This window comes from Amphiprion ocellaris, chromosome 11 (genome assembly GCF_022539595.1).
Source record: "Amphiprion ocellaris isolate individual 3 ecotype Okinawa chromosome 11, ASM2253959v1, whole genome shotgun sequence".
Lineage (NCBI taxonomy): Eukaryota > Metazoa > Chordata > Actinopteri > Pomacentridae > Amphiprion > Amphiprion ocellaris.
In genome coordinates, this window is record NC_072776.1 from 6635628 (window position 1) to 6707716 (window position 72089).

General features: G+C 42.3%; 3 protein-coding genes and 1 long non-coding RNA gene across 10 annotated transcripts; 2 read left to right on the forward strand and 2 right to left on the reverse strand.

Moving 5' to 3' along the window:
* Window positions 1–921: 921 nt before the first annotated feature.
* gja5a (gap junction protein, alpha 5a) lies at window positions 922–12569 on the forward strand. Of its 2 annotated transcripts, none has more exons than XM_035955349.2 (2): window positions 922–1161; window positions 9967–12569. In XM_035955349.2, the coding sequence occupies exon 2, from the start codon at window positions 10067–10069 to the stop codon at window positions 11216–11218; it is 1152 nt and encodes a 383-aa protein (XP_035811242.1). In that variant the 5' UTR covers window positions 922–1161; window positions 9967–10066; the 3' UTR covers window positions 11219–12569. The 2 variants fall into 2 exon arrangements, with proteins under 2 accessions (XP_035811242.1, XP_035811243.1); XM_035955350.2 differs by lacking the exon at window positions 922–1161 and adding an exon at window positions 8103–8865.
* LOC129350011 (uncharacterized) lies at window positions 11479–18569 on the reverse strand. Its single transcript, XR_008603206.1, has 3 exons — window positions 18447–18569; window positions 17187–17293; window positions 11479–12832 (listed from the first exon to the last, which is right to left on the reverse strand). It is a non-coding gene; the product is annotated as an uncharacterized LOC129350011 (long non-coding RNA).
* Window positions 17877–24132, forward strand: acp6 (acid phosphatase 6, lysophosphatidic). Of its 3 annotated transcripts, none has more exons than XM_023285952.3 (11): window positions 17877–18016; window positions 19353–19578; window positions 19661–19789; window positions 20691–20821; window positions 20971–21050; window positions 21136–21223; window positions 21402–21534; window positions 22255–22355; window positions 22455–22547; window positions 22643–22808; window positions 22893–24132. In XM_023285952.3, exons 2-11 carry the CDS (start codon window positions 19360–19362, stop codon window positions 23025–23027), a joined length of 1275 nt encoding a protein of 424 aa, XP_023141720.2. In that variant the 5' UTR covers window positions 17877–18016; window positions 19353–19359; the 3' UTR covers window positions 23028–24132. The 3 variants fall into 3 exon arrangements, with proteins under 3 accessions (XP_023141720.2, XP_035811241.2, XP_023141721.2); XM_035955348.2 differs by having other exon boundaries at window positions 17897–18016; window positions 19358–19578; XM_023285953.3 differs by lacking the exon at window positions 17877–18016 and adding an exon at window positions 18080–18538.
* Window positions 24133–24489: 357 nt separating this feature from the next.
* bcl9 (BCL9 transcription coactivator) lies at window positions 24490–52902 on the reverse strand. 4 transcript variants are annotated; one of them, XM_023285931.3, is made up of 10 exons: window positions 52742–52902; window positions 50627–50792; window positions 34234–34721; window positions 31603–31916; window positions 31297–31404; window positions 30963–31149; window positions 30194–30290; window positions 27881–30062; window positions 27072–27344; window positions 24490–26924 (listed from the first exon to the last, which is right to left on the reverse strand). In XM_023285931.3, exons 3-10 carry the CDS (start codon window positions 34518–34520, stop codon window positions 25885–25887), a joined length of 4488 nt encoding a protein of 1495 aa, XP_023141699.1. In that variant the 5' UTR covers window positions 34521–34721; window positions 50627–50792; window positions 52742–52902; the 3' UTR covers window positions 24490–25884. The 4 variants fall into 4 exon arrangements, with proteins under 4 accessions (XP_023141699.1, XP_023141698.1, XP_023141704.1 ...); XM_023285930.3 differs by lacking the exon at window positions 52742–52902 and adding an exon at window positions 52340–52664; XM_023285936.3 differs by lacking the exon at window positions 52742–52902 and adding an exon at window positions 52534–52656.
* Between the last annotated feature and the right edge of the window lie 19187 nt (window positions 52903–72089).

The window sequence follows — 72089 nt, forward strand, 5'->3', positions numbered from 1 at the left end:
CTGATGCACCTTAAGAGGAACAGATAGAGGGGATGTTGGCCAAGTCAAAGACAAACAACAATAAACTAACAGAATCACATTTCTTAGTGAAGGTACATTAGAACTGTCCGTATATGTGTGCCGCCTCCCCACATAATTATAGTCATTTGAAAGCCTTTGAAAGCACGATGGCCCTCAGCAAGGAGAAACCGAACCTAAAAGTTTCTCATTATGTAATGCTTCATAACTGCAGGCGGACTGCAGAGCTGAGAGTCCCAGGCTGAAACTCACACTATGTACGAAAGGCAGGAAAGAGACGGAGGATGAGCTGTTTGTATCTGTGACTCTTCGTTAGAATCTCAAACCTCAGCTGAGGATTTAAGACCAGCATGAGTTTTGAGAGGAGGGAGTGAGACCCAGAGACAAAGTAGTTGAACCAAGTAGGTACAGAATTCTGGCTGGGGCCTTATGACTGTTTGATCTGTGCTTACTGGTTTGATTTTGGCTTCCAGAAAGCCACATTTTGGGCACGTTGTTGCTCTCTAATGCAAAAGTAAAATCACGTTGTCATGTATTTACTACACTAATTTATTAGGTTGTCTTTGCTTTAGCTAAATTCAAATCAAAACTTCAATAAAGTCATCAACTTTCTGCAAATTACATGATAAAATCCACTGTACGAATTTCAAGAAGTCTGGTTTACAACAGAGCTGTAAACCTAGAGGACCACACAGTAAATACCAGCACTCTGGAAGTTTACTCGGAGCGGAATTGCCATTGATCCCAGAAAACAATTCCACTTCCCCTCCTGTTGCCGGAGAATGCTTCCCAGCAAAAAATAGAGCACCAGGGATGTTGAGAAGAAAGGGGGAGTGGGGAGAGGAAGAGGAGGAGATGGAGGAGGAGGAAGAGAGAGAAAAGGGAGGTCCGTGGGGGAAACACTCTCTCGTGATGCCCCTGTATTTCTTCTTGTGCCCCCCGTGTGGACTAGCGGCTTGGTGTTTGGGACGACACAAAAGCTCAGATGCCACCCTCATCATCAGCCAGCTCCTGTTAATGTTCACGAGAAGGACTGCTCATCTCTGCATCCTCACCTAATATTTATCTACTGACTTTGAGGAAGACCTGGGACAGATAAGGACCTGCTCAGAAGCAACTTTAACCCCCAAGAAGAACAAAAAGGTAAGCCAGGTATCTACAACTCTTACTCAGGTGAAAACTTTCAAATTAAAGGATGCAGACATTCTGGTAAATCCTAATAAAACTACAATGAAAGAGTGCAAGCAAACAGCGATGGACTCTCTGAGGGAGATCAATGATACCTTGAAGAGCAGGGATGATGGAGAGGGAGGCCTGTTGTGTGTTAGAGTCCCTGTTCTCTCCTGCAGGTACAGCTGTCAACCCACTCGCTCTCATTCTTTCCATCTCGCTCTGTCTTTCTCTCTCTTTTCTTCCCCCTATAACTCTCATCGGAGACAAATATTGTCAAACAAAGCGCAGCACAATGGGGACCTTAAAACATAGAGCCACCGGCAATGTGGACACGCAGAATGAAGACTTTGACTAATCGTTGTCTCGGCGTCGTCTCATGCCCTAAAGGCTGTGAAATTCTGTTTTAAAAATGGTATTAAAAATCCCCCGCAGTTTCTTGTTACTACAGAGATGTGATAAAAAATATATTGGTTAGTTGTTTGTAGGTAGAAGTTGCTCAAAAACACTCGAAACGGTAAAAAGACGCACATTTGTTAAAACTAGACGTCTCAACAGCGAAGAATTATTCATATTACTCAGGTAAAAGTATCAATATAACTGCATAAACACACTCAGTTTGCAATTCTACTTCAGTAAAAGTCCAGAAACAGTTGTAGGAAAAGTGTAGAAAAGTAAAAATGCCTCACACACACTAAGCAGAAAAATTTAATTTACATGCCTCTGAAACTCAACAGACATTTACTGTTGTAGCTGGATGTTATGGAATAAATTATGTTTTATAAAGTGCTCTGTATAATCTTTTAACATCTGAATCTAAAAAGAACTCATTATAGATATTATAACAAATACATGGAGTACAGTTAAGAAGTTAAAATTTAAATACCACCAGTGTGTTTCAGTAAATCATGCCACTGTTAGGATTTACAACTTAATGGGATTCTAGGCTCGATATTGTGGAGTTAATGATGGTTCCTTGCCTAAATATCTATCCACAAAGAAATCTGTTACACACATATGTAGATAAGATAACATCCAGTTTTTCAACCTGACTCTCTCTGAGTGTTTTTGTTTGACATTACAGATACAGCTCTAATACATCAGCATTGAAACTCTGCCAGCATCGTTAGACTAGTTAGAATCCAAACTCCCTGCACCGCCATAAAAAACACCATATATCAGTGCAATAAAATAAAACATCCTAAATAGTACATGAGATTTGTGTAAATGTGTCTCGCAGCAAAAGATTACAGGCTCATTAAACCAAAAATGGCATCCTTTTCCAAGGGTGAATGCATATCACTGTTTATGAATATTGTATCCAACACTACAAAGATAACAGCCAAAATAAAAACATGGGGTGGGGGGAAACATGCCAAACATCTCATCTGTCATCCCCTCCCAGAAATAGCAGCTTCCCAGGAATTTCAATCGAGGGAGTTTGTTAGTGAGAATTGTCCTCCCTGAAACACCTTGCAGCTGTTTGTCCTGACGGTTCCAGTGCAATGCCATATGCAGCTAAACAATAGATCATAACAGGGCTGCGGGTCTGTGTACAGTTGTGGGCAGTTGAAGAGCCAGACAGCCATGTAAGGTAGCAGGCAGCTCATCGGGACGCTGGCTTCTGCTGGTGTGACTGATATATGGCAGCCTGGATCCACGCTGGCCTGTACAGGGTGGCAACAGGTGACTCACATGACTGGGAAACATTGTCCCACCTCATCCCGCGTCAGATCCACATTGTAGGTCAAAATATCCTCAGCTTAACCCCGCAGCAAGCCAGTATAGCTAAAGTTAAACATGCTCATCCTTGATTATAATCCTGGCACTCGTGGGAGAGATGCTCACGCCACCCCTGCGGTCACGGCGACCAAACAGCTGCTGCAGGCCTGGGATCGACTCGCCACACGTGTTAAAGTTCAACTTCAAGGCCATGCTTCAAATATAACTCTGGAACTTTGACAAATAAATGGATGAATGAAAATAAGTGAGCCTAATTTCTCTCCCCACTAAACCCCCACAGTAACTACATAAAATTACTAGCATTAGTCACTGAGAATCACTGAGCTGAATAACCGTAGCCTGGCTGTGTTTGGCATCCTCTGTGCAGTTGTTGGTTTCTGTTTCTACTGATGAAACTTTGTATACGTTTGAGTGGTTGCAGTTTCACTGAAACATCGATGAGGTGCCACAACGCTGCACCTGCAAGACTAACTATTGCTGAAAAAGCTTTATTCAGTCACAGAGTCTGATTTTCAGCTTCAGATAATAGAGCTGTAACATCTCAAAAGGGGATGAAATCATTTTGCTCCGGGTTGGTCTGAGGTATAAAAACTTTAATTGTGTGCTGTAGTTGCAGGATTTAAATGAGGGAACACATGTGAAATAGTTTAAAGGCATTAACATGATTAGATTTAGATTTATGTACTGTATCAGAACTTTTTTCCCCTCTCCCATTAATCATCTGATTATATATTCTGTAAATAAAACTGTATATAAAGTACTTGCAACAGCTACAAGATTAACATGCTGCTTATACACTAATGACTCAGTAATATAATGATGTCATACATAATTATATATTACTCATCGGGACCAAATCAATACTTTTACTGGAATAAAAATCTAAATTGCTCTGCTAATACTTATCTCCTTTTGCTTAGGTAGGATTTTTCATGTAGGACTTTGTCTTGTAATGAAACATTTTTACATTGTTGAAGTGCTACTTTTTTTTAACTGGCAGTTTTACTTTTGTCATCAGGCTTTATATTGCATTATTGGCAATGGAAAACCAAAAAAAAAAACACTCCATATAAATGATCTAGAAATGACTCAGGAATTACAGTTGCTATTGTTATCAAGACACAACAATGAAATGACCTTAAATGCAACAAATAGTCTAAATAAATGAGATTTTGCTGATGTGGCCGTTCAGTAAAAAGGTGCTCTACACTAGTATCTCATCGTAATATTTTTAAAACCAGACGTGGGACCTGCCTAAATTATTCCCTGCAGAATATGTCAAATAGTACAGATTCATTTCAATAGAATAAATGAGTTTCCTGACTGTGTGTTATTCTCTAATTAGAGAGATACATTTGTTTGTCAGGTTATGTGATTTTTAAAGCAGCATGCTGAGCTCTACTTCATCCCCAGCAAAGCCTCTCAGACTTACATAATAACACAACGGTACTTAATGCACAATGCAGTGTAAATACTTTTTCCTCCACTGATGTTCGTCTAAACATGCCCCGTTAAAGGGAAGTTGGCCAAGAAGATGGATACCTCACCGACTAATTGCCTGTGTGTTTATGAGGACAGCGCAGAGCAGGTAGAGTATCCTGGTCCTTGAAGAGGATCCGGAGTCTGTCAAACAGGGTTTAGTGCTGAAAGCTGCAGATGGCTGAAGGAATGTTTAAATCAACCCTGCCCCCTGTTGTTACTGGTCTGGGATACACTACAGCCTGAGGGGAACCGTCCAGTCCTGATGAGAAAAAGATTTTAAACTCATCAGTTGGGCTTTTAATCTGTTCTGAGAACTGAAAACTATGACTGAGAAAATGTGTTTGGTCTCCATTGTTCTATGACACGAATAAAAATGATACTCAGTAATTGTGCTCATTTGCTCCATGTGCCACTGCATAGCAATACAAACAGAACTTGATAGTCCAATAAAATTTCTGTCAGGTTTTTCCAGCCTTGGGGCCTCGCCACAGCCCGTGCTGATTCTCATACCAGCGACACTGCCCTCTAAGGCAACACAGCGGAGTGTCCAACAAACCGGAGGATTTATTGTTGTGTTGCAGTGCAGAGGAAACACACAGCATTTTTCCTGCAGCCAGTCACAGCGGCAGCCATCACTTCGTGGGGATGCGGTTTATTAGCTGCTCCTTCTCTCTTCAACTCTGTGAGCTGACTGGCTGCTGTCCAAACCAGCTCAGTGTCTGCACATGCACATCTGACTGGAAAGTTCAACGCAGCTGTGTAGAGAGAGTCCAGTTTGAGTTGACCTTAAGGTGGCTAAAAGACGTCATTCTTGGCTGTAGATCACACAGAGTTTACTTTCTTTCTTAGCTTATCATAATATCTTGCCAACATCTATCATAGACTTTGCTTCTAAGAAACTAACCAACTCTTTGCGCAGAACGCTCACATAGAAACTGACTCAGAGGTCATCATTCCTGCCCCTTTGATCAACGTCATAGAGGAATAAGTCAGAACTTCATAATGTCCCATTTGCGCAGTTTGCCATTCTGAATACTTTATAAGCAGATTGCGCATTACTTCTCTATTACTCTGCCACTGAGATTATAAACAGATGTGACAGTCATGATGGTCTACAGGCAAACCAGACTGCTCAACAAAAGGCACGGTGTGTCACAGTAAATCCCTGCTTATTGCCAACAGCGCAGGTATGATAGACAACCAGTGGCGGCAGAAGGTACTTTTACAGCACAGAAGTTCACTGAAGTAACTTAGCGCTAACCTCTGTCCCTCTTCATCCCACTCTTTTTAATACCTTGTTCCCTTTGTCCTCCGGAAATCATATTGTTTGAAATTGCTTCCTCTGAGAGCAGGAAAAGGTAGTCGAGGGAAGGAGACAGAGACTAAGACCGCTGCCTTTCCCACTCAATCTGAATTGTACATTGTCTATTTATCCCAGAGATGGAAAATTTCCATTCTCACTACAGCATATTAATACTAGCTTGCATGTTTTATTTATTGTATGTGCCCGTGACTAATGGAATGTAAGTGCATTAACTTGAATACAGTAATGTACCCGAGAATAGTGTAGAAGTAATGAGAATTTCTGTTGTACAAAACCCTCTTCTCCATTTGAGAGACAAATATTGGACTTTTTTTCAATAACAGGCAGTGGAAGTTCTTAGTTCTTAGACAAGGATATTCCAAAAGTGTGGCACAGTGATTATCACTGTCGCCTCACAGCAACAAGTAGGTTTGAACTTGCTTAAAGAATCCTGAATCAAAGCCTATTGGAGAATTCTTTGATGCTAAAGATTGCAGTCGTATACAGATGTCCCATCCATCCCCCTCAAAAACACCAAAATCTGCTTCAAAACAGCCAAACTGAGATGCATGTGGAGCAATCTGGATGTAAACATGGTGTAGTGAAACTGATGTGTGGGGTAAAAGTGTTTTTTAAACCTTACGATCCTGGACATGCACTTTTTATATTCCAGTGACAATCAAAACATCAGATATACCTCTCTGCCCATTTATTTACAGAGGAGATGGTCTAGTGAGCCTGAAATAACCAGGAGCCAGGAGTGTTAACGAGATGGCTGCACCTAGATGGTGGCGAAACTTGCCTATCAGTCCTTTCCGCAGTCCAAAGACAAACTTGGCAATTTATAACTGGCCTTATGCAACAGAGGTCCTGTCCCTTCCCCAAAAAACCTAATTGCGCTGTTGCACTGGTGCAAGCACAATGTGGTGAAACCCTGCGCAGGGCTTTGTCTTTGGAGCCTAAAGTAACTGCCCAGTGGCCATAACCAAGATGGTTTTCTTGTCAAGACATGCAAACATAAATGCTTTGCCACAGTCCACAGACATGCATCATACTAACTGGAAACTCAAAGTGCCCTCAGGTGTGAGTGTGAGCGAGCACGGTTGACTGTCTCATTGTGTTAGCTCTGTGATGGGCCGGCAACTTGCCCATAACGTGTCCTGCCTCTTGCCCAATGTCAGCTTGGATTTGACCCCCTACAGTATAAAGCGGGCACAACTGATAGAAAAAATCTACTTTTAAAATGATTTGTTCACTACTTTGGTTAAGACTAAATCGTAACAGCTGCCAGATGGAATCCATAAAATTTTGTAAAGACATTCATGCTCTCCAGAGGAGGAACCCTAGTGACTTTGGTGATCCCCAGACTTTCCCTGGAGCTGGTGCAGATTTAGAAAGAAATGTCGCCGTCTAACTATATCATCATGAGTTCCCATAAACTTTGACACATCCAGCTACATACCCCTTAGACTGAATCATAATACTTTGGTGGATGCCTTGAATTTGTGTTTAGTCCTATCATCAGCTCAACACTTTCACCCTCATAATATTTTATTTTATGTACAAATACCTACAAAATTAATCATACTGCTATTTGCATCACCAGTACTTTGTACTTACTGCTCATCGGCAACTGTAGATGCTAAACATTTGACACATTATGTTAGAATTTTTATTTGTATGTTAGCAAACTAACTTTAGAATTTGGCAGCCTTGCTTTAGACTTATTTATAGACTAAACTACCCAACTACTGATGGATCTGAATGCCACTGCATTACAGGAAAGATCAGTATAAATCTGACACCTGAGTGAAAAATGCCATTTAAAAAATTGTTTACCAGTCCAAAAACCAATACTAAATGAAGACATTGTTTTACAAAAAATATTGTTGTTTACCATTTAGATATCTTTAACCCTCGTGTCATCCTGCGGGTCAAAACTGACCCGTTTTAAAGTTTGAAAATGTGGGGAAAAAAACATTTTCACAGTGAAATTTCTGATGTCCACTTTTTCAACATTTTTGGGAAATCTTTGAACATTTTTTGGAGGGAAAAAAGAATGTTAAAAATGTTTCTTAAGAACGTTCACTAAAAAATCAACCAAAATCCAGCGAATTTCGCTGGATTTTGGTTGATTTTTATGTGAATGTTCTTAAAGAAAATATGAGAAGTTTTACTGATATATATTTAATCACTTTAGATATTTTTAGGATTTTTTTTTTTTTTTTAAAGATTTTTATTCATTTTTTGAAAATATTTTCTTGCCAAATTTGGGGGATTTTTTAAAAATATAACTTTTAAAGGAAACTTTTAAGGAATTATTGGAATTTTCTTCCTGAAGGTTTTGCAAATTTTCAGAAATTTGGGGAATTTTTTTGCTGAATTTTTGGATTTTTTCAGACAAGGAAACAATATTTTTTGGTGCCCGTAAATGAGGACAACAGGAGGGTTAATGACTCCAATTTGTACTCATGATACCGATGCGAACCAGTAAGAGACTGTCACAGAGGTTAACTTTGAGTTAGTCCAGAAGGAGGTGTATTGTTATCGAGGTCTGCACAGGTGAGGAAAGCCTGTTGTCAGTATCAGCTGATAAGAGCACGGCTGTTTTAATGTGCAACCTCCTGCCATTGTGCTGGCTGGACTCTCACTCCCTTCCTCCAGCTCTCAGCCTGTTTATGATTTACTTCCAGTAAAGATCATCAGCTTTGTCCGTGCAGGGCTTTGAGCCAGCCGCCCGGACCCAAGTTCCACCAGCTGGTCTCTAAGTTTAGGAAGTATTAGTTGTATGCTGGAAAACAAGCAAGTTTTCCTATGTTATGCTATACATTGGGGCACCAGCCTTGGGCGTGGATAGAGGTTGGTTGTTTCCTCTCCAAAATGTTGTCATGGGGGTGTTCTGTTTCCTGCCTCTTCATGCTTTAGAGAACACACTGATCTGATTTTCCATCATATTGCCATATATATACCTCATGGAGACAGTGAGGGAGGGGGAGAGACAGACAGATGGTCATGGTCATTTAAACCATCTCTCTCTCACACATAACCAGTGTCAGCCAGCCAGTTCAAAGCCCTGCTCACTGGACTAAACACTTACTCACTATGGAAGCAACCACTCATGGATTACATTCAGGAGCAGATGAGAGGTGGTAAGAGACAACATCAATTCCCTGTTTGGCTTTTGCCACTCTTTGAGATCGTAGTGATTATACTGTATATTATCTTCCTACCACTAAAGTAACTATTTGGCTTAAGATGGCTTTGGAGGAATGTATACATTTTCAACAACCTTTCCAAGTAGGGCAGTAACTTTAAAATGAGTGTTGGAAAAACCTGTCAAACTGTTACTTTTAGCCATTTTTCTTTACGCTCTAACTCATCTGACTTTGATCTCTAATTGCTTAGTGAAAGCTGGAAGTTGCCATATGTACATATACAGCATGTGGAAGCTGGAGGTCACCGCCTGATGGAGTTTGATGGGTTTTCTTAACCTCTCAATGACGGGGGTCATTTATGGCACCCATAAAGCTGTCTGGTGAGCTGCCTTATAGGGTCATTCTCAGCTGAGACTCGCCAGCCTGTCGCTGCCATGTTTGGGTCTCACCCAGACTCTCACTAATGCTTGAGTCAAGACATGAAAGCGTTCACACACTTCCAGCGGAGAGATGAAGAAATCTGATTGATGCCTCCAGGATTGAGATTGCAATCTGTAGGAGGGTTTCATCATCCCATGAGGACGGTGGACATCAAAGCTGCTGCTCTGTCGCTGTGAGTGAAGTCTGCTGGTGATGTGCCACAGGCGAAATGGAGACTGTGCAGCTCAGGCCAGGTCACAGCATTAAAAAGGACAAAGCCTCCTAGCGTTGCCTTGCCCATTTGGTGGCCTGTTTCTCTTTCTGTCGGTCTCTCATACATAATTTGGAATAGACCACGAGGCAGTCTAAACACAAGTAATAGAATATGGAATGATATTTCTTCAAACAACCTTATTATTTACTTGTACATGACTCTCGAACTTCCTCTCCTGCTCTTTCTCGGCCTCCCTCATGGGAAAATAGTTGTTCTCATGCCATAGTATCCAAGCCTCAAGCAATTCACAGGCAGAGCAGCTATTTTTATGCATATGTTGCCACACATACACCCAGGTCATTCCATGAGGCAGGAATGTAGATGATCAACAGCAGTGTGACTGATTATTTGTGTTTCTCTTTTTCCCCTTTCTCTCCTGCTCTGTCCCTCCTCCATCTCAGTGACTTCACCTTTCCACCTCTGCTGCATCATCTTTGCACCTTCCCCACCTTCCCTCCCCAGTCTTTGTGTCTCAGGTCTGCGTTTGGACTCTGAGCAGTGATGGGGGACTGGAGTCTCCTGGGGAATTTCCTAGAGGAAGTCCAGGAACACTCCACCTCGGTTGGGAAGGTCTGGCTCACCATCCTCTTCATCTTTCGCATCCTGGTGCTGGGCACAGCGGCCGAGTCGTCCTGGGGTGACGAGCAGAGCGATTTCCTGTGTGACACTCAGCAGCCCGGTTGCACCAACGTTTGTTATGACAGCGCCTTCCCCATCGCCCACATCCGCTACTGGGTGCTGCAGATCGTTTTTGTGTCCACGCCGTCTCTCATCTACATGGGCCACGCCATGCATACGGTGCGCAGGGAGGAGAAGCGGAGGAGGAGGGAGCAGGAGGAGAGGGAGGAAAGAGGGGAAGGTGAGGGAGACCTGGAGGGGGAGAAGGAGTATCTCCAGCAGAAGGAGACCGGAAAGATGGTGGGATCTGATGGGACTGGCCGTGTTCGCTTAAAAGGTGCCCTACTGCAGACTTACGTCCTGAGCATCTTGATCCGTACCGTGATGGAGGTGACTTTCATAGTGGTGCAGTATCTCATCTATGGTGTGTTCCTCAAGGCGTTGTACCTCTGCAAGTCCTGGCCCTGTCCCAACCCCGTTAACTGCTACATGTCTCGGCCCACAGAGAAGAATGTCTTCATCATCTTCATGCTGGTGGTGGCTGGTGTATCTCTACTGCTGTCTGTCTTGGAGCTCTACCACCTGGGCTGGAAGAGCATAAGGCACTGTGTACGCAAAAAGGTGATGCAGAGGAAGAACCACAGAGCCGTGACGGTGGCCGTGACTGCAGCTTTGGAGTGCAACAGCCCGCCTCGACCCTCCGCCTCCTGCACCCCGCCTCCCGATTTCAACCAGTGCCTGACAACCCCGAGCCCCATGAACCCCATGTCCTCCATGGCCTCGCATCCATTCAACACTAGAATGGCGCTGCAGCAGAACTCGGTCAACCTGGCCACCGAGCGCCATCACAGCTGTGACAACCTGGAGGACGAGGAGGACTTTCTGAGGATGAGATATGAGCAGGCGGCCTCCGAGCTGCCCAACAGCTGCTCCCCGCTGCCGCTGCTGCAGTCCGGCTACATGAAGGACAAACGGCGCCTCAGCAGAACCAGTGGCTCCAGTAGCCGGGCACGCCAAGATGACCTGGCAGTGTAGAGTCACTGAGAGAGGCTGACGGGGAGGAGAGGAGGAAGGGCTGGACCTTCAGCACCAAAGAGAAAGGATGGAATGATGAGAGTGTAAAGAGACACATGTGAGCCAGAGATTTATATCAGAATGAAAGGGTGGGATCATGAGCACTGGTGAACTATGCAAACTGTGGCTCTGAGGCCAGACTCTTGGCTGTAGAAGATGGACTCATTCATGAGAGAAACTGAGGTCTGCGATTGGACCACGTAAACTTTACATGTATGAGCTTTTTGAGCAGATAATCTGTCCCAGAGCTCAAAAAACTGAAAAAAAAACAACAACTGCAAAACAAGGAGAATAATGAAAACAGGGTAACGGCCGGGACTATTGCACATTATATGTTAAACCCAAAACAAGAGAAGGAAGTAATGAGATGCATCGTGTGTTTGTTGTGAGATGGCTTAATGAATCATTTTAATACAAAGCAAAACGTCACACATATCTCATCTATTCAGTTCATTACAGATTAGCCTATGATTTTAGACAACACAGCCAGCACTATTTGCCCAACTGCAAAAATAAAGAAATAAAATTAAAGTGGCAATAAATAAAAACAAGGAACTGTGAAGTTGTCCGTGCATTTGCAGTGAATTAAGCCAAAGTGCCTTATCAAGTGTGAGAGATATCAGTTTCCTAAAAACATGTTTTTCCTGTTCTTTTGAAAAGCCAGATAAATAAATGATAAATGTTGTAGCTTTAAATCAAGCCACTTGCTGGTTTGCTAATCTAATTGCACTATGCCAGCGGGTCAACAAAGATTAAACTGTATCTCAAGAATAATAACATTCTTAAAGTGTGTGAGCAAAACTGTGTCCATTAGTCATATATTTGACAGGAGCCTTTGCGTGCAGACGTGATGAGAGAATGTAGCCTGTTTTAGGAATATTTTTTGAGAGCAAAAAGAAAAAGAAACTTGGATGTAGGTTATGAGCAGATTCAGCCACTAGGTGGCAACAATGCACTTGCATTTTTCCGTCTCTCTCCTGGAGCCGTTGTGTAAATAGGGAATTTGTTCCTATGTAATGTGTTTAAGTTGATGTCTTTGAATGTATTTTATTTTCATATCCAGTGTCTAGTTCTTCCCATATGCAGAATAATTGTACATGTTGTTTATAGCCACAGCTGTGAATTTCCATCCTTTCAAATGGAGGTTTAAAGTTCAACTATACATATGTATTCATAGCAAACATTCATTTTAAAAACTGAATTTTTGCTCAGCCAGCTGTACTTTCACTGCCTTTTTTGGTTCCTTCACACAGACTGTTATGCAATAAATGTCATCCCTGACCCATAGCCAATAAATGAATCATGACCTGTACAGTCTGCTCTGTTGTTCTGGAAGTGTGTGATTAATTCAGTGCTTTAAATCTTTTGCCATTCTTTGATTTTTCTGCTGCATCAACATACAGACACCAGCATGCTTCGTATCTGAATCACGTGGCAAATGCAAAAATGTTTTTAAAATGAAAGCATAAGAGAAAATCAGAAGAGATGGCAGCAGACTGATGAAGAATGCTTTTTTAAACCGTGCAGAATCCCATCACCACTTGCATTTTTCAGTCTGTTGTCACCAGAGAGGACCTGTAGGAGACAGATTGAGGAAGATGAGCAATATTTACACAAACAAAGACTGTCTCGCTGTCGCTGCCAGGAAGCTGAGCGCTGGTATCCAGCTTGATCTGTCACGAGCTGAAAAGCTGGAACTGAACTGGAAACTACAGAGGATGCTTCTTTTCTATTTTTCTTGTTGTTTCTTGTTGTTTTTGTGGAAATAATTAATCTCTGCAAAGTTCTTTATAGATTATGTTACACAGGAGACAGTGTTTTGAGTTAGAGCATTATAGTCAAGAGGATAAGTGCATATTGCTGTTCAATAAAATGTTTTATTTCCTCTGTAAAATACTTATGGATTAACTTACTGTAATATTTTAAGTTCTGTGCGTTCTTGTGATTGTCTATTGTCCTTATTATTTAAAAATGCAACCAATGTGTGTATTCAAAATGGTTTTCAGATGTATATTTAAGTCAATCAAGTCATCTGTTTTATGCAATATTTTATAAACCTTTTTTGAGTTGTATTTAACTTGATGGACACCCTCAGATTAGCATAAAAAATTTGAAGAATTTTCAGTCAGGAAGAACAAGTCATATCTTTTACTCGAGTGAATGTAGGAAAACTAGTACAGAATTAAAAGTACTCATTATGCAGAATGTCAGCTTTCATTGTTACTGGATTATTACTGCTAATTCATTATTATGTAAGCAGCATTTCAATTCTGTTATATTATTTTCTAGTTAATTGGCACTTCACAGAGCAATTACAACAAAATGCAGTGGAAAAAGAAGAACAAAAGAAGATGCTGTTTCTAGAAACTAGTCACCCTCAACCAAAGTTGAGTAAAATACAGTAAATTCACCTAAAAATTAGTATGTAATTTGCTATTTCTGTATCTGTTACTGTCATAAATCTAACTAGACTGCATGATTATTCATTACAGTGAACAATTACATTTTTGGTTAATCTATTTTCTTTCTTTTCTTCTTCTCCTGCATAATGTGTCAGAAATAGAAAAAAAAATCTAAACTTTAATTTTTCACAGAACAAAGCTGGGTCTTCAAGATGCTTGTTTTATCTGGCAAGTAGTCCAAACCCCAAAGATATTTCATTTATAATGAGGTTTAATCTATTTTATTTAAAACCTCAGAGAGCACACTGAGAGACAACCCACATTTTCAGTGGTGGCGAGGTGCATAGAACTAATACACACTTAAAATTACATAGCAATAAAATAAGAATACACAGCTAAATTAGATAAGAACTAAATTTAACAATGCTAAAAAAAAAATGTGTAGGAACTGACAATGAGAACAATAATAAAATGGGAGCAATGAGAAAGTGAACAATGAAACAAAACAATCAATGAAAGCAGTAATTATTTCTTGAAATGTTATTGCTTGGGTCACCTAAAGTTTTACTGAAACATATTCCAAGTAGCATAGTAACAAAAATCAGACCTTCCTAATACTATTAATCAGATAAAAGTAGTAAATCGTCAGTATAAGGCCACTGAGTGGTTGTTCAGTTTCCCCTAGATATACAGTCAGGTGCAGAAATATTTGAACAATAACACAGTTTTCAGCATTTCAGTACACCGCCACAATGGATTTGAAATGAAGCAATCAAGATGTGCTTTAAGTGCAGACGTTCAGCTTTAATTTGAGGGTATTTACATCCAAATCTGGTCAACGGCGTAGGGACTACAACACATTTTCTATGTCCCTTCCACCTTTTCAAAGTACCAAAAGTAATTTGACAACTGACCGTTCAGCCGTTCCATGGTCAGATGTCTGTTTTTCCCTCATTATTTCATTTACAAGGAGCAGATAAAAGGTCTTGAGTTCATTACAAGTGTGGTATTTACGTTTGGAATCTGGTGAGGTCAAAGAGCTGTCAGTATCAGTGAAGCAAGCCATCATTAGGCTGAAAAATCCAAACAAACCCATCAGAGAGATCGCAGAAACATTAAGCATGGAAAGACTCAACTGTTTGGTACATTCTTAAAAATAAAGAACACACTGGTGAACTCAACAATGCCAAAAGACCCAAAAGACCACGGAAAATAATTGTGGTAGATGACAAAAGAATCCTTTCTCTGGTCAAGAAAAAAAACGATACTTCACCAGAGTGAATACAGACGGTTTTCCACAAGCTGTAAACCATCAGTGAGCCTCAAAAACCGGAAGGCCAGATTAGATTTTCCCAAAAAACATGCAAAGAGCCTGTGTAGTTCTGGAACAACCCCCTATGGACAGATGAGACAAAGATCAACTGTACCAGAATGATGGGAAGAGAAGAGTCTGGAGAAGGGAAGGAACTGCTCAAGATCTAACTCATACCAGCTCATCAGTGAAGCATGGTGGTGGTAGTATCATGGTGTAGGCATGTATGGCTGCCAGTGGACCTGGTTCTCATATTTGTTGATGATGCGACTGCTGACAAAAGCAGCAGGATGAATTCTGAAGTGTTTTGAGCAATATTTGAAGTATTTGAGCTCATATTCAGCCAAATGCTTCAGAACTCATTGAACAGTGCTTCACGGTACAGATGGACAATAACCCAAAGCAACCAAAGAGTTTTTAAGGCAAAGAAGTGGAATGCTCTGCAATGGCTAAGACCTGAATCCAACTGAGCTGCGTTTCACTTGCTGAAGACAAAACTGAAGGAAAAATGCCCCAAGAACAACCAGGAAGTGAAGACAGCAGCAGTAGAGGCCTGGCAGAGCAGCACCAGGAATGAAACCCAGCGTCTGGTGATGTCTGTGAGTTCCAGACTTCAAGCTGTCGATGACTGCAAAGGATTTGTAACCAAATAGTAAAAGTGACAATTTGATTTATGACTATGTTAGTTTGTCCAATTACTTTTGGTCTCTTAAAAAGGTGGAGGGCACAAATAAAAAGTGTTGTAATCTCGGCCCCGTTGACCTGATTTGGATGTAAATACCCTCACATTAAAGCTGAAAGTCTGCACTTAAAGCACATCTTGATTATTTCATTTCAAATCCACTGTGGTTGTGTACAGAGCCCAAATGCTAAAAATTGTGTCAATGTCCAAATATTAATGACTGTAGGTCTGTGCACTCCTTGCTGCATCGGACTGCATACAACACTGCTCCATTTGTGTTTGAGTAATTTATTCCTAGTGTGAGTCAGTTTTATTGGGCCTGAAGTGCACCATGATGTTGTGTTTGGACAAAATCCTCTTGGGAAGTTCTTTAGACACATCAGTTACATATGGGAGGACTTTCTCAGCCTGGTTCTGAGGTTCTGACAACCCTCATCTTATGTTCCAGTGGGTGGTGGTAGTCCAACAGTAGTTATTGATCTGTGTGTTCATTTTCCTACTTCCAGCTTCTGTCCACTGAAATCTGCACGATAAAGTCCAAAAAAATGGAGTTTATTTTCCCTGACATCTTCTATTGTAAACTTCATGTTGCCATCCACTGAGTTCATATGTTCTGTGAAGACTTTTACCTCTTTGGCTTTGATTTCGACCCAAGTTTGGTCCACATATCTGAACCAGGGATTGGGTGTGGTTCCCTTGAAAGAGCTCAGAGCATTGACTTCCACTTTCTCCACCTAAAACTGTATCATACTGTATATACCCATACTGCATATCTTGCATACTATATGCACTGCTAAGACTGTTTAAACTGGTAATACTGCTCATACTTTATGTACCTTAGCATATTCTTGCCTCCCTTAGAGCTATTCACTTAGACATTTTACATTACCATGCACTTTTACTGCTTCTTTTGCACTTCTGGTTCGATGCCAAACTGCACGTCATTGTTTTAGAACTTGTACTCTGTGCAGCGACCATAAAGTTAAATCTAATCTTATCTAATCTAATCATGTAGGGATTGGAGACAATGGGTGGCATTGGAAAACCTAAGGCACACCCGTGCTTCTGTCGCTAAAAAACCCTCATTGTGTTTAAAAATGTGGTCGTAAGGCAGAGGACCAGTAGCTCACATACATGGCCAACAGTAAACAACAGAATTTCACCTTTTTTATCTTTAAAAAGCAAAAAGAGAAGTCAAATTGCCTTCTATGGAAAGTCATATGATTACTTTGACCTAAATGACTGAGAAACTGTAGTAGAGCCTCACATTTAATCAGTATCAGATATACTTTATTGATCCCAAAGGCGAAATTGCTTATGTTACAGCTCCCTCTCAAGTCTTAGAAATTTATGCAGTAGAAAAAATATATAGCATAAACACAAGTAGAAAATATGTCCTAAAAATATAAACATAAGCAGAAAAGTAGAAGTATAAAGTGTAAAAATGTGCATTGTTCTAAGAAAAATCAAATGTAAGTATAAAGTGTAATAAACAGTAATGGAGTTGTTTGTATTGTACAGAGAAGTACTTACTTTTTCTTTTCTTTTTTTGTTGATATTCCTGCATAACCATAATCAGCTTTAACGGCCAAGCATTTACAGGACATACAAGGAATATGGTTTCGGCTGTTGTTGTCACCCTAGGAATAAGGAAACAGAATAATAATTTAAAAAAGAAACTATAGAAAGAAGAAGAGACTTTTTTTTTAAAAAAATAGCAGTAATAAAAAATAAATATAAAACAATATACACAGATGTTTACAAGTTAGAAAGGAATATATAAACACAGTAGTGCAAAATGATGATTGCGATGATACAGTGCAAAAAGCAGAGAATAATGTTCTTAGTGCAAAAAGTAATGTACATATCCATTGGTATATTGTATATTTTACAGGTGTGGAGGAATGATTCGGCTGTATAATAATAATAATAATATGATAATAGATAGCATAATAATATAATACAGTAATTATTATATAATTATATAGTAATATATGATTAACTGGTCAGTCAAGAAATTGTACTTGAGTTCTAAACTTTTTTATATATATTGGGCCACAGATATGAAGATACAGTTCTGTGCTGTACAGGGCAGCAGCACACTTTTATTAATCTCCTCCACCGCAAATCCTTAACAGAAGAAGAAAAGCAGCAGCAAAGGTAATGACTGCTGGGTAACGTAGTTCACATCTTCACCTAGCGTACGAGTACTGCTATAGTAAACTGGCACCTGGCTGCCTACGTTTCCCGGCATGCCCTTTGGCTTGAACTGGTGGCAAGAGTTGCCTAATGACAAGTGAATTTATCGGCAACTAAACGCTGCGTTTTCTATCGACGGCTTCATTTTGTGGTTTGTTTTAAAAGTAGGTATTGACAGTTGGGGTTGAAGGTTTCTTCTTCCTGTCAGCTCGGTTTGCTGGTTTGACGGTTACGGCTAAGGTCACACCATGTCATCTCGTTGTGTTGCAACGAGCTAGTTTTGAAAGTGTTAACGGCGGGTGTGGCTTCACTATTGTGTTCTTTGCGTGCTTCTGTTTAGCAGCTAACTTCGGTTATCCGAAGTCTAAACAGTCTTTATCTTAACGTATTGAGCAGCTCAATGTCAGGACGAGGTTATACGAGCTTTATTAAATATTTAATTAAGGGAAACGTTACGCCCCCGGTGCTCGTTGCACCACAAAGTCCTACATTTGGACGTCTTACTGGTTAGCCCCTCAGGTGTCTGACTTATTTATTAGGACTGATATCATAACCAGAGTTTTGAGGATTTACTTGAAGATCAATCTGACTTACCTGCTTCCCCCAAGCTGTTAAAGTTAGCGTCATCGTAAGCATCCGTCACATCTCTGGACCTGACAGGAAGTTTAATTTGATCAGTTTAGCAGGTTGGTACGTAATAAACACTGCAGCTTATAACGAATAGTCGACTAGCTTTTTTTTTTCTTCAAATTTAATAATTTTGGTTTTTTTATTTTTAATTTTTGTTGCTTTAATAATGAAACTTTTGTTAGTTTTTTGATGAAGATTTGTGATTCTTTGTTTATAACTTAATTTGCAAAGGAATCTGCAGATAATTCTTTACTAATTAACTAATTAATCACTGGTGTTACTGTGGCAAAGTGTCAAGAACTGGCCAGCCTTTCAACATGTGAACATTCTGCTGTTTTACAGGTTTTTATTGTGACAACAAAATAAATATTTGTGTTAATTTCGAGTTTTGGAGACACGAATTGTGACCGATCACATGAGGTTTAACAAAAAATAAAAATGAATGAACTGATTGATGGAAAAAATAGAGGAAGACTTGTTAGGCAGACAGAGTGTTTAATACCACTGGAAATGTTACTATTCTTCTGCATTATATCATTGAAAAGTCATTTTTTGGGGGGGAGTTTGTACTCAGCAGGTAGAGCTATGAGGCTTTGTGATGTTTTTCCTCTGTAAATACATTTATTGAGTAGGCAATCTGCAGATAATCAATAACTATGTCATCAGTTGCCGCCCTAGATGACAGAATTAGTGAACTGACAGAAATTTAACTTATCTCTCAGTATTTTCTAACATTTAATTGAACAAAAAATGAAGAATTATTGATAGTAGAGTTACTCATTTATTCCTGTCTAACTACAGATATAAGAGGAGCCATTAATGTCTTCTTAACGTTAACCTTAACAAATGGGTTGTTTGTTTTGTGCACAGCGCAGCCATGAGGAGTCTATGGGGCAAAGCTTTCATATTAGGTTCAGTGTCCACAGCTTTCGGCTCGATGCTGTGGTCACAACAGAAGACTGAACCGGATCAGGTTGCCTCCAGTTGCCCTTCTTCTGACACAGACCCCAGCTCCCCCTATGAGTTAAAACTGGTCCAAGTCTTGTTCCGACACGGCGCTCGAACGCCGCTGAGGTCGATACCTGATGTGGTGGAGGTAAAAGTCAACAGTTCACGTCTTCATAAGTGTCATGCAGTGTCTGTAAATAATAACTCCTTACCTGTTTGTCTCACCGAAGGCCCAGTGGGTGCCAACGCTCTTGGATCCGCCACCACACACCCACATCAACTATGTAGTGACAGATCTCCACGGTGGCCCCAGACCTCCAGCTTCTGTAGAAGACAGCTATCGGACAAACTTGCTGACCGTGAGTAGGTGTGCTTTTTGGTGCTGAATGCAATCAGACAGGAAAAGAGTTATAGGCCTTTTGGTAAGATGCTAAATATACACATGTGAACAACAAAGGTCATTGTCATGTTTTATTGTGTTGCAGAAGAATTTTAAATGTTAAAATGAAGCCAGATATCTTCAAATTGATGCAAACACGTTACAGATGAAGACAGCGGTCCTTCATACAGCAGACATTTAGAGAAATCATTGTGTAATTAGTAACATAATGCTGCTATTCCTCAGGTATGCCTGTACTGGCAGTGGGCAATCTTGCATAGTTGCCATAGCTACTTCAACTCTTACTGAGACAGTAATGAAATAGAGGCATCACTATTGTTGTTTTGTTTCCCTTGCTATGACAAGTTAATGTCTGCTGTGATGAAGGCCTGTTGTTTTATGCGTCGTAGAGTCGCCTGTGTGCAATGGAGGTGTCTGATTTTGTGCTTTTTATAGACTGTAGATGTGAGGCACCCTGTGGATTCCCAAAGTACCTCGCCCTCATACAGATTCATCAATTTTGTTAGAATTTCTCCCTCTAGTGGCTAAAAGGAGCCATTGCAGATATCACTAAACTGGATTCATTCATCTCCCCTCTTGTAATGCTGCTGAACTGTATGTTGAGCTTCCCAGTGAGACATTGTGTCCTGTTTGCCAGCCACTGTGTCCGTGAAAATGTTACTTTCCTGTGCTGAGTTAGCTGCTTTGCTAAAGAGGTTTAACTGCGCAGGATTTAGCTTAGAATGCTAAATCCCACAATATGGACTGCAGCCATGCTTGTGCCACATTCAGCCTGGATTCCTGCATGTGATCACAGGTGTGTGTGTCTCTGTCGGCAACATCTGTGAACATAACTTAATCCCGTTTCTTGCACTTGGCAGGGTGGCACGTACCCCGGTCAGCTGACCACAGTGGGCATGCAGCAGCTGTATGAGCTGGGCAAGAGGCTAAGGAGGAGATACATCGAGGAGAGTAATTTCCTAAACACCACATTTAGTCCAGCTGAGGTCTAGTAAGTGCCTCACATCATTGCAGGTAGCAAGAATGAAAAACTTTTCTCTAGTTTACGGGCTTGATAGATTGGGTTTCTGAGGATATCAGGTTAAATGTTTGTTATTTTAAAGCTGGCTGTCTTCCATGACCTATTTTTTCCATTTTTAGTGTGCGCTCCACTAACATTGTGAGGACCATTGAATCTGCCAAGTGCCTGATAGCAGGGCTCTTCCAGCAAAAACAAAAAGGTAGAGCAGAGGTGTACATGTACAGCATGCTATTTTTCCTATTCTCTTATCTCATTTATTTTTGCAATTTTCTTTGTGTTTGAAGAAATCGTCCCTATAGTAACATCGGAGGCAGAATCCGAAATCCTGTATCCAAATTATCACGGATGCAAGCTGCTCAAAACCCTTGGCGGGTATGTGGAGTGTATTTTCATACCAGGCAGAGTCACATCCAGCTTAAACCATCCCATGCACCCAAAACTGGAATCTTGAATAATGTGTTGTGCAAAATTATAAGCATGGTTGAGATGCCTTTGACAGGTTGTCATGGTGTATCTGTGTTTTACGGCTGACACTGTGTGTTCTTTGCAGCCACCGCTGGGCAGAGTCGGCCACTCTGCCAGACATTGCAGCAGACCTGCAGAGCATCCAGAGCGCATTGGGGATCGCTGCTCACCAGCGCGTCGACTTCATCCTCATTAGGGATGACATGGTTGCCAGAGAGGTGACACCACCGCATCGTGATTCATGTGACTTTTTGTTAGGTCTCACCACAAGCTATCAGAATACATATGATTATTATAAAGACTTGTCCTGGCCCGGAGCTGCAACCTAGCAAGCTGCTACTTATGTAAGATGAAGCTTTGGAGCAGAATTCATCAAGTGTCTCAAGATTTTAACAAGTTAAGACTTAAGAGATCCGGCATGAGTTTAGGGATTGGCAGTATTTATTCATGTGGCGTAATTAGAAGGTATTTTCAAGTAGATGTCAAATCTAAAGACTTTTGATTCTGTCAGTGGAAGTGAGACTGAAGATCACATTTGATCATAGGAGTAATATCAGACTTCGGAGACATTTCTTTTAATTGTAGATGTTCAAATAAAATTTTACAGTATGAATGTGCTCGCTGGGAACCACTACAAGATCTAAGGAAGAAAGAAGGGGTTTCTTAAGTGGAGCTGTCTTAATGATTTACCTCATCACTGAAACCCTACCTTATAATCTCATTAGTTCACACCTCATTCATACAAATACAAAACAGCCCTATTGTACTTAAACAGAAAAAACTTGAAGCAACTGGTAGTTATAATACTGACACTCCCATATGCCTCATAATGTAGTGATTCCATTTCTGGACAATAGTGAGCAGAAGCTTCTATCATGTTTCCTTTTGAGATCTGTGCTGTGTGTCATTTCTAATTCTGTCACACTTCATATTAACAGACCCACGGCCTGCCCTGCCCACCAGCACTGGACACCTGGAGGAATAAAGTGGAACAGAGAGCTGTGGACATGATCTGCCACGTTTTTGAACCCAGCAATAGGTTAGATTACACAAAATCACCAGAAAAGCGGCTTTTTGATTCAGTGTCTATACAGATACTTTTCTAACCTCTGTTTCTTGTGCTGTGTGTGTGTGGCAGAGAGAACTTGCAGCTGTCTGTAGGACCCATCCTGCATACCCTAGTAGACAACATTGAGGCAAAACTACAGGGCACCTTATCCGAGCCAAACAGGTCGGGCGCCTTAGCATGGGCACACCCATTTCTTACGCAGACTTTGCCGTATTCGACTTTTAAATTGCTCACTGTTGGAATGCTCTTTCGAACAGGAGGCTGTTCTTGTACTCTGTACACGACACCACTCTGATTCCCTGTCTGATGGCTCTGGGGATTTTTGACATGAGATGGCCACCGTATGCCGCCGATATCACTGTGGAACTGCACCAAAAGAAGCAGACCAATGAAACCTTCGTTAAAGTGTCATACACAGGCCAGGTAATGGTGAGAAAGTGAAACAGTGCAATGTTTAGTAAATACGTGAGTGCATTTTTTCCACACCAAATTGCTTTCTTTCTGTAGGATCAACTTCTACCAGGGTGCAGTGGAGTCTACTGCCCCCTACAGGAGTTCAAACAGGTCGTTTCAGCCTACTCACTCAGCTCCGAACTCTACCAGTCAATTTGTGACAGCACAGGAGGCTTGACTGAACCATGAACCCTCAACAAACCATCAAGTGAACACAGTGCTACCCATGAGATTACACTCTGACAGTAAACACACATCATGTTTTTTCTGACGTCCTCACGTCGCACTTCATCCAGCCAGCAGAATTCATTATACCTCAATGTTGGACTACACTCAAGTTCAGCCACTTAAGTTTTCATCAGATGTTTAATTTCATGATCCGTCATCTTCCTGTAACCATGGCAGCCACGGCAAATTTAGGTAAATTAATAGCAAAGGTACAGCAATAAAGTATATGCGCAGAGTGATTTTGCTTTATAGTGTATGCCTGATAACAAATACTTGGTGCATAGGGGTGCATTTGCATGCAACACTTCCATTCTGTGTGGCTTATTTATTAAAGCTAAAGTTAAGTTTTTCTTATTGTCCACAACCCAGACAAAAACACATCACAAGTACCATTTTATTTTTAAGAAATTATCTCTTAAAGCAGGTAGATGCCAGATTAGGCACTCAAACAGGAATAAATGTAGCTGTTGGGGACTATTTTCAGCTGCGGACTAATACAACTTTTTGTGAGTTCAGTTGTGGGTGCTACAGGACAATGTATGGTATGTGTGATTGTGTTAAAAGAAATGCCTGTTCATTTTAATCAATGGACATGTCACTCAGTGAAATGGTGTGGCTTCTGTACTTGTTTTTAATAATTTTTAAATACGGATGGAGATCTGTGGTACCAAAGAAAACATACTATATCAGGCAAACACAGAAGACATTGGAGACTATATTTTTAACATTTGTAATATTTTTGAGACTTTGTGCCAAGACAAACAGAATACTATCTCCTTTTTTTTCCATTGCTGCAGCTCAATCTCTATGAAATATGGAGATTTTAGAGACTTGACAATGTGACCTCAACACCTGTACCTGATTGCTGATGCAGTTACTCTACCACGTTGGTTGAGCTCACAACCGTATCTTTCATATTCACTCATCTCATTACTCAGGGGACTACTATAGCTTGTAATGAATCTGATGTTTATTAACAAAGGTGTGCAGAAAGTGGATTGTTTTATTATGTGAATGTAAAGATTTGGTTTGCATTGGTCAGACATAAATACAGATTTTAATTAAGTCTGTTTTGCCTTTGGCTCACATCTCGGAATGATCTCTGCACCGTTACCCACCAGCAAAATAAAACTCCCAAACACAAGTCAGAAAAGCACAACTAGTTTCAAAGCATTGGAGTGCATCAATATGCTTGCATCTAATGTGTGGTGTCCTCTTGAAAATAGTTCTAAGTAGTTCCTGATATGTAAACTCGTCATTGCCACTTCTTAGTATGACTTGCTCTCCGTGTCCTAGTTGAATGTTGGTAAGCTGGTTTGACATGTAGAATGACAAAGACACCACCTGGTCCACATAACTACATGTGAATAGTCAAAACCCACGTGGGCACATGCATGCACACACACTCCATAGACAACATGTATATACCAAAACAATATCTTTTATTTGTAGTCCATCACCACAGCCCTGGTAGGCTATTCTGCACCAAAGCCAATGGAGAAACACATGACAAGCTTATACAATAGAGAAAAGAGAGGAAGTCAACTGGATGGTAAGCAGTACGTGTTTACATTTGTGTGTCTCACTCTGGACACCACACCTGCCTTACTAAATTTTTACCAGATCTACCTAGCTCTAGTTCTATAATACCTGGCATACCTGCTGTGGCATTCAGCCACTCCTGTCCCATTCTGCTGACCATCGGGGGGATTATTGCTGTGGGAATGATAATTACCCAGAGTCAACAAGAGAGTCAAAACAAAACAGAAACACAACAGGAACAAGAAGAACACACATAGCACATCTGGGTATTAGCAATATTATTCACGCTGGCGGAAGTCGAGTCCTGAAAGTTTTGGAGCACAAAGTCAAATGTCATCCACAACTTGAAATGGACTGGAGATTATCATAGTGCTGCAAAGCTGCCAGGATCCTCACACTTAATGTGTTGCCCTCAATGGTAAAAATAGAGAAAGAAGACGCTTTCTGCAGATGGTCCATGTTTGTGCTTTTTTAATAATACTATTATCTTAATGAGGTCATTGTTTGGTTTGTTATACACTGGAGTTACAAAGGAAATTTAAAATAGACTAAAATTTGAATAGCCCACCAATGGTAAACAGTACAGTATTTTAGGGGGCATTCCTCCCCCAATGAAAGTTGGGTAAGAGGAGTTGAGAGGTCACTGATAGAATGCCTATACATACAGACACATACATACATACCACACAAACATACAATCTGTCAAGCACTCAGACGCACTCTCACGTATATACTGTACAGAAACAGTCAAAACAATGGAGCGAGAGACAAGATGGATTTCCACTAAAGTCTTCACAAAGCACAAATTCTTCTTCCTTTCTCTTGTTCCATACCACTTTTGTGACAAATTTGTTTTTTAAATTTGAAAAAAGTAGACATATACTGTAGCATCTCCACGCTGACTTAGTTAGGTTGATTCCTCTTTGATGTCAAAGTCATCTTTATAGTCAGATAATCAAAAAACACGAACAGTTTTGCGAAATTGATGCACAACAATCCCATACATTCTGAAGTTCATGAGTCAAAATTAAATGTTCTTGTGGCAAAGTACTCCAATCCAGGCCTGTCCGAGTCTCCATTGGAATAGTTCCCACAGGACATTACTAGGTGAATGGTTAGCTCCATTCTGTTCATTTTCTGGGTACATCCTCTTTCTCATATTATACCTCCTTTACATGGGTCCATCAGGTTTCTGAATACTCACCACACTCCCATAATCTTTACTCCATCCTTGTGTATTGTCCGAGAACATTCTAGATACAAGGTTTCTGTTGGATTAGAACATTCCAGGGCCCGGACTGAACCCCATGTCCATGTCACGTGGCCTCATCTGACCCCCCATCATCATTGTCTGCTGTGGGGGGCCACCCATGCCCTGCAGTGACATCATCATGTTAGGTGAGCCGCCAGGGCCTGGGTGGGCCATTTGTCTCCCCTGCATCATCCCTCCTGGACCCCCAGGGGACATCATCCGGTGCTGGGGGCCCATCATGCCTTGGCCCATGAATCCTGGTGGCCGCATTGAATTGTGGCCAGGGTTGCCCATTGGTATGTCTTGGGGACCCATTCCCCCACCAGGTCCCCCTGACATCCCCCCCATCCCCTGCATTGGCATCCCCATCCTTGGTGGACCTTCACCCATCATGCCCTGCATAGGAAAGCCAGAGGGATGTGGTGGCTTTCCCCCAGGGTTGTCTCCTCCACCTCGGGGGAAATAAGACAGAGTTTGGCTGGGCTTCTCTGATGGGATTATCCGGGACAGGTCAAACTCAGGAATGCCAGAAGCTCCCGGCCGCATCACCTCATGAAGGTCTGCATCACTGAATCCACCTTGCATGTTGTTGAATTCCGGGCCGCCAGGAGTGTTGGGCTTGCACATACCCCCATCACCCCCTCCTCCGTGAGGCATGTTCCCCATTCGTCCTCCCATAGGTCCTCCCTCTCCCTGGAAGCCCATTGGATGGCCAGGGAAACCTTGGGGACCAGGACCATTGTGCGGAGAGAAAGGACCCTGCTGGGAAGGGGACTGGGTGAGAGGATATCCCTGACTTCGGTGAGGGTAACCCATCCGTCCCTGGGGCATCATTTGAGGGTTTGCCATACCAGGGTCTTGGGGATTTGGTGGTATCATCATGCCATGAGGCATCATGCCTGGGCCCATATTAGGGGCATTGGGAGAGGGCATTTGTGGGGGCATGCCATGGGAGAGAGGCTGGGATCCCATTGGATTCATACCCAGAGGGCTGAGGGCAGGCATGGGTCCGGCGTTTCCAGGCCCCATCATACGCGGATTGCCTTGGTGATTCATTGCCATACCTGTAAGCCAGAAAGAAGTGATTATATATTCAGTATGAGCACTTGTGAAGCAGTTTTAGAGGAAAAATTTTTTAAATATGACCCAAGGGTTAGCAGAATTTAGGCAACAAATTAAGCAATAAACAGAAGATATTTCAAATGTCTTACCATTATTGTTCACTGAGGGCAGGTTAGGGGAGCGAGCTGGAGGCGAGTCATCATCAGAGCTGGCAACAGTCTTTATGGCATCATGGTAAAGTGGGGTGGAGCTGGGCATTGCAAACTTGGACATGCGTGACATCATGATGGAGAGAGGGTTCTGGGATAGTGTTGGTTCAGGGGGTATGGTGTATGGACTGCCAGACGGGACGTTGCCGGGGAGAGACATGGAGCCAGATGGAGCCCCTGATGAAGGAGGGGCTGAGGGAGGACCGTTACCACCTAGAAGACGACATGCGGATGAGAGAATGATGACATGACAAAGAAATGAGAAAACTTAACAGCAGAAACATTACATTCTCTGAATTATTCATATATGCAATATTAACAATAGTAAAACCCATTGCAATGTATATAGAACTTTGGCTGACTAAGTTTATGTGGGTTCTAAATTATGTGGCCACAAGAGGGAGCCACTGGACCATAACCCACCCAACCCCACCCCTCATACAGATGTGTAAACTTCAATTGAGTGATGCACCTAATAGATACCCACCATATAACATCTATTTTATTTTCAGTTTTGTAGACCACTCTGTTTTCAAGAGATTTAAATTCAGACCTGAATTAAAAATTTTACATATGAAATCAACAATCACTGACTCTAGTGACTAAAATTGCATTACAAAGACATTCAACATCAAACCAAATACCATAACACAAAAAAAATACCATCATCAACTCAAGCAATTTAATAAAAATGAACTGACAAAATGAGGAATAAATATTGAGATGTGATGAAGGGTAAAAACGCATACCTTGCTCCATGCCCCCCATCATGTTTGGTGAAGTGATACTGAGGGGAGGCTTGCCACCCTGAGGCGGCACTCCAGGACTCTGCATGGGTGGTTTTGGTGAGGAGGCCCATCCTGGGGACGGGTTAGGAAGGGAAGGAGACCTCATATGAACAGGAGAGGCACCTGCTGAACCCATCATAGAGTGGGGAGACTTCATTGGTGCTGAAGTTGGAGGAGCTGGAGGGGCACTGGGGCCTGTGGGACCAGTGAGCATGCCAGCCAGCTGGGACGGTGTTTGAGGAGATTTTAGGTTTCCCGAGGGAGAGCCCATCATAGGGGACTGCACTTGCCTCAGAGGAGGGGACTTAAGTGGGTTAACACTAGGAGAGTTCCCCCCACCTGCTTGGACATTCAGATCTGCTGGCTTGCGGCCCCTCTGACCTTGTGCTGGACCACCAGCAGAAGGGAGATGGTTAATACGGCCATTACCTCCTGTTGGTGTAGATCTGTGCTCTGGACCAAAAGCTTGGTCTGCATGTGGACCCCTCATTCCTCCAGGACCCCCAGGGAAGGGCCGTCCAGGTCCCATAGGAAAGTCTCCTGACTGTGTCTGCTCAGGGAAGGGAGGACCTTGCATGGGCCTGCCTTGTGGACCTATGTTCTCCATTGGAGGTCCTCCGCCTCCCCTCATTCTCATTATCTCATCAGGACTCATATTCATGGGGGGATCTCGTAGTTTGGAAGGGTGCATATGAGGTCCTGGCCCAGGGCCAGGCCCCATGCCAAACTCAGGCCCCATATCCCTGCCCCCCATTCCTTGGAGCCTAGATGACGGACTCATAGGACCATCACCAGGCATTCTGGGAAACATACCCATGCCATTACCAGGTTCCATTCCGCCTCTTTGGTGCCCCATCATCCTCTGCATGTCCATCATCATCCCAGGAGGGAGGCCCTTCTCTCCACCCATTCCTTGGTGGAACATTGCTTCTTGGACTGACTGAGGGTTTGGGAAACGCTCACCACGAGCCCCTGGACCGGCAAACATTGCCCCAGGACCTCCAGGGAAGCCTCGTGCTTCTCCCATCCGTGGAGGCATGTCATCAGGCCAGCCCATTCCAGGTCTTGGGGGTCCCTCCATCTCAGGATTCATCATACCTGAGAAACCAGGCATCCTCTGCATATGTGGGGGCATACCCCTGGGGCCTGGACCCATGCCCATGCGTTCCGGGTAGTGATCTGGTGGACCACCTGGTCCTCCCCACATCTCTCCTGGGCCCATCTGATAGGGAGGAGGAGGTCCTCGCATCATGCCACGTGGACCATGGGGATGCATCATCATGTCTGGAGGAAGTGGTCGGTGCTGCATTTCTTGTTTCTTCCTCTTCTCTTCATAAAACTCCTGCTGTAGTTTCAACCAAGCCACTTGTTCTGGGGTCATCTGATCTCCTTCTCCGCAGCCCCCTGGACCTCCCATGTGTGGACCCATTTCATCTTGTGGAAATGGGGGCATGTCCCTGGAGCCATGGGGAGGGCCAAAAGGTGGACCTTGTGGACGAGGTCCTCCTGGTCCACCTGGCGGTCCAAGGCTTTGAGACTGTGCCATCATAGCCTGTAGGGGACCCTGCTCAGGCCTTCGGGGTGCACCATCAGGACCCCCATCATGTGGTCCACCATGGGACTGTGGAGGCCCAGGTGGTGGGGCATCACGGTCATCAGGGAAAAGCATCCGCTGAATATCTCGCAAGGTCTGCAGGGAGCGCTGGCGATGTTCCAACTGTTCTTGGGACAGACCCTCTGTGTTGGCCTCCATGTTCAACAGCTCCTGGGCCAGCTGCTGCTGTTGTTGCTGCTGTTGAGGTGTCAGACCTGCTCCACTAGAGCCTCCTCCCTGCCCTCCATCAACTGATGTTGGAGGGTTGAGGCCTGCCTCAGGTTGGGGGACAGGGGCCTGGTCAACTGGGGCTGTATTGTTACTAGGGCTACTGCCAGGAATATTTTTGGATTCCATGCCTGTAGAGGATGACCCTTCTTGTGGAAGAACACCAGACTGGCTTCCTTGATTTGAAGGCTGGGGTGGAGCTGGCTCTGTCATGCCAGGTAAGGACGGCTTGGATCCAGGCTGGTGGCTCTGATCTTGGGCATGGGATGGGGGTTGCTGGGGAGGCTTGGAGTCATTTCGCAGGACACTTGCTGCATTGTTCTTTAAAAGAGAGGGGCAGAAACAGGATTAAATTATGACACGAAGGATGATGATGCTAATGTTCTCTGCAAAATGTTACTGTATGTAAGCATACATGTTCCAAAAACCAATGAACTTGTATGTGTCTTTACCAAGAGGAGGTGAGCTTTGTCCTTGCTGTTGGAGATGTTTTTCATGTGGAAGGCAATGATGTTTTCTGTATGGCCAGTTAGAACTGCATCAGCTGCCCTGAGGACAAGAAGGCAGACAGTCAGATATCAGTCATCAGACACAATAGTATATGTGAGTGTGTGTGCGTGTGTATTTGAGAGACACTGAGCTGGATGAATGAGTACTAGATGGGACCATGAAGGTAATGGCAAGGTCAACAGACAAGCAAACTATTGCAGACACACACACCTTCCACTAAGCATCCACATCTTTGATCTCTAATTCCCAACAGAGGGTGTTAATCTAAGCCAAGTGTATACTCCCACTGAGAAATACACATGCTTATGCAGATACACACAATAGATTTAGGCTATAACTGAGAAAGTTGGGGGAAGCAGTTTTAGTGCCATACACACACGCAGCTCCAACAAACATCAAAGACATCAACAGCCACTGATGACAGGGGCACAAAGATATACTTAAGGCAGTTGACATTGTTAGCAATTCCGTTTAATTTTGAACTGCAATTCAACAAAGCCTTTTGCTGTGGGTGTATGTTTTTCTTGTGGAAAAAAAGCCTAAATGTTGATTTGATAATTTAATTAATTAGTCTAAACATATTAATATTTAAAACTTGGAGAGATAACTGTTAATATGAATAAATAACCAGAACTAAACAGCAATGTCTAATTTCTGAAATATAATATTTGGAAGCTACAAGCAGCAAAAGATAACTTTCAGCTTCCTTACTTATTTGCCATCTCTGTGGTGAAGACATAAACGAGTTTGGAGCCTGGTTTCTGGCCAGTAGCAGGTTCTGTCGTAGAGCCTTGGCCTCCTAGCGTATTGTGGGAGGGAGTGGAGGAGCGACTGAGTCCGGCATTGGAGGTAGAATGTGTGACAGAGTCCTGGGGCTTCACATCACTGGAGTTACAGTCTAGAGGGAGACAACAGGGAAGACCACAGCTTTAAGAGCAGCACAGGCTTGTGGGAAATGTAGTTCTACTTAAAAGCTGTAAGAAAGTCCAGTCGATCAGCAGAGAAACTACCACACTTGCTTGGATGCACACGTTAGCACACTTACTGAAGAATCCTTTGTCATCTTCGTCACTTTCTCCCCCAGAGCACCAGTCAGCTCCACTGTATGGCTGCCTCCTCTCTGCCACACACATTCTCTTCACCCTGCTACTATCTGTACAGACACACACAGCCATCAGTAGACTTGGGTTTATCAGTGTGAGTGACAATGAGGGACTGCTAAGTATATTTTTCAAGCTGTCCAACTGACACTTTGTCTGGGCAGCTTGTGCTGTATAACCAGGAGACGATATATATGTACAGAATAAATATGATAGTCTGATAATGCTGTACTGGCTATGATGGTTCATACCTTTTTCCTCACTGGTAGGCGTGCCACTCTCTGGCTGTTCAAATGACTCCACCGAGGTGCTTCTCTCCCTTTTGACTTTCACCTTAGAGCTTGTACCAGATGTGAGACCCTGGCCATTCTTTAACCCCATTCCCCCTGCAACATTTTGAGCCCCTTTGGCACCCAAGGTCTTGGGGTCACAGGGTGAGGGCTGTGATTGGCTGCCTGTGCTCCCTGGTTTACCCTGATTGGGCATTTTAGAGTCCATCTGGGCAGCAGTGGAGGGGGACATGACAGGAGGTGATCGTACCATGGCCTCCGTCTTAGGTTTAGGGCTGAAAGACAAAGAACAGATAAAAAGATCATAGTTAAAATTAATATATTTACAGCATCATTTAAGACAGTTACTGTTTCATGAAAGCAGTCCAAAACAACAGATATATTACATTTTACACATATATTACATATTTTAATATCCTCTGTCCACTTGAACCTGCCTGAGATGCAACAAGACATTCTGTGTACTTTCAAATGGTTTCATTGTGTCTTCTTACATCCCTGTGACCTTGTTTCCACTCATGCGACACATACAAGAAGTTGAAAATGGGGCATATTAAGCAAAATGCCTGTGGTTTTAAGATAGCTTATTCAGTAACCATGCTCTGGAACTGGGCATAAACCAGACAAGAGGAGGCATATATTCTGAGACAGCTGGCGATCCATGAGGTCTGATATCCCCCAGCACCCAATTATAACATGTACACTTGTTCCCCAACGTGGTACCCAGGAGAGGGAAAAGACCAAAAGGAAAATGTGATTGTTCTTTTTTTTTCCCCCTCCTTTTTTTCCATTTACAACCGCTAAACATAATGTCATTATGACATCCAACAGTTGGCAGAGATGTCTATGAACACACGATTAGGTTACTGGTATTGGGAATTCAGTGCACACACTTAGACCCGGAACAGACTGCAGAGGCACCGGCCATCTACAAATGACTGCTGCTGACTAGTTATGAGAGCGAAGCAGTTCAGTTCAGGCAAGCAGGACATATCCAACTGGCAGAAAACTCCCTTACCACACCCTAATCTCTTTCTCCGTTTCTCTTCCTTATACACACACCAACAGACACACACTTGTACAAGTAGCATGAAGCAAATGCCAACATGTCCAAAAAGCACAGCCACAGCCTAGCACACTGTATGTACGTCCACACAGACACACAGCTACTTGAGAAAGAAGGCAAAGCCAGAATTTTGGCAGTCCAGACAGCCGTTTCCAGAGGCTCCAGAACCATGAGTCAGCAGGGAAAACTTCCAAGCACAGTGTACTCCCTGACCCTAGAACAGCTCTGGATCACACATAAGGACCTTTCAGGTAAACTAAAAAAGCAGAGAAGCTGATTTTACATCTGCATTACACCTGACCTACATCTCATTTCTACACTGCATAGGTTTCTGTCAGATTAATCATACTGAAAGACTCAGTTTCACTACTGATCGCATACCGCATACACTGTTGGTAACAACTTTGGTAACAAGCTGTGGTTGCACAAAAGCTCATAGTTAACACTGACAACAGGAAGGCCTCAGACTTGGCCCATTCAGTGTGGAATTTGCACAGTCTCTTCAAATTTACATGGGTGTCCACCAGCTCATTGTATTTCCTCCCACATTAAAAGACACAGATGTTAGGTAGTACTGTATTGTGCAATCGGTCAATCTAGAAGTCTTGGGAATAGCTGCCTGTTGTACTTAGATTGTCAGAATGGATCAAATTTCAGTATAGGGATTAATAAAATATGACAAAAAAGTGTCATAACTGAAGTTTTTTTACTCCTGATCAGCTTTTTCAAAATTCAAAACTCAGAACATTGTGCATTTTGCAACTAGTTAGATATGAACATTTCACAATACACCAAACACTTAGATGAGAGATGCTGCTCTGATCATTCTGAAACCGATCATGTGAACCAGAGGAATGCTTAGATTGGCATCTGCACTATTTTTTTTTTTGCAGGAAGCTGCACACACATTCTTTAGGTAGCCTCAGTGTTTCTGATTATAGAGTGAAAATTGGTTACTTCACTTCATTGTGGTCTGAGTAAAGGGCTGTGTGTTTGGATTTCTCCTGTGTTCCCAACTGTTACCAATTACTGACAGCTAATGCTTGTCCATTTTCGATATTGTGGTGATTTTTAAATTACTTGAAACAGATTGTTGCTGGACAGAAGGCTGTGCGTTCCCAGTAATGCTTGCTTATACGTTATTGTAGTTAAATAAAACAATTAAGGGGTTCTGTTATTATTAGCAGTACACAATAACGTCGAAGATTAAAAGAAGGTGATTACCACAATAATGTTAGCCATTACAACAATCTGTTAAACATGGTTCAGTTGAAATTTTACTTCTGCTTGCTGTGCAGTTAAAATGCTGTACTGCTGTTCATAAGCAGTCCGGATTAAATGCATAATTTTTAATCAATATTCAGATTAGTGTTTGGCTGAGTAGACCGTTAAAACAATCTGCATCTCAGTCACACACGCATACACACAAACTAGTGCTTGCTTATTATCAACGCGGCATAATATAGTACTGTATGACTGTATTGCAGCAGTAGACCCAGAGGTTGTCGGTGTGCGAATCCACTCACCTCTGTGTGTTGGTGGATGGGGAGTTCTTTATCCTATTGGAGTGCATTGATGGGGCTCCCAGGACTACAGAACAGGGTGGAGTGATCAGCTGGTGTGGACTGCCTGTGTGTGTGAGCGGCGCTTTTGCACGCACGTTCCTGGATCCAGGAACAGGATTTCCAATGTTCGGCAGGTTTCCCCGACCGTCCTTGGCCTCGTCTCTCTCTTTCTTTCCTCGTTCCTTCTTGCTGAAATGTGTCGCTGCTGTACCTGCCGCCGCTGGCCTCTCCTCTTGGACCTCCAACATATTCTCTATGTCCTTGTTTGTGTGGATGTGTGCGCGCTCGTGTGCGTGTATGTATGTATGTATGTGTATGTGTGTGTGTGTGTGTGTATGTGTGTGTGAGAGAAAGTGTGTAAAAACAATAACAATAGTCCAGAAGGCTTTTCTTGTTGAGTGTGTATTTATGAAATTCCCCAAAGGGGGCTTTCAAGGCCCTTGGGCACACTGTTGAGAAAGAAGACAGTGGAAAAAGGACAGTTAGCAAAAGTGGAAAAGGGGCGCACAGTCTGAACAAACTTAAAGTGACACTCCACCCAAAATCTTTTTAGTATCAATCTTGCAGTGCATGATTAGAAGGTGGAAAAGTTGACTGTTTTCTCCTTAATGGAGGCTCTGGTAAACCTCTGTTCATGCGAGTTAGACTGGCTTCTAACAGGCCTGTTTTATGGAAGACATTTTGACATTGCTCAGTAGGAAAAGCACAGGGGTCAATAATAAAATTAATTACTGGGCCACTTGAGCAGACCCAAGGTAAAATGTCTGCTGTCATACAAATATTTTAGCAGTCACCTCTCAACTCTATCTGAGCTTTCTGGCAAGATAAGCTCCATTTTTACTGTTTATATTACACATTACGATATTTTGTTTTTCTGCTATATATTTTGTGTTACGAAGAAGTGTGTGAATTTTCTATGATTTGGACAGAGTTATTCATTTTGGAGTGATTCGGGTGATTTTGGTGGCCACTTCATTGTCATCGAAATTAAAAATATTCAAATTAGGCTGAAAGGGCATTGAAAATTGGTTGGCTTTGATGGCCCACAGATTTGGCTTTGGGTGCTGGTTTAAGTGGTAAAGAAATAAGTTGTGTTGCCTTTTGTAGTGGCGACAATTGCAAGACACTGCCGACAAAGTACCTGCTTTTACTCAACATCGTCATTTCTGTAGTTTAAATATTTCCATAAAACTGATGTTGCATTTCTCTTTGCAATCTAATTTTCCTTTTCAGTGTGTGCCTCCTGTTCCTGACTCATTATGCTGGGCACATGTGGAGCCTGCATGTCAACAAACTTTGTGTCATGTAAATAAAGCTACAAAAAAAACTCAGTGTACTCAACAAGTCTTACATTGGAGCAAATTATGGTCTATCACACAGACTTCATTTGTAGATTACGCATGGAAAATGAGAACCGTGCAAGCTTTTCTTTTTTGCTTCAAGCAGCAACAAAAGTTGTATCACGATGTGTTTCAATTAATGTGCCTTACTTCCCAAACGTGACTATTTACATGCATACATCGCAATGTCAATGCTGAAATGATGAACTGTGTGGGCCCAGTTCATAAAAGTTTATGAGGACAAGTGACCAACTTCAACCACTAACAGCAAAAAGGGAATCCCATTCAGACAGCTAAACTTGAGTAAATTATGTCCCATCAGACAGACGTCTTTTGTAGATTAATCATGGAAAATGACAACCATGCAGGTTTGTGTTTTGCTCAAAGCAGCAACATAAGTTGCAGCATAATGTGTTTGAACTAATTTCCCTTATTCCACACTGCATGTCTGCTACGATGGGACTATATGAAGCACGTTGCACTGTCAATGCTGAAATAATATTGTGCAGTCACAGTTCATATGTGTTTACTATCACAAGTAACCAACATTAGCAGCTGATGGTAGAAACACCGGACAGTGTAGAGGATCATATCCAGACCTGCAAGCTTTAGAATGGTGAAAAAGATGACCAGGGAATTCTTCCACAGTTTTTTAATGATATCATCTCAAAAATAGATTAAAAATTAGATTAAAACGAAAAGGCAATCTGTTTTTTAAAAACACATACGTTTATCAAATTTCAATTATTTTAACCATAATGATTGACAACCATTTACATACGTTGCTTTAATAGATTTATTTATTAGTTTTTATGGTAAGCCTATCCTGCTGAAGAAGTCGGCTTTGACTGACAAAATTCTGAATCGGGTGAAGCCCTAGTCGGAGCCGGTAATAACCTCCCTGTGGCCCTAAGCACAGTTCTGCAAAGGGGCCCTCCTACTTGACCCGAGAGCCATGTAAACCATATGCAGTTGCCACACAGTCACACCTGACACCCCAGCAGTCCCACTACAGTCCTTCCTCCTTAGAAACAGTTTGCTCTGAACTGTTGGCCTAAGAATACATACATAACAATACCATTACTAGTTTTATGTGCTGCCTCTGGACCATTCAAATTGGCTCCCCAACATTTCCTTTTATACATTTTCACCTATTAAATACTACTTACAGTATGGCTTGACTGTGTACTTTATGACTATTACTTACTGAGAGAGGCACACCCATGTTGCCAAGTATTCCCAACATTTTAAAATAAAGATATAAAATGTTTCATATCAGTGTATACAGTGTTGGTCAATAAGTCATAACAAGAAACCATGTCTGATGTCGTTATATTATAACCAGGTTTTCATCTCTTAAATATCAATAGTACTACTGGTTTGACATTAGATGGGTTAGCTGTAGAGACCTTAGGACTGTAGGTTTCTGCTGTGTGCTGGTGAGGGAGCAGGAGAATTGCATGAGAATCCTGTTCAAGAGTGCAGCCCAGTCAGTCAGATTACATTGTCATCCTGAAAATATTTAGGAGCTCTTCCAAAACACTCAACATTGTAACTGGCTCCAGAGTTCCCCAGGGAGAGGGAGGTGGAGGGTTTGGGGGGTTTGTTGGGGGGGAGCGCCACTGGGAACCAGACAAATAGACCGACTCCTGCTACAGCAGCAACACTCGTCTCACTGGTCTACAGGAGAAGTGATTTACAGGGGACGCGGATCACTACTGCACACAATCAGAGGCAGCCTTCAACACAGGAACAGTGGAGGCTTGTGTATTCAAATTAAACTGATTAGATTATTGAAATATAAAAGCACACAGTGTGACACAGGGGTGGAAGCTCTTCAGAGAAGTGGCGGGCTCATTGTCACATTATTTACAACAAAAGTACTTGAAAAAAATCAATTCCAAGTCCAACGAAATGTTTCCGTTTTGCGATACAACATGCATTGCCGAAAGAAGGTCCACAACATACAATAATACGCGAGTAATTCTGCAGCCGTGATGTGGAGTGTGTAGAAATGAACTCAAACGTCACAGAGCAAGAGCTTTTGCTCAAACGACAATCCTAGTAAAAGAGTTCAGTTAATTTTTTTTGTGGTCTAAATAATTACACACTTTCAGCAGAAAAGACATTTGGAGCACAACATGTTCTGCTTGTGATGCCTCTTATGTCGCCACTACAGTTGGGGGTTTGTTAGTGCCCAGTTTGGACTAAGGAAACAATGAGAATGTGTGAGGGAGGACAGGGGGGAAAAACAGACAAAAAAAAGAGATGCAATCTAGTTTTGCTGTTGACTGCTATTTGCTCATCACACTGAGGCACTGACTTGCGCAAGTGAGAGTGGAAAAGAGGCAGCCACTCGGAATCAAATCACTGTCAATAACATCGTGCAGAATTTTAAGCGTTTGTCAGGACAGGAGAGCAAAAATGAACAGTGAGGACAAAAGTGGAACTTCCAACAAGACACATCTGAAATGTGAGGACGAAGTGGCACACAAGCATCATAATCATATATTACATTTGCACCACATTCATTTTGGGGACACTTTTGCTCAGCGTACAACAAAATGGGTTTAAAGTCCATGAAAACAACACAAATCTCTAATCAAAATTCATACGGTGTACCCAGCTAATAAGAAGTTTGGATATACAGCAGCAATGCCTCATAGTTTTGCCATTTCTAGAGATTAGTAAATGCTATAGCTAAATGTCAAAGCCCAGGCTATGTTTTAAATGAACTAGTTATCTCCATTACAGCTTTTTGGTTTGTTTGTCAGTCTAGCAGAGGAATTCTGCAAAAACTACCAAGCCAATTTTCATTAAACTTGGTGGAGGGGTGGAGATTGGGCACAGGAAGAACTCATTAAATTCTGGTGCAAATACAGTAAGGATTTGAAAATATCACAGCATGAACCTCTGGCCTTGAGGGATGCCTGTATTCTCTGAGCACCATTCTAGTTTGTTTGTTTAGTCCATGTGTTAAAACGGTACAAAAAGCCAGGTAGGGTCAGTTACAGTCACTCATTTGTACATTAAAAAAACTTATATACATAGTGTGGAAAATGAATAAAGACAATCTAAAACTGAAGTTCAATACGCCCATAGATCTGCACACTGGGCATGACTGTTGGATACTGAAAGTTTCAAACATTTTCAGATGCAAATGCTGTTCAACCATCCAGCAATCACTTCAGTTAACGAATGGTGAAACTTTTAGCACAATCCACCAAGGTTTAGTTTTAAAAAGCAAGTTTCTGGCCTGCCGTGAATGGTCAGTGACTCTGCTGTCATTACCTTAGTGGGGAAATCATTCCTGCACTGTGGAGTGAGAACAGAGAGAAGAACTTTTACTGAAATGTGTGACCAGACACCAAATGTCCTGCGCTACAAAAAAACTATCCCTGAAAACTATTATTGAGTTTGCTTGCGAAGATATAATTTATACTGTATCAAAGAACCGGCTTACAACTTCATTCAGCCCGAACTAACATGCACGCCCTCAAGGGACTTCATCTAAACCTAAACCCCAATCATACACAAATGCGTGTAATACGAGTACGTGCGCGCGCGCACACACACACACACACACACACACACACACACACACACACACACACACACACACACACACACACACACACACACACACACACACACACACACACACACACACACACACACACACACAAAAACAGCAGGAACTGTCAATCACCTGTTCCCTCAAATTGCACGCTAACGAGACACTAATTGGAGAGCTTGCTGACATGACTGTCATAAGGAATGCACTGACACACACATTCACGTCAGGTGTGCATGCTGCAGCCAGCCGCACACACGCACACACAACAAAGCATCGTAGAGGTAATCACAGAGATTTCTCTTCCTCTGTCTCCAGCAAAGACGCTGAACTGTCTGTCATGGCACACACGAGGAGCTGCAGTGCATGCAAGTTAATGGGAAAACAGTATAATGAGGCTCTAAAAATGAGCTTTTTACCTCTGATATAAATATGAGGTTCCACATAAAAAGAAGGCAGAAAATAGTTCAATTCAATTAGATTTGGGTTTTCTGACGCGGGTGGCATTAAAAGGGAGCATTTCATTTCATGCTTATGTAACAATCATCGTACGGTGGCTGCTTAGAGAGCAGACCCTTCCCAGCTACGTCACCCAAATTCCTTTGAAAAGGAGTGGGAGGCTTTCTACCATTGTAGTATCCACTGGTATACTCCACTACTAAGGTGTGGGATCAGCGACACCAAAGGAACCTTGACCTTGCTGCCAACCTAGTCCACTGGTTTAAATTTTTTTTTGGCACAACAATGCTACAAAGACATTATTTTTGAAAGGGACACACACACACACACACACACACACACACACACACACACACACACACACACACACACACACACACACACACACACACACACACACACACACACACACACACACACACACACACACACACACACACACACACACACACACACACAGAGAGAGAGAGAGAGAGAGAAACCATCTCTCTTCCCTCATCTCACCCGTGCTGTTGGCTGTAAAAGGGCCTGCTGATGTTTCAACCTTATTTATGCAAATCCCATTTTGCAGTTCAGTCACAATGGAGTATTGCTCTCTCTTTCTCGCTCTCTAGCTCCCCTACCCGCCCTCCGTCTGCTCGGCCTCCATCTCAAGAATTGCTTTAGCCCATTATTTGTTTAGGGTAATATCAGAAGCATTATTTCCACCTCTCCTCACAGTTTTCTGTAAGAATATACGGAGCACAAGGCCATCAGCAATGAACCGTGCAGCCCGAAGAAGCAGCAGCCAAATCTGTAACAGAAAAACCTGTCTATCTCCTCTCACAAGAGCACAACTTACATGTACCAGCGTCATTCAAATCAAATGATCACATCTGTGTGTCAAAGGTTTTCAACAAAGCACAATAAAGAGCTTATTCCTGAATCTGATGGAACTGTCTAATGACCAGTCTCAAATATATGGCTCAGTTGTGCATTTTAAACGTTCCAACGACTGCATCAAACTATATAAGAACTATATCCAAACACTGCTTTCAAAAGAATGCAATAAAGACAAATCTTAAAGCAAGACGACTAACTCCTGTTGAAAAGAAGCCACAGGTGGCAATTACGGGATAGTGGCACATTGAAATTCTGTACTTTTCCAAAAATCCTCCTAAGTTGATGCTTGAATTTGTCCTCAGTGCCTTGAAAGAAAGTGTACCAAAAGCGGAAAACAACAGTCAAGTCTCCCTGTGAGGTATGACGAACACAACTGAAGAAGTCTCTTGGATGAGGTGAAAAATGTTTAAGAAAAAGAGTAGTCCAGTTGTTTCTACTGAATTTCTTAGCACTACCACTGTATGTTTTTTTTTCTTTTACATATGACTCAATTCATGATTTTTTTAAGAGGGTGTGACCATAAGTGAGCACAAGACATGGTTTTATTTCACAGATTTTTTTGACTCATTGTTATCTTTTACAGAGTCCAAACTCACCAAATCAGTAAACCAACACAGTAGCATTACTTGCACAACAATACTGAGCTGAAGTTAGCAAACATTAGTGACAAGCTGGATCCAAACAGACACAACAAACCCCAAAAGCACTGAACTGAGGACAGGTGAGTTTTATTGTTTAGAAATGAAACCTGCCTTTTATACTACTGCTTTGTTATTCTAAAGTTGCAAAGACTAGCTTTAAAATAACAACCACTAGATTCCATCCATCCATTATCTATACACCACTTAATCCTCACTAGGGTCGAGGGGGGGCTGGAGTCTATCCCAGCTGACTCAGGTGAAGGCAGGGGACACCCTAGACAGGTCACCAGTCTGTCGCAGGGCCACATACAAAGACAAACAATCACTCTCACATTCACACCTACGGGTAATTTAGAATGATCAATTAACCTCAGCATATTTTTGGACTGTGGGAGGAAGCCGGAGTACCCGGAGAAAACCCACGCATGCACAGGGAGAACATGCAAACTCCATGCAGAAAGATCCCGGGAAAGCCGGGACGCGAACCAGGGACCTTCTCGCTGCAAGGCGAAAGTGCTAACCACTACACCACTGTGCAGCCCCCACTAGATTTAAACTACTTAAATTATACCTGTGATAAAATTTACCACAAACCTAATGATGATGATGATAACGTATCAATCTGGTTTTCATTCTGCAGTCGTAAATCAAGGAATGAGTTTAGTATTTCCCGATGCACAACTACTGCCTTCACATACCTGTTTGGCTGCTAGTGACGCAGTAACTACCTGAAGACAGAACAGACAACATTTACTCTACTTAGAGGAAATAAGACTTGTCACAGCCTACCAGGAAAACGTATGTATTGGCCATCTACAACACCTTGGCTGAGGAAACACCTGCATGCTCACCTGTTGATCCGACTTCCTGAAAACTCTATCCAAAAGTGCCACACCCTGCCGAGCATGATTTGCACTTGGCACACACAGAATGTGAGGAATGCTGAGTGTCACTAAAGATAGAGCTGTGACGCCACAGATGTAACATTTGACATAATATATCTACTGTGACAGGAACAAGGACGCTCACATATGAACAGTGGTCACAAGTATGACTGGGCTCCTGTGTCAAATGCAACCAAGCCAATGCAAATATACATACATACATACATACATACATACAATGAACCTTTAAACTTTTCCCTGTCTTCAAAACTATTAACTGCTCTCAGTGTACCATACTCCTAGCTATAGCCCTCTCTGCCTGGGTTTTGTCCTCTGTTTACCTGAATTTAAGCCTCCTTCTCAGTCACTCTGTTACCCCCAGCTGTCTCTCTACTGGTCTGTCTGACCTGCATTTCCACAACAACCTTCACCACTGCCTCCGTCCTCGGTTCATCTTCTCTTCTGGTCGGCAGACGATGCCCCTCCGTCCCCAGGGAGGCGACATGTGTGTAATGTCACATTCTGTCATATCATATTGCGGTGACAGAAGCCTCACCGTGTCCATCACAATGATAGAAGTGGCAATGAAAACAAGGAGACGGGGAAAGGGGTGTGATACAGATTTACCAGTAGAAGGGGTGGGGGCTATTACACAAGTCGCTCTCTTCACAGAGTGTGCGGGTGGGTGTCTGTGTCTCAGACGCGTGCACACACACACACAGCTGACTCACTAGTGACACATCTGCTGGCGTAGCCTGGGCACGGTGCCATGTGTGGCGGCCAGCTCCAGCAGCAGGACTGGCACTCAGCACTCTGGCCTGCTCTGATCCCCGTCTCGCACACTTCACCCTGCACTTCCATCTCTGTCCATCTGCCCTGTCTCTGCATCTCTGGCTAAGTGGGTGTGTCTTGCATACACACACAGACACACACACACACCTTTCTACTGAACAAGGGACAAAGAAACTGGCAAACTGGCAATAATGCTCCATTATTTCTCTGATACAACGAACGTTGGTGCATACTGGGGTGTGCCTGTATCGAAAGCCGACAGTGAGAATATCGTCCGTAATACCATGAAAGAAAGTCTTCTGTGATATTTTACATTGGTCAAAAACAGTCCAATTCAGATTTATTATCAGATGTAACAGTAAAGCATGTACAGCTTTTGGGCAAGAGCATTAACTACGCACACATAACAACATTTATACAAGACAAAAGCTGGTTGTACGCAATTTAAGACAATTTACTTGAAGTACATCACAGTATGCAGCAGAGTTTCTAAGTCTCTCCAAGTTGACATAACTATTCATGTTGGCAGAAACCGGAAATTTCTATTGGGTGTGAAGAGACAAATTATTAACGTTCACATAAGTCACTTGCATGGCCCAACCCCATGCACACTAACACTAGAAGCATGCAACAAATAGATTCCTGGTCTCACTTTGCTTTTCTAGTTGGGTAAGCGCAAGAAATGAAAGTCAAAATGAAAAACCACAAGCAGGGCTGAAACGAACCTGTAAAGATTAACATCTTCATAATGGGTACAGTCTTGAGGCAGCAGGACTTCATGCTCTCTTTCGCTTAGCATCACAACTTTGCACTCACAATCTAGTTGCATTTCAGTAGGATGGCAAGCCGCTGCCCATGGAAGCTTTAGCGAGATAAACAAGGAGTCTGCTTTAATATGGAGCAGAAATACGCAGTGCTGCTTTGACCAGTAAGAAGTAGAGGTCTGCATAGGTTCACTCAGATATTAATATGAGAGACCCGAGCCTTGACCTAAGTTGGGGAGAGTCCAAATTATATTCAGTCGCGTCTGGTTTGAGTCTATGAATCAACGTATCTGAAGTCTGTATAGATTCTCAGTGGTACATGTCTAATGCAGAACTGTAATCCAGCAAATTTTATTTCAGCTCTGATGTGGTGTGTCACAATGCAGAGGAAAATATGTTTGTGAGGCAAGAGAAAACTGAGGCAAGGGAAAACATGTATAAAATTTTGCTACTGTTTTAAGACTACGACTGCTCGTTAATTGGTGGTGTATCATGTTGCCAATTAACTGTTAGTGGTCTCTCTTCGGGTCTGTTCGGGTCAACTGCATTTCGGATCCAGTCTAATTATCCTACAGTGTATTTCAGACTGGGTATGAATATTTTCAGATCCCTTTTGGATTGGGTCTCTTTTTTTCAGGTTATGGCAGGTTTTCCACAGGATCAAAATTTTGAACCCACAAAGACCTCTAGTCGAACTGCTAATTACGGCAGGAGTGCTGTGCTGAGTTAATAGTGCCCACTGAAATCAGCAGTGTCACATTAGCAATATACAGTAGAAGGCACTGCTGGTGTGAATGCATATACACATACGCTTATTTTCCGCTAACAGTAGGTTTCTTTGATTTGAAGCTCAAATGAGGAGATATACAGACACACTGCTTGCTAAACAGAGACTCTGCTGCCCTCTGTGCAGACCCCTTCTTTCCTCCCTTCCCTTGACCGTGCTCTCTGGTCCGTGACTCCCTCCCTCCATCCGGACGGTCGCTCCCACACTCGGGCCACATTCCTCCCCTGCTCATGCTGGGAGGACGTCTCCCTGTGACTACAAGCATTGTGGGAAATCCCAACGGCCAGACCTTTCAGAGGCCATGTAGACCACTGAGGTAACGTTAAAAAAAATTTGCGTTCCTTGCTTGCGGGTCAAGAGGCTCCTCTTGCGAACCACTCAACACAAGTGACAAACTAACAAGTATCATTAATGTCTTGATACAGAATCTTGCAACAAACAGCACAGAAACATCAAGTACTCATATCTAGAGCAATAGTAAATACAACACATTGTGCAAAATCTCAAGATGTGCTGCCCAAAATACTTTTTCCATAGATTCTTTCTGCACTAAGCCAGAGGAGCAACTGGCTTCACAACCAGTCAAGTCATGTGACATAGCTCAGGCATCTTTACTGATCTGGCAAAACAACAAACAAGCAAAACTATGTTTTACTCAAGGAAGCCCACACAAATGCACAGTTTATACAACAGAACCTCTATCTCCACTCCTTTATCATAGAACAAAATAGGCACTCTGGAGAGAATAAGCGCCAGATTGTGTCCCTGAATTACCCCAGCTTACACTGGTGTGTCATTCCCATGGAATTTTAAACACACTGGCTAAGACCTGCCCAATTAAATATACAGGCAGAGAGCAATATACATGCACATAGTCATACTAGTGCACAGAGAAATACCCACATGCGGCAGTACTTAGCTGTCCTAATAACGTCTGAGATGCTCTGAAAACTGTGCTTCAAGTTTATGGCATGTACTGTTCCCATGAGTAAGAGCACAGTTGTGAGCATTTCTGTCTGAGACTCCTTTAGGTTCCTACAAAACGATGAATGCACTGCTACAAGACATGTCTACTCTGCTGTTACCCACAACTTGAAATTTTGGAAGCGTACAGTATTATGCCAATGTATCCCAGGTGAACTGGCTGTAAAAGCAATCTGCTAATTAACGGGGATGCATAAAAATTGTGTTATTAGACATCTTTCTCTTCAGGAAAGAAGAGATTATAATATTACAAACCCTCTGTATTGTGTCGGCTCAGTTTGGTTGTATGGCTGCTAATTTCAATGACGGCTTGAAGAGAAGCAGAAAAGGGAAGATTTTGCTACTAATTGCTGTTTTTTTAAAAATTACCATTACAGTTGTAGAATTTTACACTGTATATTTAAAGCTTAGAATTGTCGTGGACATTTTATTTAAGATGGGTACAACTGATCAATTGTGAAACAACACATTCACTTCCTTTGTTTACGACCATGAGTGAACAGCTCAAATTACTCAACAGTAAGCAAAACAAACACAGAGGATGAAATACACAACGAGGAGATGTGAGCTGTTCAAAGCCTGGGTATGGCACTGTTTGGACGTGACAGCTTCCAAAAAAAAAATCTTAATACATGTCAAATCAGAATCTTAAGAATTTGGAGGTCCCTTCTAATTCCTACCTGTAGTGATGGACTGATTGTACAATATGAACCACCCCATGCAATTTGTGCCACACACAGCATATGGATTGACCATAATTACAGACAACAGACAGCAAAGAGACATTCCCGTCAACCTCCTATACATGCTTGAGTGTCAGCAAGGTGGTTAGAATAGGCAAAACCCCCATCACACCCCTAAAACATCTAAATAAATTTTCAAAAAAGCATTAATCCTTTAATTTAGTTGATCCAGTTCATTAAAAGAAGCACACATGGTTTGTATCTGTTTTCCCTTGCTTGCAAATCACTACAAATATGTAACTGAATAAAATTTGGCTATTTTTATGTGTTAATGCTGTGACAACATGTTCCCTTTTTCATGTGAAGATCTGTCTGTAGACTTACAAAATGAAGCTCTGTGAACTACAATTCAACCAAAGATCTTAAAGTACTCAGTTGAAACCAAAAATGTTTACAGAAATATTATATATTTGTTATTTTCTCAACTGAACAATCAATCTCCCTGTGAATAAAGCATCCAAAACTAGCAAAAATAACCATTTAAAATGTCTTGTTCCAACATTACAGAACTGTGATATTCAGTTTACTATCACACTGAACAAAGAAAAGCAGCAAATCTTCAACTGAGAAGTTCAAACTAGAGCACGTCTTGTATCTTTTGCGAAAAAACAATTTATGACTTATATTTGACATTTTTATATCAACGGATAAACACAGTCGGCAAATAATTTTCTGGCAGTCAGTTAATCGATAAATGGACTAATTGTTTAATGCATGCATGCATGCAAAAAAATATTTAGCTCTGTAAAGCTTTGACCAATTCTCACAAAGTCACATTAAAAATGACATTTTTCTACAAAGCACTGCAACAATCACACCCATCATTTATCAGGAGCTCAACCAAAGAACAGAAAAGATTTAACTACCAGAAGCTTCCTCTCATTTACACTGACTGTTTAGTCAAAGAACACTCGATAATGAAGATTTGACACAGCGGATGGATGCTTATCAGCAGCTCATAAAACTGCCTGACTGATTTCAAATTAAACCCGAGCTCTTTGAATTGTGTCACATGCACCAAGTTATATGGTAAACTGACAAAGTGGAAAATATCAGGAATCTCATCGTCTTCATCTCTGATAAACCACATGGACAAAAATAAATACTTTACATCCCAGCAAGTGTGGTGCCCAAAATCTCAACTTCAGTGTGATTGTGCCACAACCATCCAGTGCTTGCTTTGTCCTTTTTTTCTACTTTGCATCACGCTGTTATGTTCAACTAAGCTAACCAGTGACGACAGCCAGTCTGGTAGCTGGAGAAGATCTCAGCCTGACTCGTGGCTCATAGTTAAGGTGACTGTAGGTCAGAGCAGCCCCCAGGTTCCACCTAAGAGCGGCTCTGTTTGAAAGGACCTCCTCCTCTCAATGCCGGAGAAGCAGCCTGTCTGTGCCATAACTGTCAATCACAGCAGAGAAACATGAAAGCAGATGGATTGGTACATTCTGACTCAGCCAGACACATCCCTGAGCAACTTGTATGGCCTACAATCCCACCACACATCGACACGTATGAGGCCGTGACCTCCTACACTAAAAAGATACAAAACGCAGCTATTAGAAAAGCACATTTATACATATACAGCTGTAACTGTTTAGAAAGGCAAACTACCAGAAGCTGGTTTTTAAAGTCCTAACAGATCTGTTTTGAAACTATATGCTTCAGCTTTTTCCATCGTTCTTCTTATAATTCATCTTTAATAGGTTTGTAATTGATTACTGACCTATCGTGGTCCACATGGAAAATGATAAAACTAACAAAACAACCACTGCACTTGCTTTTTTAACTTACTTCATATGGTCTGTGGCCTGAATGACTTTAAACTGAGTAGTAGATTATTGCATCATTTTAACTGGTGAAAGCACTTAACACTCGTTTGGGCTTTGAATCACTGGTGTTAGTGCTCCAGCAACAAAAGTGTTTATTGAACATTCAGATGTTTTTTGTATTATTTCAACACAATCATATTATTATCTATCCATTATCTATCCCTGTGTATCTGCATTGAATTATTCTCTCTCATTTGTGTTCCATTTTGTCTTGTTTCACATTTTGTTGTGATTGGTCCTAGCTTGCCACGTACATGTAAAACACTTTGTAACTTGGCCTCTGACAGTTGATATACAAAAGAAAGGTTAGCATTTTTACACTTTTTCTCTCTCTAAAAGCCAATTGTACAAACCAAAGCTTATCACTGATATATAATATCAATCCAACACTTGTTCACTTTTATACTTTTTCCAAATCAAATCTGTGTAACCTATTGTTTGTAATTGACGACTGATTTTAATTACATTCAGTTTAGGTATTTTTTAAAAATTGGTCCCAACTTCATACCGACGGTGACAGAAACAGTATTAATGTGAAACTGTCGCATCTGGCTGATACCTCAATAGATTTAGGAAGTTGCTACAGGCACTTATACTTATCCAATGCATCAGATCAGATCAATAGTTGTATCTACTGAGATTGAAGACACGTCAATTGTCCATTTGATTGCCAGAGGGGGAAATGGGTTATATTCTAACCAATCTTTTGATTGTGAGCCAGAGTAATCAAAAGTGTATTTTAACCTTCATCTGCAAACAACTTTGACAGTCCCTTTTCCTCAAACTCAAATAGTAGGTTAGACCTAGTGTCTTCTATCTAATCATCAACAAATTAACATTTTTTAAAGGAAGCAAAATATTCTCTATGAATATATTTGTTGAATTATATTTTTCAGTGTATTAGACTACTATATTTTTATGCTCTGGTGAGAAATGTCAAAGCAGACTGGGCATAATTGTACATCACAACTTTACATTTTACAGGAGTTCAGTGATGATGAAGTGTTTCAATTCCGTTGAAGGCCACACTGTGGTATATCAAGCACTTGGATTACAGTTTTATTGCACTATAGCAATGATTCAACATCACTTAAACTTCTGAACAAGTTAGACGCAAACTTTCAGACCTACAACAGTACATTGAGGCTAAAAACTGCACCAAAACATGCTAAATGCCAAATTGTGTTTTTCCCTCTCTGTAGGGAATCCTACATAATTACTGTTCTATGGAGGCCCTGCTACTGTAAGAGGCATTCAGCAGATGCACTAAATCCCTTAATGAATTGTGAATGGCCGTCTTAGTCAAGAAAACCAGGTAAATGGAAAACTGATATGCTTCATTAATACAAATGCTTCTTAGTTCATGAGAAAAACCATTACAAAAACCAACATATCCTACAGAGTGAAAATAAACACTTCAAGCAATAGAAAAACAGCCATACTAGGGTCGAATCTCGTGTACGACCGCAGATTGCCACCCCCTACACAGGCAAGGAGACAAACAGCCTCTCCAACTTATTCCTCCATGTCACAACACAACACAAGCCCTGCGAGTTTTAATTAGAAAACCCATGAAGCAAACAAATGCATGGAAACATGAGAGGCCAATACACAGAGGCAAAAATAAATCCTTTGCCGCTTTACATCAATATCCATTTCCCTCCGTCCTTCACCTCACTGTGGTTTTCGGTTAACACGCTTCGGATTAGATAGCAGATAAATAAACAGCATGCACGGCGTTCTCAGGAAGAGCGCCCTGACCGTGTTGTGTCCTCAGCATGTGCAGATCAGAGAATGAGACCAAACACTGCACTGACAGTCCAGAGCAGAGCGGCTCGGAGGTCCTCTCCCTCAAGCCGCTTCCCTGAGCATCAACAGAGTAACCGCTCCACAATTCAAGGCTCTCATCAGAATGCAGGCAACTCCAAAGATAAATGTCAAAGAGATAGTGACCAATGCTGGGAAGAGCCCGTGCCTGCCTTGTTACTCTTGCATCACAGCAGTGTTAAGCTATCAATTTTTGGCACCAGCTTGTCTTTGAAAGCGATGTTTGCTGCAGTGCCTGATACTGTGATGGTACTATCATGTTTAAAAAATATATTACAGTGTGAAAAATGAATGAAAAGCTGATGAAGAAAAGCTGGAAAGCATGTTTCTCATTTTCTTTTCTTATTCTGCTGTATACCAATAAACAAAGACTTCACCGCTACACTCTGGCTGTGTCCAAAATCCCTGACTCGGTCACTTATTTCTTACTCGGAAACTCAGTTTACCCTACAGTGAGCAGTAAAATTGACATTTCAGACACTTTCATGGATGTGTAATCTTGTCTAGTCAGACACATGACTGATCATTTTTGCGTTTATAAAAGGCATATTGAAGGAAGTTTCAGGATGCAACACTGGGCACAAAGTTAAAACACAGAATGCAGAAACTAAAAACGAATATTTCACTCTAAACGGCGCACTACCTGATGAATAGAGACTGATTTCGGACATGGCCTGTATGATCCTGCTACATCATATAGTACTTACAAGTAGAAGCCAAGAGGGCAAGAGATCCTATTTACATGCCATGGACACACTCTTTTGAGAGAACAAGGGAGATGCGTATGTAAGAAACTGTGTGATAAAGTGTGAAACAACAAAGAAAGAGCCAGAGTTGAGCTGGGTTACCTCAGAAGCCCCCCTGCCCTTTCAGCAGGGCCTCATATGGAGAACCAGGCCTCGAGTCCCCTGGGCACTGATGTCTGCTCTCCACTCGACTCCTCCCAGTCAGCCACGGAGGCTGTGCAGGAACCTGGCCCACTCACGACAACCTACAGCCACAAGTCATTCACACCTGGAAGAGAGGGAAAGAACTTTGCTCATCGGTGAACACACAAACAAGCAAATGGCAAGGAAAAGCACTCAGTCGCCCGTGTTGACAAGATCAACATGTAGTAAACACACAACCAGCGAAAAGCTGAGGTCATTAGGGGCTACAGTAACAGTGTATGGTCGCCTTTTTAAGCCACACACTCATTTATACTTCACTTATTGATCGGTTTACACATAAGGGATTACAAGACAGCCTGTGATACTTTGTCAAGAGCTTCCTTACTTCTGTGCATCCTAGAGGACTTCCTTCGTCCTCCAAATATCCACTGTGGGAGTAGAAATGTCATTTTTTAAGACCTAGAGGGTGCAAAGTAAAGAGGACTGAGCATAGAAAAGATGCATGTAAGACTATGCAACAGATGCACATTAATGGCAGATAGCAGTGTTGCCTAGCAATTGAAGTGACCTGAGTCGTGTAACAGGAAGGTCTGCAGTTCAACTGGTATGTGTGCTCCAAAACTGTCCTTGGACAAGACACTGGACCCCTAACTGCTAACTCAGAGGTCACTTTGGATAACAGCATCAGATAAAGGGCTAAAATTCAAAGAAAGCGGAAAAGCTGCAGAGAATTCTCTAAACGGAAAATGATGCTAGATACACATTAATTGGAAATTTGACAAATGCTTGCAAATTTTGAAAGAAAAGAAAACAAATTGCTTGCTGAGTGAAGGTATGAAAGGGAACAATACACAGCTTTATTCACCAGGGAAGCAAACTCCCCAAAATTCCCAGGTGAGGGATGTCTTTAACTTCACATTTCAACACTGTAGGACCTGTGGATTTTTTCACTCATGAGTCAAGTTAAACAAGATTGGTACAAATGCAAAGACTGAACACATTCTTTGCCATGTTTAGCTCCCTGGTCTTGCCAAGGTAACACAGCACAATGCCATAAGTTACTCACAAACGGGCCTACTCGAGGAAGTCGTCCTCAAATACACACAGGCGTCTACAAACCTAAAACTCTGCAAATAAACGTAAAGCACACAACAACAACGGGGACTAGACTTTCCCCCCTGAAATCTCAGCGCCTCACTGGACAACTCTTGGCGGACAAAGTAATTCCATGGCGCTTGAAACTCCAGGAACTTTTTTTTCTTTTTCCTAAAAGAAGTTGTTCCTGTTTCGCCAGAGAACTGGGGGGAAGGGAGGACTTCAGCACTCGCATTCATGGAGCCTCGGCCAGCGCAAACAAAGTCTTCCCCGAAGAGGGAGGCAGTGGACGGCGGCTCACAGCGAGAACAACGACGTCGGCCACAAGCACCACACAAAAACACACACGAAAACGACATTCATTTTTGACGGGGCTTTGTCTGTTAATAAAACAACTCAGGCCCGCCTTGGGCAAACGTTCATTTTCAAGTTCTGCTTAGCTCCGTTAACAATGTAACAATTAAATCGCTCGGCAGATGATAGGGATGGCCGACACAATCAGCAGCCGAGGCCTATAATCTCGTAACGCGTTTATAAATCACACCAAACACGTTTTAAATAAAGGAAATACAATACCAACGGCGTGGTGCTCCCGAAGAATGCAGAACATGCATGCTGCATTGTATCCTTTTTTCATTTTCACCAAGCACGGGCGGTCCTCCAGTATAATGGGGTAAAAACCAATATTTCTCCGCGGGTTTTACACCACGCCGAAAACATCGTGAATAACCCGCTTTTGTTGCGCTGGGAGGAGAAAAAACGGCATTTACGGCTGAAAGGAGCGCTCAACTGTCTGCCAGGCCAGACGCGACGTGGGTTTTGCTAGCCAGCCTTCGGGGACAGAGGCAGAGAAGAACGGATACCGGAGTGAGATGTCCCCGGGAGGAGGACCCGCGTGTGCCCGTTGCCAGGAGGCGAGAGCCGTTGGTAGCGACACTTTCCAGCGTACAATGCGAGAAAAAAGGGGGAAACACTCACCTGGAATGTCGGCCAAACGTCCGCTTTCCTCGAACGACGAATTCACGCCGCACACTTAGCAAAAAAAAAAAAAAAAAATCACAACATTATCACGGTAACATTATAAAATAGGAATATGTCTCCCCCCTCTCGCCCGAGCTTTCCAGTGGTCCTACTCCATTACATCCCAGTCAAGATTTCCTGTCGTCTCCCCCCCCACACACACCCCCCTCCGCTCCGGCGCGATGGTTCAGCCCGAATTCTAAGTAGCAATTCTAGGTCAGGTCTGTGTGCCAGTGAGAATGTTGCTGTCGGACAGCAGAGAGACGCCAATGTCCATCTCCATGTGACACGGTAAACTCTGCAGACGCACATGCGAGCACGGACGAGCACAAACACACCTGAGCCGCTGCACTTTCTTTTTTTTTTGCGGAGTAATACTCTCATAGTAGTAGTAGTAGTTACCTCGAACTTCCCCGTATGAGGCGACGCAGGCAGGCATCAAAACTTGTGGAAGTTCCTACCGGTGTTGAGCCAAAAAAAAGTCATTATCTGACTCTTATGTCTGCATTATTTTACCTGCTCCACACCCTGGATTATAACCAATGCAGCTATTTAAAACATAAGCATTTCTACTTGCCAAAAAGTGAGCCCCCACACTGACTGATATGTTATTAATGCATGCAAATGACTTGATTTCATTCATTTCATTTTAAAGATTGTAACCCAAAGAGATCATTTCCTTATTTTATCATTAAACCGATCTGCAAATTACAGTCTAAGCAGAGATATTACACATGCCAAACACATATACTATTGCATATAAGCATCTTAAATGTCTTGCCTGATTATGAAATAAACTGCACACATTTCTTTGGTCACAATTATAAATACTGCATTTTTTCACAGTTTTGCTATTACAGAGGACATAAAGTTTACTGTATTTGCATGTTATGACTGTTAGGTTCTGATAAAAGCAGGTGTTTATGCATATATTCTGTCGAATATGGCTTTACCAAGATGCACACAATCATTTTTTGATGATCACAAGAACCAGTGTTCTTGCCAAAAACTGATCCTCTGCCTTAGTTTATATATGTTACCAGGTCTTAACATGTCACCTAACTTTATGTCTATTGTGAGAGAATCTTCCTATTTATGTACTGCATATGCTTCCTGCACTTTGTATGTACTTTTTGCACTACTTTAAGCCATTACATGTTGAGATCCAGCTGTAGCAACATCAGTTACAACACTGTATGTACACTGTGCTTAATACACCACGCAACATGCTATATCACTATTTCCATAGGTTAGACTTGTACATATTTTAACTATATTTTACATATTTGCACATTTCTTACTGTACTTTATACAAAAAAGATCTTATCTCACTAATTCACGTGTCATTTTTATGTACTTACTCTTGTACTTTTGTCCTGCATTTAAAATCCTGTGTATATACAGTTAAAAGAGAGTGTTTCACAACCCAACGTTTGCATCCAAAGGGTCACAAGATTAATTTTGGGGTGATTAGATTAATGGGAAAGAAGAAAAATCTGACCTGTTGCTCAAATTTGTGTTTAATTTTTGTACATTGCTTTTCTGTTTGGGTCTTCTGTGGGCTTTAAACACCTTTTGAATTAAACTCTTTGATGAAGATAGAAAGCTAATGTGTTTTAAGTGGACATCTATGCCTAATTTGCCTAACAGAATTCTGGCTGGATTAGATTTTCTATTACCTTAAATAGGAAATATTTAACTTATCTAAGAAGTTAGAACACCTTTTCTTCTGAATACACCGGATCAGTTATCCTCACAACAAACTATATCACTGTTGTACATACATTGTTCACTATGTTTAGACATTTTTGTATTTCTTTTTACAAACAACTGTCTGATTGATTAATTTACCCTGTGCAGTGACAATAAAGTAATTCCCTCTATTCTAAAGGTTTGTCTTCGTGAAACTTTAATGCCTCTTGTAACTGAATAATTGCGACCAAAGAAGTGTTCAGCATAATCAGCCATGACATTTAAGATTATACAACAGCTGCACTGATTAATTGATCAGCTGTCAGCTATTAAATGAATTGCCAACTATTCTGATTGTACAGTAAATTAGTGAGTTTGAGTCATTTGTAAGGAGAAAAAAAGCTTAATTCTCTGACTCCAGCTTATTAAATGTGAATATTTTATAGTTTCTTTATTCATCTACGACAGTAAACTGAATATATTTAGGTTGTGGACTAAACAAGACAATTTAGGATTTCATCTTGGGCTTTGAGAAACACCGATTGACATTTTTTATCCAAAGAACTAATTTATTGATCCAGAAAATAATCAACAAATTAAGCCATAAACAAAATCATTATTTACAGCCTTAGATTATAGACGCTATTATAGTTTGTATGTGTTTAATATGAATAATATTCTTGTTTTGACTGTAATTGACGTGACTTATGGGTGGTTTGTACATATAAATCTGTTTTTGCAGTAATTCTATGAACTATATCTTTAAAATATGAACCTCGTGAACAATATCAAGTCATTTTGATGCGTTAATAACATTTCAGTTACAATGTAGGGGCTGCAGTCACTTCTTGACAAATGGAAAACTGCATTATATGAGTTGAAGTGGCCCTTTAAAGTAGTTTCAACAGGTAAAAAAAGAGCTGGATTGGTTATTACAGAACAGAGAGCAGGTAAAATAATGCAAAGACATGAGGATAATTGCCTTTACGGACTGGAGTCAGCTTTTGGCTACTGATCACGTTTTGACAAAACACCTACTAAAATTTTAGGATGTAGTGTAAACCAAATATCTATTTTATTAAGTGTCACTATAATATGTACACAAGAAGTATGTTTAAGTTAACTAATTTAGCTTTTAAAAGTTAATATGAAACCTGGAAAAGGGTATCTTACACCAGTTTACCCTACATTTTGGTCAGTTTTAAGCAAAAAAGGCAAATGTCAGGAGCTGAGACGATTAGTCGAATCCAGTTAATTGATTTATTGGAAATCATTTTACATCCCAAAAAACACCAAACATCCCTAGTTCAAGCTGATCAGTCATTAGGTCTCGCTGATTTCGTTGACCCCTGTGGAACAAATCGAACACCTTAAGGTTTCGGCCTGTTTTACGGTAAAAGTATTCATCAAATCAGTTCATCAAGAAAATCATCAGTGGGTTAATCTATATTCTTTTCCTCTTTTCTGTATTTTGGATTTTTCCTTCTTTTTGTCCAGATATTTTTGTCACTTAATAAACCTGTCAGTTTAGTAGCAACTGTGGTAAAGTGTCTTTTTTATGCATATGTATTAAATAAAGTATTTACATTTGTATTAAAGGACTACCATTCTTTAAAGACCAGAAAATAAAAACCTATGGAAATCAAAGCAGCGCAGACTGAAATATTCAGATTGTTTTTGGACAAGAGTTGCAAAAAGCCACATACTACATTTCCCATAATTCAGACACATTTTCTTTAGACCCACCCTGTCTGGCAAACGTCCAGTTCTTAAAAACCCCATACCCCCACTATGCAACACATGCTTGTTTTTGTAAATTTGTTGTCCTCAGGTGATCATCATCAGGGGTTGTTTTCTCTGGCCTGACAAAGTCCTTTTCAGAGACTGTAAAGACATGATACAACTGGTTGTACAGATACAAAGACTCAGTAGTTCCTCTGATAACCAGTAAACTAAGCCTCAGGGTTGGCTTATAGCATCATGGAGGAGCAGGAGATGTAGCTGCTTTTAATATCATAGCGGTTGACGGTTTCAGAAAGCGAAGAAGGCCGATATGCTCTGTCAGGTGTGGTAAATGGTAAAAGGTCTGCACTTTTGTAAGCTTTTTTTGCTACCTTTGTGTTACTCAGAGCGCTTTATTATGTTTCTCATTCAACTATTCACACATCAATAGTAGCAGAACTGCAATGCGAGGCTCATGCCTGGCATCCGGAGCAACTTTGGGTTCAGTGTCTTGCCCTAGGACACTTTAGCATGCAGATGAGCTGCCAACTGCCAACCTTGTGAGTTGTGTCAACCTGCTCTTCCACCTGAACTGCAGCCACTAGGTTTGATTGTCAGATAGCTCCACCAACCCCTTCCGCCTGAACTTTTCTGATCTGGTATTAGTGGGGAGGCAGCGTCTGACCATTTTTGTCACTGTGAAAGTGTGAAAGTTCGGGGGGTTGTAAAATTACCTGAGCCTAAATGTGCAGACTCTTATCATAACAATAAAATAGTAAATCAAATAAAAATAATGGAAAAAAGAATACAACTGTCCTAATTTGGAGAGAAGCAATGAACACGTGTATGTTTAAATCAAGACTAATATATTTAGATACAGAATAGTATATATGAACATACATACACATGTGCAATCAAAATGTACTTGTACACTATCAGAGTTGATATGTGTACAGTACATATAGTATACACTCACCTGCCACTTTATTAGGTACACCTGTTCAATTGCTTGTTAACGCAAATAGCTAATCAGTCAATCACATGTCCGATATTCAATGCATTTAGGCATGTAGACGTGGTCAAGACAACTTGCTGAGGTTCAAACCGAGCATCAGAATGGGGAAGAAAGGGCATTTAAGTGACTTTGACCGTGGTTGTTGGTCTGAGTATTTCAGAAACTGCTGATCTACTGGGATTTTCACACACCCCCCTCTAGAGAAACTATCCAGTGAGTGGCAGATGTGTGGACAAAAAGGCCTTGTTGATGTGAGACGTTAGAGGAGAATGGGAAGACTGGTTGGAGATGATAGAAAGACAGCAGTAACTCAAATAACCACTGGTTACAACCAAGGAATGCAGAATACCATCTATGAAAGCACAACACATCCAGCCTTGAAGAAGATGGTCTACAGCAGCAGAAGATCACACTGGGTGCCACTCCTGTCAGCTAAGATCAGGAAACTGAGGGTATAATTGGCACAAGCTCACCAAAACTGGACAATAGAAGATTGGAAAAATGTTGCCTGGTTTGATGAGACATTTAGATGGTCAGAATTTGGTGTAAACAACATAAAAGCATGGATCCATCCTGCCTTGTATCAATGGTTCAGGCTGCTGGTGGTGGTGTAATGGTGTGGGGGATATTTTCTTGGCATACTTCGGACCCCTTAGTTCCAACTGAGCAGCGTTTAAACACCACAGCCGACCTGAGAATTGTTGCTAACCATGTCCATTCCTTTATGACCACAGTGTACCCATCTTCTGATGGGTACTTCCAGCAGGATAATACACCATGTCACAAAGCTCAGGCCATCTCAAGCTGGGTTCTTGAACATGACAATAAGTTCACTGTACTCTAATGGCCTCCACAGTCACCAGATCTCAACCCAATAGAGCACCTTTGGGATGTGGTGGAACGGGAGATTGGCATCATGGATGTGCAGCCGACAAATCTGCAGCAACTGCGTGATGCTATCATGTCAATATGGACCTAAATCTCTGAGGAACGTTTCCAACACCTGGTTGAAAGTATGCCACAAAGAATTAAGGCAGTTCTGAAGGCAAAAGGGGTCCAACCTTTTACTAGCAAGGTGTAACTAATAGAGTGGCTGGTGAGTGTATATCATAAATACCAGTAGGCTTTATGGTGCTGCTGAACTGTATACTGAGAGGTGTTTCCACTATTTTGTCTACCAATCTCATATTAGTGGAAACTTTTGATAGATGGTGCACACTGTTTACCAATTTAATATTACATAAAAGAAAGGCTAAAATTTCTACAGTTTGTCAACTACATTGCCCCTCATCCATTTTCTTAACCTGGGGTTGTTCAGTTCAGCGTAGATTTAATACTGTTCATGCCGAGCCAAGTAGCTAATTAAATTAAAAAATAGACTGATGCCACTTGATAAATAAAATTATGTTCAGCTACAGCACACGCACACACGCACTTATCATAGAGTGACTATCACAAGCCTCAGAGGAAGAGTGAAACATTAAAGACATGCAATGTGAGAGTGGTCCTCCTCAATATTTAATCAAGATACATTTCAAATCTAACCCAAATGTATAATCAAGGCAACTGGGGGATTGAATGAATTGGTGTTTAAGTGCACACATTATTAGCCGGCCTGATTGTGTATGTGTGACGCGTCCTTCTCTTCTTGTGAGAACTGATTTGGAGTCTCAAAGTGAAGATGTTTTTGCTGAGTGAAAGCATTCTTCTTCAAGAGGCAGTCTGAGGGCGAGGGCTCACTTTTTGTGTGCATGACAGTCTAAATGTACAAGGACAGAACTGGGAGTGTATTGAGCTTTTTAAGTAGCGATGTATCACTGGATCTGAGTTAGCAACAGCGCTTGATTTGCTCACAAGCTTCAAAACGCAAAAAAATACCTGGAACAAGGCCCAATAGTAACAACAGACTTGAAATGGAACGCACACAGAATAGGGACGATGCGCTCAAATGGTTTTTGATAACATGTTTTGTGCCCAACTGCTATTTATTTCCAAATATTTTCCAAAAATAGCGTAAACGGCCCATCAGATATTCCTAAAACTTCAGCTTGTTTTCAGAATATTGTTACAAAACCTAAAGATATTCAGTTTACACTCACAAAGGATAGAATAAAACCAACAAATATGCACATTTTAGAATACAGGACCTCTGGATTTTTAACATTTCTGCTTGATTATTATTTAAACTACTTAACGTAGCTCTTTACATGTATGTGAAGTATAGTTATTTGGTTTGCAACTTTTTTTCTTTCCTAATTTCCTTTAGACATGTTAACATACCACATGCATCTGCATTTTGCATGAAGCCTTTTACGCCTGTGAGCTTCATGCGATGACATTCTCTTAGGACACAAAATCATGGGATGAGAGCTGCATATTTGTGACTTTTGACAAGCAGTCCACGGCTACGTCGGACATGTTTGTGCATGTTAGTAGAGATCAGTGACACACCACAAAGCTCTGTCTCTCTCTTTCTGTCTCTCTCTCTCTCTCTCTCACACACACACACACACACACACATCCACTCCCTCTCTCTCTGGAACTGTGTGTGTGTGTGTGTGTGTGTGTGTGTGTGTGTGTGTGTGTGTGCATAAGCATGTGGGTGTGTGCATGTGTGTATGATAAACCCCACTGGTGGAGTAACAGTAGACTGGCAGTATTCCCAGACTGGGTTGCATTAGACATGCACACTAGCAAAGCTCTTCAGGTCGATGCTCTGGCTCTCCAACACTGCAACTCTCTGGCATGACTAACCCAGAATACTTTGGGAGCGGTAGAACAAAATCCAGACTCCTATGCTGCGTCGAAACCACAACAGAAAAACTGAATCATATTTATTCCACTGTGTGTGCGCATCCCGTCTGGCTGCCTGCATGCGTGGGTGTGCATGCATCATCTGTGTGTGTATGTTTAAGCAGGACACCAACATTGACTCTTCACTTATCATATTACCATCTGCATTATTTAAAGCTTTGATAAACAGTCTTATGGCGGGGAGACAAGCTGTAGACACAGGATGAAGTGGTCAGTTGGAGGCGCATTACATTTAATGGATACAGACAGTAACTGTGACAAATTAACATGTAGAATATTAACAAAAGCACATTAACACACAGTAAGCTGAAGATCAGCGGCTGTGGGAGGGCTGGGAGGTTGGGTCTGTGTGTCCTCGGGGCTCCTGTGTTGGCCTACAGCTGGTTGTATTTGGGTTTGTTCATTAGCAGGTTTGGTGGCGATGCTGAGAAGAACTGGCTGGGTTATCAAAATACTGAGACAGTGAGCTCACTCACACAGCAGTGAGGTCACTTACCAGAGTGTGGCAGTCAGACCAATCATCAGTCAGCCTATTATCATGGTATGCAGTGTTGCTATGAGTAACAGAGACAAGCACTGCCTCACGGATCCCTAATGATGGCTGATGCACTGAGATGCTACCACTTGGTCTGTTCTATTCTAATTCCACTCGGCTCTGTTCTCCTCACTCGCACCACCTGTCCATCTCTCTTCTAGACACTTGGTGAATTCTTTCTCGTTGAAGTTTTGCTCAGGATTATTTGTAATGCATTCAATTATAAGTTTCAGTTTCACTCCAGCTCATTTCCTCCCTCGTGCGCTGCTGTCTTTCCCCTTCCTCTCTGTGTTTACTGTCCCCTGCAGCAGTGTTTTCTGACTCTTCCCCGTGGCAGGTGAGTGTAAACAAGCTGGAGGACTGAAACAATGTTAATTAACTGATCATTAACGAGTCGAGGCAGACCCTGGAGATATAAGCAGTTGCCCACCCACCTGCGTCTCACCATTTCACTAACTGGACTGTTAATGACTAATCAGAGGCGAGAGCGATTACATCGCCTCCTAACGAGAAGGATTTATGATTGCACGAGTCTATTATGCTTATATGGCTGAAGCCTTTACAGTGACAACAGAAGCTGAGCTCAGGTCCAGGGGGGTGGGGGCAATCAAATCCTTCAAAGTAAAAGTAGCAATATAACAACAAGAAAATACTCCAAGTACAAGTCCTGCATTTAAAACCCTGTTTTAACTACTTTATATACAGTTAAGGGAGAGTGTTTCAGAACCAAGGGCTTGAACCTGAGGGGTCACAAAATAAATCTGAGGGATTCTGAGGTGATTAAACGGATGAGAAAGAAGAAAATGCAGACCTGTTGCTCGAATTTATACTTGTTTTTTCTACTTTTCTGTTTTGTTTGAGCCCTCTATGGGCCTTAAACAACTACTTGAATTAAACTCTGAATATTTTAGAGGGCAAATGTGTTTTTAGTGTACTGAAAACACTTTCTCCTCATTATATACACATAATTTTGAACAGTTAACATGTTTTAAAGGAAACAGAATGCTGGCCTGTTTACATTTTCATTTAACTTAAGGAGGAAATATTTATCAGAGAATTCAAAACAATGTGGATCTTAAACACATGCATGAAATGTTCTCTGACAGCATATTTTGTTTGTTTTCTGCCAAAATATCCAATGTTGCTGTTTTAAATCTGCTTGTAGTGACTACAGCATTATTAAACAGTTTTATGGTTATGTTTAAGCACTCACAGCACTTAGTAGATGTTAGGAAAAGCCAGTGGTCTGGATCTGTACAAAAAGCCCACAGTGAGTTGAATCATGAGACACAACGTGATTGTTAACATTTAAAACTGGGAGCTTTCCCCAACCTTAACCAAAGTGCTTTTGTTGCCTAAACCTAAACCACAGACGTAACTGTAGAAAAATAAATGTAGTGCTGGGTTCGCTCAAAGAATGTTGCCTCTGAACATAATCCGGGCAGCAATTACATTACATAATTATGTAATTGGAAAAACAATTCAATGATATGAATGTAAGAGCTGGGAATTGTGATGGAGACGCCGTGTAAACAGATTTTTTTTCCAAGCCAAGATGTTTGAAACCACTGTTTAAATGTAAAATCTGAAACAGTAACTGAGAGTAAAATACTTCCCTGGGTGTGAGATTACAGTGAAGTAGCCGAGAATACTCGAGTAGCTCAGAATTGTGCCTGTGAGAAGATGCTCTTGGTGGTTTCATAGCGCTGCTCGGGTCAAACGGGATGGCAGATGGAGGTAGTTGTGAGTTGTGTGCACCCGCTTTGAAACGCCACCCAAACAGAAGGATGCCCTGACTCACTGAGCACATTCTCTTCCTCCTCTCCTATCTTTGTGTATGAACGCTTAGCGAGAGGAAGCGATAGATGCAGACATTCCACAACCCATATTCCCCCCTCACTCTATCTTGTTGCCATGGGAACCGAAGCAGACGGGAGACAGGTTCATATCGGCCTCCCTCAGGTCTCCAGTCACAGTCTCCCTCTCTCTCTCTCTCTCTCTCTCTCTGTGTGTGCTGTCAGAGCCGGCTGCTCCTGTGTGGGCCACTGATACTCGCTGATTAAAGGAAGTTATAATTTGATTTTCTCAGCAGGCGCCGTTTAATAGAGCAGTTTAACTAAAGCTGTGCCATCCCCAGGGCTTATAGAAGGAGAGAGGGAGAGAGAAAGAGGGAGATACATATAGTGAGAGAGAGGGAGAGTCATGCTAATCCCAAACACTGAGCAATCACCCCACCACTAAACTCTCCCACTCATTCTCTCGTTCTAATTCTGTTTGCCTATTTTGCCGTCTGTCTCCCTCTCTCCCCCCTCAGTGCCTCTCTGTCTTTCCCTACTCTGTTTCTCTTGCTCTTCCTCTGCCTATTAATCTGTGCTTCCCTCTCCTCTCCTCTCTTCTCCTCTCCCCTCCCTCATTCCTTCCTCCCTCCTTTTAGCGAAGCAAACATGGGAGGGCTGCCTTCTCTATGTACAGGCTGGCTGTATTACTGGCCCATTGTGATAATAGCGTTTAATTATCCTCTCAGCTAAAATCAGCCCCATCACTCTGCTTCCCCTTCCCTCACCCCCACTTCCCTTCCCTCCCCCTGCACCCCGTCTGTGGTGTGTCTAATACTTCCCCCTTACCGCCCTCTCCCCCCTCTCCGTGCATCTCTCTCCCCCTCTTCTCTACCCTCGCCGCCGCCACTCCCCCGCCCTGTTCTCCAGCTATTTCAGACCCATTTAGCAGGATAAGCATCTTGAGACAGACAGAGGGGTTTTTGCTCTCTTTCAGAGAGAAGCGAGGAGAGGATATGGAGACTGGCATCTTGGTGCCCGCCTCAGAATACCAAACAGGGGCCCGGGCATCTTAATATGCAGTGTGGGACAGAGGCTGAGATCAAAGAGAGGCACAGACAGACAGAGAGATGGGTTGGGGGGAGGTGGGAGGGTGAGAGAGAGAGAGAGAGAGAGGTGAGAAAGGGAGGGTAGCGAGTCCTCTCATTTCTCCTCGTCTTAGCATCCTCTTCCCTTCACATCATCATTTCTGCTCCGCTCTCCTGCGTCACTCCCTTGACCCTAAGAAAAATCGACAGCTTAATTACCACAGTGTGCAAATCTGCATGCCTGCCCATGCATTGATGTGTTTCTGCTCCACTGTGCGGATGCTTCAGAGAGTATGTGCACACACGCCTGCCTCCCCACCGTGCACGTTTATTTGTGCACGGTGGCGGCTGGTTCGGAGGGTGGCTCTACCTCTGCCACCTACCCAGCCACCTCTATCTCCTCAGTCAATTAAGATCGTGAGTAGCTGTCCCTGAAGCGGTGTAGACGGGCTAAATGAAAAGGCAGTGGATGTGAAATATGAATCATTAGAATACTGCAAGGACAGGCTTTGGGGGTAACGGGGGGGTGGGGGTGGGGGGGGTGGAAGGTGTTGGGGGGGTGGGAGGGTCTGGTAGAGAGATAAGGAGAAAAAGGAATGGAAAAGAAAGGGAGAGGAAGAATGAGAGAGCAGATAATAAAAGATTAACGTCACGCCTCTCAGAGTGGTGGAATTTCAAAACCCTCCAGATCAAATTATTTATCCCTGTCTATAAAGGCAGAGGAAGAGAGAGTGAGGAGAGGAAGAGGGGGAGAAAAAGAGGAAGATCGGGAAAAAAGCAGGGGGAGGCTGGAAGAAGGGGAACAGAAGGGGAAAAAGAAAAAGGAGTGAGGAGTGGGAAATGGAGTAGAATGGAAGAATGGCGCAAAGACCTCTCTCCCTCTCTTTGATGATGGCGCTGACAGCGAAACAAATGCTCCGTATGTGTGAATGTTTGTGTGTTGGTTCTAAGACAGAAAAGAGGGAGAGACGGAAAGAGAGAGAGAGAGAAAGTGCAGGCAGATGTCTGCATTCACTCTGTGGGAGGCTCAAGGCTGTTTGCCGAGGACAGAGAGACAAGACAGTGAAAGAGAGAAAAAGAAAGAAAGATGGAGGGAGACAGAGAGGGTAGGATTAAATGAAACCTGTTTCCCTTTGATTCTTCTCTAATTTGCAGCAAGATGAAGAGCACAGAGAACAAACCACCTACGCAGCACAGTGCCACAGCAAACCACACACACACCCCTAATTCTCAATGGAGTTCGGTCTGACACACACAAACACACACACACACACACAGTTACATTCATCTGTAGTTCACTGCCTCACGCCCTTCTCGCCAATGACATTGACATTTCTCTACATGGACCGTGTAACCCCTGCTTGACTTCGTCTCTCCTCTATTTTTAATTTTCCACTCATCCTTTTGCTCTCAACTGCATTTTCCACTACCGTCATTTTCTACTTTTTTTTTCAATTTTTTTGATTTCCTGAGTGAAACCATTATACCACCACCACTCAAGAATGCCAGCAGACCGTGTTGCTCAGATACACATTGACTAAACAGCCGCGTGCACACGCAGGCGCAAAGTCCTTCCTCATTAGCCCTGATTCCCCCTGAGTGACATCTTTAACAAAAGGATGCAGCCTCTGCCGCCATGGCAACAGCCTCCTCCATCTCTATGTGGTGCTTCGGTCTGTTTACATGATGGGATCTCACTCTCTTCTCTCCTCTCGCTCCATCTCTCTCTCTATCAGCTTCCTGCACTTTATCACTCCTCCCTTTCTCTGTTTTTTCCTCCATTTCCCCGCTTTTCACTCTATTTGTTTCTCCCTCCTCACAGTTCCTCTTTTCCTCTGTCTCCAACTCCCTTTTCCTTTCTCTCCTCTTGCCCGCTGCCTTGCTGTTGGTGTTATCTTTACCATTTTTTTTTTTTTAAATTTCCCACTCCGAACCCTTAAGGACATTCAGTGGAGACCACCTGCTTGCCAGTCAGAAAATGATATGTAGGTCTAAGAGAGAGAGAGAGAGAGAAAGGGGCAAAAGGGAAAAAAGAAAGAAACGAGGGTGACACAGATGAGCGTGTGCATGTGATTAAGTGTGTGCGTGTGTGTTTGTGTGTGTGACCACGCATGTGTGTGTGAAATAGAGTGTGAGGGGCTTCCAGGAGACTCTGATATCTAGGCCATGGGAGTCCAAGGCAGCCAGTGTGTCTGGTGTCACAGCAAATCAACTGTCAGCTGTACACCACCTGCCCGCCCACACACACACACACACACACACACACACACACACACACACACACACACACACACACACACACACACACACACACATCCACCCAAAGTCTGAGGAGAGAGAGCCTAAGAATAGAACACCCAGAGAGTGTTGCTGCTTCTCCCTCTTCCTCCCCTTCCCTCTCTGCTCTCCTCCTGCCACCATCAGAGGTGTTTTGCGAGTGGCCTCCAACACGATAGGAATCTTTTCTGTCTTCCAGCCCTCTCCCCAGAGCTCAGCCCAGCCCATCTCTCCCACCGTGAAAAGAATCACCTGCACTCCTTTCGCTGCTCTCCCGGCGTCCGTAGGTATACAGTTAGCCGTTAAGGTCTAAGGAAAAGAAAAAAAAACAGAAAAGCCAAAGCAAGGCAGACGTCATCTGCAGCCCTCCGGTATCTTCTGCCTTTATTGACAGAGAAGGAGGGAGGAAAAGGGATTGCGGAGCGGTGAAAACACAGGAGAGACGCTTCTGAAGCGGGATTCGATTTGAGGCCAGCAGGGGTGTGTGCGGTCTCGGAGGCCTCAACCACTAAACCATCTCCTGGGAGGATTTTTCAGGGCCTGCATCCACATTAATCCGTGCAACCTGTAGATATTAGATGGAAGCACGGTTGTCTCGGCTGCTTTTTAGCTCGGTACCCTGAACGTTAGTGGGGGTTTCGGCACATAGGAGTGGTCCGGCCCCCCCACCGTAGCATCTGAGACCACATAAATGCATAGGCGATGTGTGTGTGGGCACGTACGCACCGGAGATGTGTCACCACTCGCTTACATGCAGTGTGAGTGTATTTATGTATATGTGTGCTTGTGTGTGTGTGGTTTGCTGCTCAGTCTGGTCCCTCTGTTTCTCTGCTGTCTGTGGCCTCCTCTTCCCCATGAATACTAATGTGCTTCAAACCCCAGAGATCAACCCTCCTCCTCCTCCTCCTCCTCCTCCCTTCACTCCCTCCCTCCTCTACCAGCCTCCCTCCCTCCCTCTCTCCATCCCTGCCTTCCTTAGCCACAGTCTTCATTCATTTCTCCACCCCTTTTTACCTTTCAACTTTCCCTCTCTTTCATCTACCCTTTTACACCCCATCTTTTGCTCCTCCCCAAATGCCCTCCCTCGCTTCCTCTTTTCGCTGCCTTATTTCCTCATACCCCCTTTTTCCTTTTAGCCTTTCCTCCCCCTTTTCTTTTTTTTTACCTCACACTTTATTTATTTCACCCTCTCCTCTCCTCACAACCTTTCCTCCCCTTCATTTTTGTCTCATTGCGCAACTCTTCTCCTTTTATCATCACTTTCTGCGTCCCTTCGCCTCCTTCCTCTCTCATCCTCTCCTTCCTTCTCCTTGTGCTCTCCTCCCGTCTTTCTGCCTCGTCCCCTCCGTTCTTTACAGCAGCACCTCCTCAGGAGGACATGTAAATGAGGTCAGCACAGCCTGAGTGCATCAACCACATCGCTCAGGTGTTGGCGTAGGTGTGAGCCGACGCATACATGCACAGATTAAACGTGAATTTGCGTGTGCGCGTTCATTACGAGTTGCGTGCGTGAGGTTGCGTTCCAGCCTTAACAAAGAATTTCCTCTCTTGAGCTGTATACCAGTGAACCAAGTGCTCCAATTACATAAACGCCTTCACCCCAGTACATTTTGACATCCTGAAAATTATTCACGGCCTAATTCATTTAAAATTGCATCCCATTTCTTGGCCTTCTCTCCCTCTCTCTTTTCTTTTCTTTTTTTTTTTTTTAACCACAGGCCCTGGAAACAGATGATGAGCGGGGGTGAAGGGATGAGAGCAGTTTTCAGTTCCTTGTGTAACACAGAGGACACTGCTCTTCAGTAGCCTGCTGCTGCTGCTGCTGACTGGACGTTCTCAAACTTTACTGCTTTTTCCACACAAAGGATGAGTGTGAAAGTGAAAAACCCCAGCAGAGTGTGCATGTGTGAGAGATAGGGGAGTGAGTCAAAAAAGATAAGGAGGAGAGTAGAAAGTTGGTCAAGTTTTCATTCGTGGTTTATCATTAGGATGGGAGTCAGTTTGGGGGTTTTTTTGAGGGGGGGAGATGGATGTTTGTGTCAGCAGATAGCAGAAAAAGTGTGTGCTTCTTTTTTTGTGTTTGTTCAGCAAGCAGCAGCAGCAGCAGCAGTGGGAATAATGAAGCCGGAGAGGAGGAATCCTGCAGGAATCCATCTCCAGTCTGCATTCCTGTTGATGTAGAGCCCAGAGAGCAGTCAGGAGCAGAAAGCAACAGGCTACTGGAGAGTGACCCTGTGCACACACACACACACACACACACACACACACACACACACACACACACACACACACACACACACACACACACACACACACACACACACACACACGCACATGCACACAATCTTAAGACAATAACAGCCCCTACTGGGGAGAAAACACATAACACACCGCAACTGCATGCAAAAAAAGGAAAAAAAACACCCACAGAAGAGAGGCGAAACACACACAGAAATAGCACAAATAGGATTCACACAGATTGTTAGTAAACAGCTTAAATTGGAGACACACAAACACACACATGCAGATGCACACTACTGGAACATCTGTGTGTGTATAATATGCATGCACACACACAATTTACACCGCAGGACCACTTCAGGTTTCATCATCTTCTTTTCCTTTTTTTTTGCTTTCTTTCTCTCTAACATGAGAGAGAGAGAGAGAGAGAGAGGTGGGGGAGAGAGAGAAAGAGCAGAGGGGGGTGTCTCATTCCCTCTCTTTTGTTGCTGCTGGGGAGAGAGAGAGAGACACATATCCATACAGAAACGCTCTCTCCAGCCCCATTCACACCCACACACACCCTCCCCTCTCTCCACACACACACACACACACACACACACACACACACACACACACACACACACACACACACACACATCCACAAAGATACAACATCAAAGAGCCGACACTGCCGAAGGATTACTTCAGCCACACACTGGCTCCTCAATCCGGGTCTGTTCCTCCCCTGGAACCCCCCTCTCGCCTGGTCGCACTTGGTACGGCCCAAGCATTCCTGCCAAGTAGCTTTCACACATGGAGGGGAAGCTTGTCTCAAGCAATTGCTGACAAGCTACAAACAAGACAGCCTCCCTTTCCCCCTCTCTGCCTCCCCCCTTCTTTTTTCCCCTCCCCTCCTTCTCCCCTTTCTCTCTCTCTCTCTTTCTCTCTCTTTCCCCATACCCCATATCTTCTCTGCTCCCACCCATCCTTCCTTTCTCACCCCTTCTTTTCCCTCCTGTCTTCCCTTTCTCCCTCATTCCTCCCTCCCCCCCTGCCTCCCTCTCTCTCCCTCTCTCTGAGAATGTGGGGGCCCCACTAGCATAAATTGTCAGCTGTTCCTGGGCGTACTCTCCATGGCTCCCTAAACTCACATAAGCCCACATATGCAGCCGCTGGTGGAGGGCAAGGGTAACCCAAGTAAAGTCCCGTTGGTTATGAGTCTGAAAAAGTATACCCAGGCCCCCGAATAATGCTGCAGTGTGAAGGCGCTGGGAGTTTTACTCTATAATAAGCTGCAGGGCCAATGGAACTGCAGGGTTAACATCAACATACTCCTTTTTCTCCCCTCTTTCTCTCTCTCTCTCTCCAGGTTTTTTGGGTTAATTAATGCCAACACCAACACTCTGTCATTAGTCCCAGTCTTCAGCTTCTGCTCACTCCTCTCCTGCAATCAAGGCAAAGCACTCACAACACACCAACTGTTGACCTTTGAGGGTTATGAGTGCTTCAACCGCAATCGCTAACCTTCTTTGCAGTTTTAATAATTGTCCCTACAATGCCTTTTGCAAGTAAATGTGGTGGTAGATGTCATTTCTATGCAGAGCTAAAAGTCAACAGAGGTTCCCTGCTCTCAGAACAATCCCATTCTTGCCATTTTTTCCACCCGTACTCAGACGCTCTACGCTGCGGGTGTCTCGAGGTTTTCAGAGGTAAAGGTTTACATTGCTGGAACCATTTTGCATTGTAGCCTTATTGTTGTCAAGCAGCCATTGTTATCCACTAGAGTAGGCTGTCATCTAGTGTCAGGTTTGGGTACTGTTTCGTTCAGTTGCCATCAGACAGAACTTGAAAGCGAGAGCAACTTCAAAAATCCTGTGAAATGTGACAGCAAATACGGCATTCATTCACTTAAAATCAAAGCTGGTAATGAGATCACATTTTTGTTTTAGGAGATACGCACAAGGAAGTGAGATGTAGGAATGTGGACTCGATACAGAGGTCCTTGCTTCCTCTCTTTGTCTGGTTTAATGAGTGTACTCCTACAGTGAGATTTCTTTGCTGGAAAATTCAGTTTTTTCTGTGTGTGTACAGTAGCGGGATCTGGATTCAGCTGCAGAGATTGTCTCGTTTCAGTGCCTTCTTTGAGGAAAATAGAAGACATCTGCAATTATTTGTGATGATTTGTGAAAAAATCTTGTCCACAAATAAAATCCAACTTAAACGTATAAAAGTATTCCATGTGTAAACCTCCAGTCTTTATATAAAGTATATCTCTTTTAACAGTATAACTTCTTTTAAATCACTTCTTAAAACCCACTTTAATAGACTTGCTTGTATGTGAGGTTTACTTTTAGCTTTAGTCAGTTTTTCTGTTTTATTCTGTATTATGTTCTGTTTATTTTAGATGTTCTCTCTTGTTTTATTTTACTTTTAGCTGCCTGGTTCTTTGGTGTGATGTCGTCTCTCTAATTCTTGAATTCTCTATTTATTTTTTTGCTTTAAATTTAAACCCCCAATCTTGTTCTTTAATGTTCAAACTTCCTAGTTCCCTTGTTTGAGTTATGTGCTAATCTAGCAAATTATTCATTTAATTTATTGTCATTTTTACTATTTATTTTTAATTGACTGCTCTGACTTGCCTTCTATAGCTTGTTTGATTGTCTCTGTGTTGCATGTTTTAACTGTCAAAGCACTTTGTGAACGCTGTTCTTAAGGGTGCTATATAAATAATAAAGTTATTATTGTAATATTATTATTATTATATCTTGCATTTGATTTTTAAAGAGCCCATATTATACACATTTAAAGGTTTACAAATCTGTTGGTGGGGTCTACTTTAACATTTTTACATGCTTTAAAGTTCAGAAACATTGTGTCTAACATTGCTGCAGTTCTTCTCACCCTCTTTTTGTGACCTGGTATGAGGAACTATAGTGTCGCTATGAAGAAACCAGATTTTTCGTTTGATGGCATGCGAAAGTAGCCAGCAAAACAGATGTTATGGAAATGTGTTACATGGTGACATAAATGGGTAATGGGAGGAAAGCCTGCTTTTAAAATTAAGCATTTCAGGCGGATAAGAAGCAGTGTTTTCTGTGGGAGAGGATGACTCGCTGTTGTGTGGACAAAAGAGCGGTATAATACACCAAAGTAAAAGTAAATAATATGGGCTCTTTTTTTTCTGTACATATAATTGCTGGCATTTATTTACAAAGCCACCTGAACCTCAACATACCATGCATTTGTAGATGTAATAAGTCTCAACAGCACACACTAATGCAGTCTATCACTCTAATACACTGCCGGTCCAAAAAAAAAAAGATTTAACTAAGCAAATAGGTAAGAGCCTTCCATTGGATAATTACTGCAGTGATGAATATGTTTCAGCTGCAACATCTTATTTAACCCTAGCTGATGCAGTGAGGAACTTCTCATTTCTTAAACAACCATGATGGAAAACATATCCTGTGGTCATGAAAAGGATGTTAATCTGCATCAAGCAAAGAAAACTAAGGAGATTGCAATGATCTGGGGTTGGTCAGGTTCAGCAACATTATGTTCCCAAAGAATGAGGTCAGCTGATACCTGAATATACTGAATGACCAGGTCTTTCCATCAGTGGAGTTTATCTTCCCTGATGGCATGGACATGTTCCAAGATGATGATGCCAGGATTCATGGGGCTCACATTGAGAATGAGTGGATCAGGGAGCATGAGACGTCATTTTCACACATGGATTGGCCTCCACAGAATCCAGACCTCAGCCCCAATGAGAATCTTTGGGATGTGCTGGAGAAAACTTTGTCCAACTCTCCCATCATCAATTTAAGATCTTAGTGAAAAATGGATGCAACTCTGGACAGAAATAAATTTGCAGAAGCTTATAGAAACAATGCCACGGCAAATGTGTTGCGTTTTCAAAGCTAAAGGTGGTCTAATGAAATATTAGAGTGTGCGACTTTTTATTTTGGATGGGCAGTGTATGTATCAATAATAAATGAACTTATATTAATATTTAAAGATTCTAAAATTGTTGTTTTGATTGGAGTATCCAAAAAAAGTTTGGATAAAGCAACTAAAACAGCTTCTGGTAAAAGTAACATTTTCTCCATTCTTTGCCTGCTAAGTAAATTTTCTGCACTGCTGCTGTGTAATGTGTTGATCT

Coding starts and splice junctions, on each gene's coding strand:
- acp6 (XM_023285952.3), top strand. CDS start 19,360: ATGAGGAGTCTATGGGGCAAAGCTTTCATATTAGGTTCAGTGTCCACA. Junction 21,051..21,135: donor CTTCCAGCAAAAACAAAAAG/GTAGAGCAGAGG, acceptor TTGTGTTTGAAG/AAATCGTCCCTATAGTAACA. Junction 21,535..22,254: donor ATGACATGGTTGCCAGAGAG/GTGACACCACCG, acceptor TCATATTAACAG/ACCCACGGCCTGCCCTGCCC.
- gja5a (XM_035955349.2), top strand. CDS start 10,067: ATGGGGGACTGGAGTCTCCTGGGGAATTTCCTAGAGGAAGTCCAGGAA.
- bcl9 (XM_023285931.3), bottom strand. CDS start 34,520: ATGTTGGAGGTCCAAGAGGAGAGGCCAGCGGCGGCAGGTACAGCAGCG. Junction 30,291..30,962: donor ACCACAGAGATGGCAAATAA/GTAAGGAAGCTG, acceptor TCTTGTCCTCAG/GGCAGCTGATGCAGTTCTAA. Junction 30,063..30,193: donor ACAAAGCTCACCTCCTCTTG/GTAAAGACACAT, acceptor TCTCTTTTAAAG/AACAATGCAGCAAGTGTCCT.